Source organism: Mustela putorius, unplaced genomic scaffold (assembly GCF_011764305.1).
Source record: "Mustela putorius furo isolate JIRA1106 unplaced genomic scaffold, ASM1176430v1.1 tig00000508_pilon_pilon_pilon, whole genome shotgun sequence".
Lineage (NCBI taxonomy): Eukaryota > Metazoa > Chordata > Mammalia > Carnivora > Mustelidae > Mustela > Mustela putorius.
The window spans coordinates 8712876-8784964 of NW_025421402.1; positions in this window are offsets into that span (position 1 = coordinate 8712876).

The following is a 72089-nucleotide window of genomic DNA, read 5'->3' on the forward strand; positions in this document are numbered from 1 at the left end:
ATAATTTTTCTAGAAATGGAAGCACTATTGGAGTCCATGACTTATAGAAGTAGAACATTTCTGATTACTACACAAGACTTCCACTTATGCTGGAATTCAAGGTCAATGAGATGTAGATCAGCTCTCCAAAAGTGTTATATCCAGTTTCAAGTAAGCTTAATTTTATACTAGATTAAAGTAATATGGAGCTAATTGAATAGCCTATGAAAAACAAAAGCAAAACTATGAAGGATCCAATATGTTACACTATTTTTAGAACTTTTCTTTCACAGTGTTCAGAATTCAGCTTCTAAAAATCGCTTAATAAAGAGACAAGAATGAATATGATGATCATGATGATAATAATAATAATAAAAATTAAGACAAAATAAATTTCCATTTCCTGAGGAAAGTCACAGTTTGGAGTTTTGAGACAAAGATTTTACAACATGTGAAATTAGTATTTTCAAGGAAATGGAGATACACAGGAAATTTTCATAAGGGAACTGAATTCTAGAAAATTGTTATTAAAAAAATTAAGAGAATTAAAGCCATGCTATATGTGAAATTGTGAAGTAATGAGCTAGATTGAAACCAGATAAGACATCACAAGACAGGATTAAAAACCTGAAGAACAAGACAAATGAAAATATCCAGAGGAAAGAACACAGAAAGAAAGGGATACTATGAATAGGACTAACATGTGTAATTGGAGTCCCATTAGAAGTAAAACAGGATGAAGCAGAAAAATTATTTGAAACCTAAAGGTTGAGGATTTCCAAAATGATTCAATGACATCAAGTCAAAGATTTAAGGAGCTTTTCCAACTTCAATAAAATACATATACAGAAAATGACACATACTATAGTCAAACATCTGAAATGTCAAAAGGAAAAAGAGGCTATTAAAACCATCCAGATATCTTTAAAAAATAATAATAGGACTGGGGTGCCAAGGTCACACATTCTTTAAGTGTCTGTCTTTGGCTCAGGTCATGATTCCAGAATCCTGGGACTGAGCCCCACATCTGGCTCCTTGCTCAGTTGGAAGCCTGTTTTTCCCTCTCCCACTCACCCTGCTTATGCTCCCTCTCTCACTGTGTCAATTCTATGTCAAATAAATAAATAAAATCTTGAAAAAAAAAAGTGGTAGGATTAATAGTGACTTGATGACATAAATGAGCAGAAAAGACCACAAAATGATTTATTTTCAAGTACTGAGGGAGAAACAAAAACACACCAACAAAGAATTCTATATCCAGTAGGAATAACCTACAAAACTTAAGGCAAAAATGGAGAAAAAATTTTAGGGAAACAAAAATTAAGAATATCACCAGCAGTTTTTAATTAAAGGTATTTTTAAGCAAAAGCATAACAATACAACTGATAAACCAGCCTTAATTAAAATGAAAATTTTTCACCACTCTGCAAAAGATGACACCAAGAGAATTAGAAGACAAGCCACAAACTGGGAGAAAATATTTACAAAAAAACACATCTGATAAAGGATGATTACACAAAATAGGCAAAGAACACTTCAAACTCAGTAATAAGAAAACAAACAACCCAATTCAAAAAATGAGCCAAAGATCTAACAGATATCTTGCTAAAGAAGATATACAGATGGCAAATAGGCACAAGAAAAGATGCTCCACATCATACCACCAGGGAAATGTGAATTCAACCAACAATGAATAATAATACACATCTATTAAAACAGGCAAAATCCAGAGCATTGACAACACTAATGCTGGTGGAGTATGGAGCAATAGGAACTCTCATGTGTAGGAATGCAAAATAGTGCAGCCACTTTAGAAGACAGTTTAGCAGTTTCTTACAAAACTAAGCATACCCTTACTGTATGATCCAGCAATCATATCCTTTGGTACTATACTATTCTTTGTTAGCAATTATACATCAGTAGAGTTGATAAAAAATAATTAATAAGCAAGGAAAAAAACCCCAACTTTCTCCAGAAAATCTTCTTTTGCCCTATGTCAGTGTTCTCCAAAGAAACTGTACCAGTAAAATGTGTGTGTGTGTGTGTGTGTGTGTGTGTGTGTATTGAAAAAGAGAGAATGAGAGAAATAAATTTAGAGATATAAGAATAATTGTGCAGGTACAAGTTGAAAATTTACAGGGTAGTCCAGCAGTCTACATACTCAGAGAGGAAACACAGTTCACGTCCACAGAGAGCCTGATTGTAGAATTTTCTCTGCTTTGGGGAAGTCTGCCTTTGTTGTAAGCTTTCAACTGATTATGTGAGGCTCACTTGTATTATCAAGAGCAACATGCTTTATTCAATGTCTACTTATTTACACACTAATCCCATACCAAAAAAGAAAAAAAGGCCTTCACAGAAACATCTAGATTAGTAGTTGGCCTAATATCTGACTATTATGATCCAGCCAACTTGATACAAAATTAACCATCATAACCAATTCCCCAGAATATAATAATTTACCTGTTTGCTGTCCCTTATCATCTTGTACTTTTTCTATTATGGTATTTCCCATATATAAATGACTATCTTCACTGTTAGAATATAAACAACATAAGAGAATCTGATCTACCTCACCATTGCTGCCTCAATGATCAGGAAGCCCACAGCACTTGGTAGACATTTACTATTTATATCCAAAGTGAAAGAAAGGGAAGAGTGTATATAAGAGATACTATGAAGGAAGACTTGATAAGGTGTGTCTACTGAGGCATGTGACATATAAAGATTAATTCCGATTATCAAGTCATGTGACTCTGGGTACTAATAACTGTAGTATAAAAAGCTAATTAAAGGGTGGACATGTTGAAATTGAAGTTTTAGTGGGATACTGGAAGGGAAAATTCCAGGAGTTTTAAAATATCAAAGATGAGAGGAGATAGGACAAAATATGTAAGAATAATAGTAACAGTTAGAACAGAGGATGAGGTTTCCAAGGAAGCTCCATAAAGAAAAATAAAAGGCTACCCAGTAAAACACTCAATCATAGAGGGTGTATATTGTGCTTACTTTGATTTTCATCATTTTTATTAATGGTGCATTGGATATACTTTAAGTCAGACTCATAAAAACTGAGATGTAGCAGAAAGTGTGAGAAGAACTGAAATTCCTGAGAGTGCAAGTAATTTATTCATGTTCACACAGCTAATAAGTGGCAGGGTCCGTATAGCCAGGTAGTTCGGCATTAGTGTCTGTCCTCTTGGTGAGCTGTCTCTTTTGACCCACTGGAAACTGATAAGATGGAAGATGAATAGAACTTGGGCAAATGTTCACAGTTATGGGACGAATTCAAAGAAAAATTCCTTAAGGAGACTGAAAAAGTATAACCTAGGTAGGCAGGCTAGGAGAGCACAGTGTTACAGAAAACATACACTATTCAAGGGGAGAGTGTTAGCAAGAAAGTCGAGGGAAGAGAAGCACCGGACAAGAAGATGGGGCATTCCCTCTGCTCTTAATTTTTACCATCTGCAGTTTCATAAAAAGCTGACATTAAGTATCTTAAATTTAGAAAAAGTATCTGCTAAGATATTAATTATCCTCCTTCTCTGCTCTGTGAACTAAGATAATTAATATTCACTAGCCTTTTTGCTGTCTGAAATTTTGACTTTTAGACCTCCAGGGCATCATCATCCTGTTCTTTCAAATAGCTATTATAGTGATAACTGTCAACTATTTAGAATTATTTTAATGGCATAACACCCTCTTTCCTGCCAATCAATTGTAGTAAACAAGAAATGAGATATCATTTTTTTTCTAAGCTATCAGAATAAATTTATTCAAAAATTTGGCATTCGTATTACCCAGAAAATAAAATAAATGAAAAATGCCCACATCATGCTGAGATCTTTTCTAACTTTCGTAAGTGCAGTTTAATGTATCCATAAGACATTAAAAAAAAAAAAAAAGTTATATTTTGTGTTTATCTCAGGATCTCAGAGACAGTCTGCAATATCAGACAGCCTATGTCAAACTTTTATTTTTGGAAAAATATTCCACTTATATTGATAATTTAAAGGCTCAAGAGTTTACAGTCTTAAGACGTATGTGAGAAAAGGGCTGATAATGAAAGGAAATGTAGCTGGATTGGTCTCCATCCATTCGTTCCCAGTTAAGAAATAGTTGGGCTGAAGGTCAGTTGGAAATGTGAAGAGGAGCTATGGAATAAAATGCTCCATAGATCAGAGGGCAGCATTTTTCACTGTCTGAATGACTGGCCTCCTCTGCTAATAGGTAGCCCATAACCCTAGTAGGTGGTGGAGACATAAGGATGTATTGAATTAAAGGGGTAATGTGAAGATCTCTTCTATTATCCAAATTAACTCTCCCAGAGGAGAACAGAAAATCTTATAAAATACTCAAGTTGGAATTAGTCTAATTTCAAAGCATTTTTGCCTTTATTTAGATTCATACTTGAATGCCTATCTACACATTATCCAGGCAGTATTTTCTCCAAGTTTTTCAGGCTCTACCTTTATTTCCAATTCCTCTGGCATGCTCTCAGTCCTCGGCTTGTTAATCCCTCGGAAGCTCTGAACTCTGACTGCACCCTGCACATATATTTTGTTTTCAGGCACATTGTTCTTCTTGAAATCTGTTTCTTATTTGTCTTGCATAATAACATACTCGTCCTATATTTGCGGTCATTCTTTGTCAGCACACTTCACAGACTCCTCTTACTCCTCAGGTTAAGAAAAAAAAAAAAAAAAGGAAGAAGAAGAAGAAGAAGAAGAGGAAGAAGAAAATAAAAGAAGAAAAAGGCAATTGTCTAGGTATTATCTTCAGCCCTCTTTTCTTGCTTCCCACAGTCACTTTTGACTATTTAAATCATAGGATAGTTTCCAAGACCAACTCTCTGACATGACTCTTAAATCTTCAACCTATAACCCATAAACCACTCACACTAAATCTTTCTCCACTACTCCTTTCAGAGGAACTCGTGGTTCTCTTTCTAGATTTTTCACTCTAATAGTGGCTCCATTTACCATATTGAATTCCTAGTCTGTCAAACACAACACAAAATTCACCTACTCTATTTAGGTTTCTGCTACTTTCATATGAAAACAGTATTCTGTTTGTCTCTTCATAGTGTCTGTCACTCTACCTAGCATCAGCCGCCCTCTATTGTAATTTTTTTCTTTAATTTTTCTACCACATTACACTGTGAACTCCCTGAGACAGAAGAGCCCAAGTCTTATTCATTTTTATCTCTTCCATATGATTTAGCACTGTGCTCTTTGAACACAGAGAGCCCTTAATAACTGCTAGTTGTTTTTCTTTGACAATAAGATCTTAAGTCTCCCTAAAACATTATGAGAAGCTATAAATAAACTGTTGTGATGTAGTGTCTCTAAACAGGGAAGTGTAAGAATAAATTAGTTTTATTTTTCTTTATAAGGAAGTATATCTATTTTTAGGTTTTCATTGTGATATCTTTATTCTGTGTTTTCCTTGGAATTATTTTATTACCGATGCTCTTCCTGTTACAAAATAGATTTATTTTAAACAATGTAAGTAAAAAAGTGAATTTCATTCTGGGTTTTTTTTTTATTTTGCAGATTAAATATAGTTTTAAATATTCTAGAATAATGTATAATTTAGGCTTAAATTTAATATATATGTCTAATTTTAATATCCTAAAATACATGCTTTGTATATTGAATCTTTTGTTTTTTTAGTCTCTTAATCATACACAAAGTCCTCTTCATAATACATTATATACACATCTTCCTTCAGAACCACTCCAGAACCTCTCCTCATCTTTTCCAGAAAGTAAACTCTTCCCATTTTTGTTTCCACATCTTCTCTTTCTTAACTGTTAGTTCTTTTTTCCAACTTTGGGAAGACAGAGCTACATTGGCAATTAGATGGAAAGCGGTCTATAAAACATTTTTGATTGCTGATGGGAATCCCAGTGATCTGGTCCACTTTTCACATAATAAAGTAATTTAAATATGTGTGCTTTCTCAATAGTGTCATTTACTGACATTAAAAATAAATCAATTTAATACTTTGATTAAAAAAGAATCACAGTTACAGGTCCATAAAGTTTATTCCATGTTGGTATTTTTACAAAATAAAAAACAACAAAAAGAACAATTTAATACTGCATGGAGCTGCATTTATTTAATTTATAGGATTTCTCTGTACTGGCATATATATCCCAGGGTCTAAAAATACTCCTGGCATTTAATAAGTCCCCAGGAAACATTTGTGAAATGAATGAATGAATGATGATATATTTTTCTCTTGTAGTTAAAATTTTCTTTAAAAAAAAAAAATTCATATTAGTTGGCATCTGTTTCACTTTGTCTTAGTTGATAAATGCTGTTAACATCATATCAATCCACCAAAGACTAATTTATTGGTCCCTAAATTCTAAAAGTCAAGAAATCATTAACTTGGAAGACCATTTTCTGAGTGTGATCCCATTAATTAAAAAAATTTTTAAATTCCACTCAGACTTTATCCAACCTTTACCATCTACCTTCAGAGAGAACTATCTACATAGCTGAATGCTGGATTCAGGTTGATCTAGAAAGTTTTCACCTGGGCATGGGCATAGGAGAATGAGGATGGGGAGGATCAGTCAAGTCAAAATCATTTTGAAAATTAAAGTTAAAAAAAAAGTTTAAGAAAACAAATAAATAAACATTATGTGAATCCAGAAGTTCAGATGAACTCAAATTGAGGTCAGAGAGAGATGGAGTCAATGTTAAAGTAATGAAGATCGAAAATGAACCAGATGATCAATTGGAAGATGAGGAAGGAGGGCCCAGATTATTATATATGCTTCTGAGCATACATCTACAAATTCAGGTTCCAACAGCCCTTTACAATTCAAGATGCTGATCATAGTTTTGGTTGTTACCTGAACTCTTGACCAACTGGGTATGCATTAGAAGTTCCCACAACCCCTACATGGGTTTGATTAATTTGCTAAAGCTGATCACAGAACTCAGAAATCCCATTTATTTAGTAGTTTACCCATTCACAACAAAGAATATTAAATGATATAAATCAATAGCCAGATGAATGTTTACATATGGTGAGGTTTTAAACAAAGGAGCTTCTGTCCTCATAGAATTTGGTATCCAGTATGGTGGCATGCAAAAGCATTCTGGCTTTCCAAATTGGAAGTTCTCTGAACCACCTGCTGTTTTTTTTTTTTTTTTTTTTTTTTTTTGTTAAGGGAAGCTTAATTAATAGTAATGATTGATTAACATATTGATCATTGGTGATTGATTCAACATCTAGGACTTCTTCCCTCCCCAGAAAGAAGAATGGGCCTGAAAGCTACAACCTTGGAATCACATGGTTGGCTCTCCTATCAAGCAGCTCCAGTCATTATGTGTTTTTCAAAAGTTATCTCATTAAAATAACAAAAGACTTTTATCACTCTTATCACTTAGAAGATTCTAAGGGTTTTAGGAGCTCTATGTCAGTAATGGGGTTGAAGACCAACTACATACATTTCTTATTATAATTCACAATATCATACCATCCATACTATTTTCTGCTTTAATTAAAAAATAAGAAAATGCACAAAACAAAAACAAAAACATAACAGTGTCCTGGATGGTTTTTCAAGAATGTTAGGTAAATAATTAGTTGTGTTGATCAGGGCACCCTTTAAAAGGGCATATAGATATATTCTATAAGAAAAATACATTCCCTCAGTCTTTAGAATGTAAATCTCCAAAACTACACTTAGGAAATAATATAATTAAGGATATCTACACCCTCACTCAGGAAATATGAACATCATCAAAGAGATAATACAGAGTGATATGGAAAATAATGCCTAGTTTGTGTTTCATGGTGTTTAAAAAGAATGCCTCCTGATAAATATTTTTGAAAGATGTACTGGGGATACCACAAGTTCTGTGGATATATTGGAGAGGTTTGTTTGTTTTATAACATGGGATTTGAACTCACAATCTTGAGATCAAGACCTGAACTGAGAAAAAGAGTCAGATGCTTAACCGAGCCACCCAAGCACCCCTATATTGGAGGGTCTTAAACATTTCTTAGAAAACCCCAACATAGACAAGTATATTTATAAATGTTTCCAATGTGCTATATTCATATATAATTATTCTGCAAAGGCCCATAATGGAGAGTGTATTGACACAAAGTATAATTGGTCACCCTGGTAACCAATTTTTATGTTTTGGCAGCTTCGCCATTATTGTGTATATGTATATTAGCTAATCATTTTTAGTACTGCATACCAGAAAAATGAATAAAATATATATGTATCATTTGGTGCTCAGATATGTAATTTTTTATTACTTTCTAAATGTTTCTTTTCCTTCCATTGAATATGAAGTTCTGTGAGAAAAATAAAATTATCTTTCACTGCCTTGCAAATCAATAATATGTTATATCATTGTCTGATTCTTTTCTTCAAAGCCAGGTGAGATCCAGATAATTGGACAAGACTCTAGATGAATTATCTTTGATCTTTTTCACACATCTTATATTCAGTCCATCACAAAATAATTTTGGCTTTGCTTTCACAATGCATCTAGAATCTGACTACTTTTTTCCCATCTCCACAGCTATAGTTCTGATCTCACCATTATCTCACCATCATTTTAATCCTAGAAGACTGGAGGAACATGCAAAAAGCCTCTCTGCTTCTGCTTATTCTCATAATTTACAGCCAGAATAATTCCTTTAAAGCCTAAGAGAGCAAGGTCAGATCTAAGCTCAGTACCATGCAATAGCTCCCCACCTCACATAACGTTCTATAAGTCCTAGAACCATCTTCATAGTTGCTTACAAAGCTCTACATTCCATGCAACACCCCACCTCCTTTCCAGTCTACTTTATCTCCTACAACCATTCCCTCCCTCACGCCTCTTCATCCTCATTGCCCCCTTGATAATGCTAAAACATGTGAACATACCAGACTTTTCGCTCCACCTTGTATCTCTGCTACACCACACAGATATTCACTTGCACTTCCAATCTACATTTCGCACTATTTTTTTCATGGACTTTATAAGCTTCTATAATAATACATGATTAACTTATTTATTATATTTTTCACTGGCATTTCCCATTAAAACATCTAGATAGATGTGTACATCATTTAATATTTAATTTATAAGTTATACTTATATATTAATATTCCACAAAAATAAAAATAAATATATTTATATTTGTCAGTTTTATAGTCTTATAGAAATATATAGTTATGTCACAGTGACTAGACTAGCATTAAACACATATTGTGTTCTCTAAGTCACATTAGTATGAATGAATGAGTGATTGAATGGATGAATTAGTGAATGATTCTGAAAAGCAATGTCCCAGAGTTGTATTTAAACTTATGTAGATATTCAAATATTCAACCAGAAATCACAATCCTTAAAATATGAGAATATCTTTCATTCCTACATATGTACTGAATTTATAAACTAGTTTATTACAGTAGTAACTTTTCAACTAAGAAATGACATATAGTTCATGATTTGTCTTGAGAATTGCAAAGTTTTTTCTTGCAATATATAAAAATGGAAAAGAGCCAGGATAGAGTATTATGTACAGACTAATCTGGGAAGAAATCTATTCAGAGATCTAGAAAGATAGCAGGTATTTTTTTTCATACTGGGCTTGGTTTTAAGAACAGACTTTGAAATCTTGGGAAAAAAGACATGGGTGGGGATAAGCAAAAAAATATTCCATGTAGGAAATAGGGTGCAACTACTAATAATACAATTTATAAATTATTAAAATCTACTTCATTGCAGTCATCCAACACCAGTACATTGGAGAGTTAGATAAATGGGAGCTTAGAAATAAGAGTAAAAGCAAAAAGACCATTATACTAAATGGGAAGAATAGACTAAGGACTTCAATCCCATTATCCCATTATAAGCCCATGAGCATGGCACAACGTGAACATATCACAGTAGAGGCAAACTATGGCTAACACTTAGTCTGGACTCCTTCATTCCAACAGCAACCATTCCAATACAGTGTCTATTTTGAAACACGTAGTTTTCTTAGTCTATATCCTAACGCTAATTTACTGGTACAAAATAATTAAAGGTATTTTATGATTTTACTAAGATCCATTTCATTAAAAAAGACATTATTTTTGAATGTTTAATGTCTTCACAAGCACACTCATTACTGCTGGTCAACATATCACATGAAAACCTATAGAAAGAGTCAGTAATTATGTCTACTTATATTCAGAGCAATGAAAATGTCAGCATGTTAAACATCCTCATAAGATTGCAACCTTCCCTTTACTCCAGAACATGTACAGCAGTTAATTTAATACCTGGCATAATGGAAAACTTCAGCAAATCTAACAACTCCCTAATGGCTTCTTGCCACAGCTGCTTGATGGAGGAAGAAAGTGTATCAAATTTTTATTCCTATTTAAGCTCTAGAGAAACACACTTGTTTATTTATAGGAAAACAATGCTTTAACAGTAGCATTTAAAATATATTGCCTGCCATTTTTAATATTTATTATTTCATAGTGACTGATAAAAACAGAAAGAAATAAAAATTTTAAAGACAGAAAGATACAGCTTTGTCAAATTCTTTCTGAGATTCAGGTTAAGAAAGCTATCAGTGACAGCTCCTTTGGAAGAAGAAACATGATTTAGTCAAATTTCAGATAATGAAAATAATACAACAGGTAAAAGGAAGCTACTATTTATTTGTTTTCACATTATAAATTGAAACTGTTGTGTAGATTACATAATCACTTCTTTCTATATAACATATGTGAGAAGATTGATTGAATGCTAAGTAATCAAAAAGATGCAAAGATCTAATTCCTTGCAATAGAACATACAAAAATGTCAAGGTGTAATTCTGGGGAAAGAGATTTTAAGAGCAAAAGGATGCATTGATATCCTCCCTTTTTCCTCAAAGGATATCATCAGATATGAATACAATCCTTTCTTGCCATTACTTTCTCTTATATTTCTTTTTCTTTTTCTTTTTTTTTTTTAATTTTTCTTATATTTGTGAGCTGGTTTCTCCCTTGAAATCATTTCCACTACATTTCTTCAGTAGAAAATAGTACCTCAACACAAAAAGTAATCTGACCTAACAAAAGCCCTAAGTATTTATATTTTGAATTCTTTTTTAAATTTATTTATTTATTTGAGAGTGTATGACCATGAGAGCACATGCAGGTATAATAGTGGGAGCAAAGAGCCCCATGAGGGGGCTCTGATATCAGAACCCTGAAATCATGACCTGAGCTAAATGCAGCACCCCTATTTTGAACCCCTTTTTAGACTACATTTGGAAATAAGAAAAATAATTACTGGTTAGAGAATGTACTTTGGTATTACTGTTTATTAAAAATTCTGTGGAATTAAAAAAAAATCTTAAGTGAAAAGGTCAAAGAACACTGGTTTTAAAAGCTAGATGAATAAGAGAGAATAGAGACTAAGATATCAGCCAACAAAATTTCCCTATGAATCATTTCATAAATGACTAAGTAAGAACACATCAAATTTTTTAAAAAGATTTTATTTATTTATTTGTCAGAGAGACAGAGTACAGGCAGGCAGAGTGGCAGGCAGAGACAGAGACAGAGGGAGAAGCAGGCTCCCCGCAGAGCAGGGAGCCCAATGTGGGAGGCAATCTCAGGATGCTGGGATCATGACCTGAGCCGAAGGCAGCCGCCTAACCAACTGAGCCACCTAGGCATCCCCAAATATTTTGTTTTTCATTCTCAAGGATTATGTAAACAAAGAAAATTTTTACAAGTCTTTTGAAAATCATAATCTTATCTAGAACCCTACGTGATTTTAAGAAATGTGGGGCTGTTTCAGAAAAATGTGGAAGGTTCAGACACATGCTCATTAAATCATTTTTCAAAAGATAACACTCATTTCCCTTATCAAGACACGAGAGGCTCTGTAACCTGCTCCCATCCAACTATCTCTTTGTTCTCACTTACATATTTTAGTGTAAGTGATATAGAACAAGTTAGAATTTCCTGTGTCAATACTGTCCTTCACAGGACTTTAAACTACTGCCCCGAAAAATAAGAATTTTTCCCACCCTATTTTTTAAAAAGATTTATTTATTTATATAGTTCTGAGAGAGAGAGGGAGAGAATGAGCACAGGGAGGGGCAGGGGGTGAGGCAGACTCCTTGCTGAGCAGGGAAGCTGACATGGGACTCGATCCCAGGACCCTGAGATTACCACATGAGGGGAAGATGAACACCTAACCAATTTAGCCACCCAAACAACCCCCCACCCTATTTCTTTAACAAACAAGAAAACAAAATTTTATTCACTTTTAAAGAATCAAATAAAATATCTCCTCTGAAATTCTTTTCCTGGCCCTCTGAGATGGGTTGATTTTCCCTCATGTACCATGCAACTTAAATATAACATTATAATATCACCACTTAGCATAGTATGTAGAAATTATCTGTTTTCTGTGGTTTGCTTCTTCTACTAGGCTATAAATTTCTTAATTAGAAAAACCTGGCTTTATTTATCTCTGTCTTTCCAGTGCCTAGCATAATGACTGGCACTCAAGGGGCACTAAAATGTCTATCATAAAATAATGAGATCATCCTCAGAACTTGGTAATTAGTGATAGTTCAAACCTCTTTAGCATCTGTGGAATTAGCATATACCATGTTCATGTAACTTCTATCATAAATTGCTATAGTTTTTCTATTTTATTATTCATTATTGTTGTTAAACTTTTACTAATTTATAAACTAAGCTTTGTCATAGATATATTTGTATAGGAAAAAAACGTAGAATATACATGATTTTATACTATTCATGATTTCAGGCATCCACTGTAGGTTTTGGAACATATTCCCAGTGGATATGGGGGGGGGGTTGGAGGCTACTATTCTCTATATTTTAGTGTTAATGGTCTGAACAGCAGTTAGTTTTCCTTAAGACACAAAAGCCAATAAATTATGTTACTGGCTAACAGCTTGTCCCAAAGTCTAAGTTATAGCTATTTAATGAATGGGAAAACTGTAAAACAAGCACATAGAGACTTTAAATGTCGATAAAAATATTTAAATATAAACATTTTAAGCACAGTCATATGCAAATATCAGTCTTAATCATTAACACTGAATAGAAAATATGAAGATATAAATTATAGTTTTATGATACTCAGATACCATCAGCCTTAATCATAACACTGGTAAATAACTATCTGCTGTAGCATTTTATTTTTCCTGATTTCCTAGCACAACTAACAGAATATGTATTCATACAATCAGAAATTCATGGAATATTAATACTTTTGACATCTGAAGAATTCTTTTAATTAGACTTCACTGTCTAAAATGTATACATGTGTATTTGATGTCAAATTCCTAGTTAAAATAATAACATTAAACCATATTTTCTTTAGCTCTGGAATTCTAAATAAAATACTTAAAACAACTCATTAAAGCTTGCTTGGTTCTTTAGAAAAAATGTTCCATAGTGTTGAATATATAAGCAGGTTTATCAATCAGTAACTTTAAGTCAATACTTTGAATCTTTCCTTTCTTTCTTTTTTTCTTTCTTTTTTTTTTAAGAGGGAGATAAAGAGAGACAGAGAATAGGAGTGAGTGGGGAAAGAGTAGAGAGAGGAGAGAGAGAATCCCAGGCAAGCTCTGCGCTCAGCGCTCAGCGTGGAGCCTGACATAGGGCTCATTCAAACAACCCTGAGATCATGACCTGAACTAAAGCATCAAGATGTTTAACTGAACCGAAGCATCACGATGTTTAACTGACTGAGCCACCAGATGCCCCTGGTGATGTGAATCACTTTAAGGGGTATTATTTCATCTCTTGATCAACAAAAAGCTAGGTGTTCCACTGAATTTATATTAAACAATAATAATAATAGAACAATAAAAGTCATTAGCATCCAGATGCCATTCTGTTGCAGTAAACTGGTTAAACATAAATTGTATGAGAAAACATTTGACGGGCACCTGGGTGGCTCAGTTGGTTGAGCGTCTGCCTGCAGCTCAGGTCATGATCTCAGGGTCCTGGGATCCAGAGCCTGTTTCAGGCTTCCTTCTTAATAGAAAGTCTGCTTCTCCTTCTACCCCTGCTCCTTCCCCCAACTCATGTTCTTTCTCTCACTCTGACTTTCAAATAAATAAATAAAAATCTTAAGAAAATAGAAAAGAAAACGTTTGAAGGCCTATTAAGAAGGTGAAAATATATGTGAATACAGTTTTTGAGATATTCTGGTAATGACTAGACAGAGGATTTTTCCATTTTGTAAATAGTTATTATTAATACTTATTTGCCTTTCTATACATGAATAATCTTTGGTACCAGACAATTTTAGGGAATAGTAAGAAATAGTAAAATTTATCTATATAATGATACTATGACCACAAGAAGTTTCAAAGAAGACAGATGACCAGATATTGCTGAGGGAAAAAAAAGAAATTATTTCTAAAATTCTTCCAATTTTTGATTCCCATTCTCTCTAGTACTTCAGCCACTGATAAAAGTGTAGAAGACAAAAAGACTAGCCATAACTAAAGGGCCATACTAAAAATTAGTGGTGAAAACCTTACTGGACATCAGGTCACCTGAAGATGATTTACCGCACATTCCTCCCAGATGAGTTTCTAATCTGAACACTTGGTTTAGGGATAAAGAACCTGGATTTCCAACTAGTTACTGTATGCTGAGAGGATAGCAACATATACTTGAGGGTCAACCCTATATGCACATTATGGGCATGGGGGGAATATTTATAATATCCTCATGCTCAGGCTTGCCACCTGAGTTTCTCAAAGGACTGATTGTTGGAGTCAAGACAATGCTATGCACTTTTGAGGCTCTTCAGATGTTTCCAATGAGTCTAGAGGAAAAATGTAGTCTTCAGGAATGATGTGAAACAGTTGGGCGCTGACATATAAATTGAGTACCCAAAGCTTTAAAAACTGGATGGTAACAGTAATTATATTTAAATAGAATTTTCCACCTTGTGATGTGCTCACCTATGCTTTATCTTGTTTATTTTAATCTTTATAATAATTCAATACATAAAAAATAATTTCCATTTTTCAGAAAAATAATCTAAAGCTCAGGATCCTTTCTGAAAAAGTGCCACAGGTCACAACACTCATATGCAGGGAGCACAACTGAAAACCAAGCATTTGGGCTGTAAGTTCAGTTATTATTGTTGTACACCATATGATTATTAGATCTACAAGACACTGAAGAGGCCAAAATAGGCAAAGCAGACACTCTATTAGGTAGTAGTGAAAAATTACCCAAGCTATTTGGAGGAAAATATATATAACTAGGGTAGCCAAGATTATAAAATAATCTTGAAAAAAATAAAGAATCTGAAATGTAGGGTAATCAATGAAAACAAGAGGAGACACCATCATAGAAATACATGCAAATCATATACATATTATGTGCTAACATCTTACTATCTGGAATCTGTGTGTAAAAACTTACAAACGAATTCATTGTAAAGCTGTTAAAAAAAAAAAAAGACAATTCATCATTTTGTCTAATTGTAACCATCAACCTTATTATAAACCCAAACCCCAGAGTAAGAGGCTGTTGGGTTAGATCAGTAAAAGAGGAGAGAAAACTAATTCAATGCCTTCCTGCTCCTGAGAGTAATGGCTTCCACCATGTGGTCATTTTGTCTACCTCTAGTTGTGCAGTTTTGCTCTTTCAGTCCTCAGATTGATTTCAATAATTTTTTGATAAATATCAAAAATTATTTGATATTTATCTAGCTATGTTCAAGGGACAAGACAAGCTTAGTGTACCCCTACTCCTCTGCCATCTTAATTAAGTTCAATGCAAATTTTAATTCCAAGACTATTCATCTTCTGCTCACCATTTCCCTACTTGGTCTTTAGGAAAGAGTATGGTTCTCTTGGCCATGGGAAGGAATATGCCCTGGTCCCATACTAGGTGCTATCTCCACTGGGCTGCACCTGACCTGACCCAGTTGTGGGCACTAAGAGCTATTGTGGAAGGCCACTGGGCTAGCCCTCTTCTATCAAGGGCATCTTTATAGAATTCTCTGCTGCATGTCCTGGTCAGTGTATCTCTTGGGCTCTTCTCCTTACATAAATAGTGTTCTTAGGTTTCTGGCAATGCCCTCTTGCTGACCAATCCCTTGGCTCATCTCCCATAGGCATCATGGACCCTAATAATGACTTTCTGACATCCTAGACTGCATAAGCTGCCCTGTAGCCTTCAATAAAATAAAATGTTACTTCATGGTGGAAACACCTTCTGACAAGCTATAGGCCAGGTTTAGGGATGTAGAGAAACACCCCAGAAATTACCAGATACCTGTGCTGTCCAAGTGTTAAGTGATAGTGGAGTGGGATCTAATAGGTGCATCCCTGAATGTTGCACATGTTAATGAACAGGAGTCAAGTCAATGGATAGAATCTGAATGGTGAGAAGTAGGATTGAAATAAGCAGCCCAAATGGTGCCATAATTTTTCCTTTTACTCCAATAAAATGGGAGACTGAGAGAATAGCTTTGGCCACTAATAGGAAGGGGAATGTCAAAAGACAGAGATGCATTTGTTTGATGTATTTGGGTATTGTGGTTGAGTCATTAAAAGACCAGTTTCCTCTATGGAGACTGATCTCCCTCTACTGGAAAAACTGAGAAGTTGAGAGGTTGCCTAAGAACACATTAGCCTTATATTACCTCTACTGCAGGACTGTGGAACCCCATATTCTAATTTACCAGAAGAAAAGTGAATTAAGGGTAGATCCAGAGTCCCTTCTTTTGGATAAAAGTGCTCAAGTGGCACTCTTATCGGGTTCTCTTGAGTAGGGACACTTAATACACATTCAATTTGCCAGATTCAGAAAAGGAGTTAAATGAATCATCACATTTACTGTGCAGCCACAGGGCACTTGAAATCTCTTGTTATTTTACCAGCAATGAATAGGCCACGACATGGACTTTCAGGGGTAACTTGATATGCTGAGAGCCTAAAACCAAGTACCATGACTTTAAAGTAGAGACTGACTCACAATGAGAGCCCAGAGATGACATTAATTCTGGGTCCTTGGCAATCATATCTTTCTCAGGCCAGGTTGCTAGACATGCTCATTCAGTTATAAAGGGGCAAGGAAAAGCACCCAAACAAGATAATTTAATGCTACACATATTATTTCAAGCTTCATGTAAAACAAAACAAAACAAAACAGCCCAGCCCTACCTTATCCTGATGATCAGAGTCAATTACCTTGTCAAGATCTTGAGTACTCTTCTTGTCTTCTGGTACCTGGATACAAGGAGTTAAAATTTCCCTGGTGACCTCCATAGTTTGCTTTCATGGGACCTTTTCTGTGACTCCTGGCAAGAGTATGACACAGGGCCTCCATCCCTGCAGAACATCAAAGAATGAGGACAAGAAAGACAAAATTTTGCAGTGTGTCATTGGGAGTTTTAGAAGTGCTTCTGCTTCCACTCTTTGATTTCCAGAGTGAGGTCTTCTTTCTGTTAGGGATAGAACATTATATGGGGGTGAGGAATATTTTTGACTTAATGGATATGACAAGGATGGTAGTCTTTGAGTGTTGTCTCTGAGTTCGTGCTTCAGTTTTCCTTTAAGAAGGATATACCAGTGCCCTATGAAATGCTAACTACTTCTAAACTGTATGATTTATGATATAACCAATGGATCACACAATCATGGGCCAATTCCCAGACTTCTGCAACATGAAATGGTTCCCTGGTTATACACTATTTTGTGTAGGATTCCAGTCTATGGAGGAGGTATTCCATAAACCACTAGTCTTGCCTACTAGAGTTCTATAAGAAGAATGGCCAAATCCATTTAAAGAATAGATATTTATTCCTGTGAGGAAAAATTGCTTTATTTCATGTCTAAGACAGAAAATTCCCAATATAGCTGACTTGCTGCCAAGTGGCCATTTGGTCTCCTTGAAATATACTGCCATATAAGCATGGCTGCATCAGTCTCTGTTGTTGACTGATTAATCTTCAGAAAGTGCAAAAGCTAATTAGATTTTATAAGTGGTAATTAATGTTGATGGGCTTATATACAGTCTCCATCACTGCAACCATAACCAATTTATTCATGTACCATTTTGCCAGTTCCACTGTGGACACAACAAAGCTGGCTAATACCAAGTAACCAAAACATTTTAAATTTAGTTGTTCAATGTCTTTTCCATCGTGAATGCTTTTTCGTATGAGTTAAAATATGATATGATACTTGACATTTTGTATCCATTCCCATGTTTGTTCACAGGCTATTGTTTCTGATAATCTCATGTGTGATGCTTTAATTGACCATACCATTAACTTATAGTATATATTCTTATCCCAGACCACTTCTCTTTCCATACAAAGCAGATGATTATTTACACTGGTCATCAACCCATCCTGGGGAATTTTCCTTTGTTTCTGCCTTTTAAAGTCACTTCTGACTGTGGCTATTGTGCAATAATAGTTCATTTTCAGCAAGTTCCCATAAACAGAGCCAAATCATCTATGATCCAAGCTTAGACATTTTATTCCTCTTTTATCTGGTACTAAGATACCACCCACATGGTCATAGATACAAGCCAGGGGAGACATATTGGAGCAACTGTGGCGGGATCTTGGCTACCCTGTGATTCTATGACTTATGCCTCTAGTCCTTATTAAGTTTGATGTTGTACTGTTTAATGATAAACCTTAGATAGGCCTGTCTAGTTTCATGAATTTGATGTGCCTTACAAACCCTGAGTCACGAGTGGGCAGGTTATTTGGTACTTATGATCAAGTATTCTGTCTCTTCCAGGAACTAATAATATACCTAGAGCCAGTTGTCAAAAGGAGTATAAGTCTCAGCCTTGCTCCAGAATCTCAGAAGCCTACATTATAATTCTCCCTCTGAAATGCATTGTGAGCTCCACATTGCATTGTTTCCTACAACTAGAATTTCTGATCATTTGTTTGTATGGCCATGTGATAGCATTGTTTTCCATCACAATGTAGATCTCCTGCAGAGACTTTTTTTTTTTTTTAAGATTTTATCTATTTATTTGAGAAGGAGTAAGAGACGGAGATAATGACAGAGAGCATATGCAGGGAAGAAACAGAGAAGCAGGCTCTCCACTGAGCAGGGTACCCGAGGTAGGGTTTGATCCCAGGACTTTAGGATCATGACCTGAGCTGAAGGCAGGTGCTTAACAGACTGAGCCACCCAGGCGCCCCTCCTACACAGATCTTTTACTTAGTCTTTTACTCTGGAGGAGAGAGATGAGAGAGACCCTTCTGGTTATTCAAATCTGACCCTTGTGAAGAAGAGGAAGAAGGAAGGATGACTGTGTGGAAGACTGTTACATCGCAATGCAGGTCTGAGAATTTGAGGCTATGCCAAAGGGGTGTCCTTATACCAAAGCTGACTGCTGGATGTGTCTGATACCTCACACGAATGGGCCTGCATTAGTACTCCTTTCCATGCTTAGCCATTGTTTGGGAGCAGTCTATGAATGTGTGGTCTAGATTAAAATGTCAAGGTGGATACAGAGGGTCAGCAGCTGGTATATCGTTCAATTATGCTCTCAAAAGTCAGAAGTAGGAGAAGCCCATTTTCCTGGCCTCCACAGACAAAAACAAGCTTCTGATTCTGATTTTTGCCTAATGGAATACGGAGAAAAGGATCACTGAATCAGAATTATGCATCTAGATGCCACAGTCCATGGCTACTACAATGACTATGCTATCAGCTTCCATCCTAGAATAAAGACACAGTGTAGAATAGGCTCTTCCCAAGGTTCCATACAGAAAGGAGGCTTAAATCCTCTGTTTCAAGCTTTCTCTTCAGCCTTTGAACCCACCTCCATCTTCCAGGAGGTCAGCACACATATATTCCACTGGCTTGACTTTTCTCTGTTTCCATAATCTTCTGGAGTTAGAAGCTATTAGGCTTTTATTCTCTCCTCTTATAATCAGGACTTTTAATATTTCATATCCTGAGTTTCTACTACCACTACTACTACTATCCTGAGTTTACTAAATTTCTGACCTAATCAACAAGGAAGATTCTTTATATGTCAGAGAAAGAACGGAGAAAATCTGAAAAAAAAAAAAAAAAGCTTGATTTTCAAGACTTGAAATATTACTTTAAATATCAAAAGGTGAATATATTTGTTTCACCATCCTTTTTGTATTCCTGCCATAAATCCTATCTATTTATTTCCAAAGCAAGTGGATACTTCTGGCAGACTAAAAAATAATTCTGAATAAGGGAACTTGAAAGAAAAAATAATTTTTTAATGGATCATCATCTTTATGAGTTATGACAAATAACGGACAAAACAAAGGGTTATAAGGGTCGAATGAGAAAGTGACTTAGCTGAGGAAAGCAATCAGAGAAACAGCCCTACCCATCTGTAGTAGTTAACTGTTATTAAAGCCTGCATTTTTAGCCCTCCTGTTGCTATTGCTGAAGGAGTCCCACTAGGCTGCTGATGACAGGGTGTGTATCAAGGCAGGTGATAAGCAGAGCCTAGCTAGCACAGCCCTTTGCCTGAATTTTGAGAAGTGATCTTCTTGCTCAGGTATTTTCATATGGAAGCTTTGTGTCCTGTGCAGTGAGGCCTTTCCAAGGACTTCTCTATTGCCTTATTATTCAAAGTCTAGCAATCCAGAACACAAGCTTAGGAAGTACTCCTCACCAGACTTTCTTCCCATTTTTGTCTGTCGAAAACATGGTTGAGCCCATATAGTGTATAAAACATTTTTCAAGTTTCCAAGAAGGATGCAAGAAAAACTTTTGGAAGTTAAAACTAAAGAACTTCTTCTGTGCAACATAAACATGTAGAGTACCCCATCCCCATTCAACATTTTTGCCAAAAGAAATAAAAAAGAGATAAGGGAACATATCTTAAATTTACTCTAACATGTATCAAAACTGTCCTTGAAGATATTTTGATTTGAGAAGTCACGATGTCTATGAAAACTAAATAATACTGCTGGGCAATTATACAGGACATCCCAGCAATGGTAATTAGATGACACTTAAGGAAAAGAACTCTATTATCAGAATAAACAGTGACGGCTTGCCTTATGGTTAAATAAAAGTACCTAGATGGCTCTTCTCAAACACACTGAAAAAACCCCCTTCTCTCAAGATATATAGGTCCTTACAACAAGTGATATTCTTCCTTTTCCCTAGAGTAAATACAGTGCTCAAAAGCACGGGCTACAAAGCTAAATTTCGTGTGTTTTTATTCTGGTTCTGCCACTTAAGGGATGACTATGGAAAAATAATTCTACCTACTGTAACTCAGTTTCCTCTTCTATCATGTATCAAAATAAGTATTCATTCAAAGAGTTACTCCCCCCCCACACCAAAAAATAAAGTTATATAAAAACATATGTAGTCAGGTCAGTGTCTGGCAAATATTAAGTACTTAATAACTGTTAGCTATTATTATCATAAATCCTTCCATATCACTCTTAAAGAAATACTCATTTAAAGCTAAATCATACCATGAGGCTATGATCACAGATTAATTATTGAATTGCTTTCCTATCTGTAAGGGAGATGTTGAGATGGACAGTCTGAGGAGGGAAAAAGAGTGAGAGAGATTGCTAGAATAAGGGAGGAAGACTAATATTTATTCAAATTTGCCAGACTTTTTTCATGCACTGATTTCTCCTTCAAACCCTACCCCTAACTTGCTCAGGTTTGCACAACTAATAGTGACAGAACAGGAACTAGAACATGTTCTCCTCTTACCAGTACGTATAATACTCTCTAAAAAAGAGCAAGGCCAAGAAGGGACATGCAAATACATATATTTTAACCAGGAGCTTACACAGTAAAACCAATAAACTAATTCATTATATAATTGCTTCAAGTCTCACTTTACTCACATAGGTTATATTCACCTCCTCTATTTCTCCTGTCAATAATAAACACATATAGAAAAGAGCTTCTTATGCATGAATATTATTCATTGTATAAATATTTTATATGTTTACAAATTCTTTGGTTATTTTCTGCTGCTAATAGTTCTTAAATCACTATAATTATAGAGTGTGATGTGTAAATATGAAATATTAAATATATGTTTAATAAAGTTGCCTTTGGAAAATAGAGTAAGGTTTCATTAAGCTGTCTTTTCAGCTTTGTTAAATATACCAGCACATAACTTGAAATGTTAATGAAAATGTGCCCTTTAATTTTAGGTAGTGACCTTTATTAAAATTAATTTATCTCTACAGTGTATTTTTAAAAGTTAAGGGAAATAGATTCAAAATTCTGTTCTAATTCTGAAAGACTTATAATAAACCTCAAATAAATATCTTTGAATATGGAACATAGTTCTTACTTTACCATCTCCTCACATGTAATGTACCTGGAAAGTATGCTATTGATTTATTATTGTGTTTCTTGATAAGAAGCTTATAAAACATCTGTTTACCTATTTATCCTCAAATTAGCACGATAATATGAACATGTAGGAAGCCATGGGCAAGGGCTAAAAGAAAGCCACTTAAAAATTAGAGAATGTGTATAATTGTATTTTTATTACCATCTTCCTGATTCTAAAGTGAAGTTAGTTTAGATTTGCTGTTACAGTGATAGGATTCAAAAAACTGTCCCTTGCTTATCTCTCCAATTTCATTTGCTCCTATTCTTTTATAAAGACATTCTTATAATGCATCTTGTTGGATGTCTTATGGTTTTCTTTTCTTTTTGGTTTTTCTTATATTTTTTTGCTTAGTATATATTTTCTTCCTCCCTTACCAGGTGATAAATTCCTACTTATTATTTATGATCACCTATTCTTTTTTTTTCTTTAAAAATTATTCATTGAACACTATGTGATAATATTGTTGGTGATATGGCAGCAAATAAGAGATACAAATATTCTTGTTATTGTGGAGCTTATATTTCAGTGTGAGAAACAGATAACACATAAGTGCTCAAAGCATCAGAAGATGGTTAAGTATCATGAGAAAAATAAAGCAACAAAAAAAGACAAAAACCATGATGGGTTTTAGGTAAGAGGGAACCAACAATTTATAATAAAGTGGGTTGGAAACATCTTTGTGAGGAAGCGATAAATGAATCAGGATCTAAAAAGCTGATGCAGCAGAGGGAGCCAAGCCAGGTAGCTATATGGAACAACAGCATCCAGGCAGTGAGCATGACACATTAAATGTCTTGGCAAGGATGTGTGTTCATGTTCAGGTATAGTAAAGGAGACCGGGTTGACTTCAGCTGGGTGAATAAAAAGAGGGATTAGGAAATGAGATCAAACCATGAAGGAAAAAGGTGCAAGACACATGCTCTGCAATGGAGTAGACCAATTTGCTGGTTTGGTGAAGGGAAATTGCCACAAAATGATTAATGCTTTCATAAGCTTATTCTGGCTGCTGAATGTAAAATAGTCTCTACAGGATAAGAGTTAAAATGGTGGTATCAGTAATCTAGGGGGAAAACAATGGTGACTTTGAACAAGATGTTAGTAGAAAATGGTAAGAAGAGGTCAGAATTTGAAGGTCGAACTAACAGGACTTACTAACAAATTGGAAGTGGACTATGACAAAAATAGAAAAATTAATGATGACTCCAAGGATTTGGAAGAGAATCAGAGTATGGTATTCAGTTTTCTCTTACTGTGATTTCCAGAAAGTCACCCTTCCCTGTATAAGCTAGAGCTCTTGCACTCATCTTTAATATTAACCATAAGTGGGAACTTTCTCTTAATATGTTCTGTACTCAGGTTTTATTTACATGGTCCCATTTGAAGGAAATACACTATTATTACCCCCATTTTATACATGAGGAGTTTATACTCAACATACTGTAGGGCCATAAATTACCCATCCCTTCACCATTCCCAAAAGACCATTTTTAAGGACAAGAACAACAATGTATCAATTTCTGTATGCCAAACACCTGGAAAAATTCCTTCCTTAAAATTGCTACCCATTTCTATTTTGAATGAATGGATGAAATGAATTATTGATGAAGTTTTAAAGTGTAGTGTTTTGAATTACAGCATAATTCCTTATTATGTCATCAAATATGTGTCCTTATGTAACCTACAAATCTATTTGAAATTCTTCCCAAATGTATTACTTTGGCATGTTAAGAGTATAATGTATATATATTCTCTTAACATGCCAAACTTATACATTTTTTTTCCTTTTGTAAACCTGTCCTTGAAGACTATGAATAATTTAAAAATTTGCTAACTGTTCTCTTATTACAAGTGTATGTAAATGCAGGTTATTCCAAATGTAACCAAGTGAATAATAATCCCATTTGAGTAGTTTTTCATTATGTTATAGATTTCCTTTTACCTTTTAAAATTATTAGTTTAAATTAATAAAGGATGGCCATATAGTGGAATGAAATAACTAATAGTATGTGTAGTCCTCTTTAATTATAAGTTGTTTCTAGTCGGGGTGCCTGGGTGGCTCATTGGGTTAAGCCTCTGCCCTTGGTTCAGGTCATGATCTCAGGGTCCTGGGATAGAGCCCCGCATTGGGCTCTCTGCTTAGCGGGGAGCCTGCTTCCCCCTCTCTCTCTGCCTGTCTTTCTGCCTACTTGTGATCTCTCTCTCTCTGTCAAATAAATAAGTAAAAATTTTTTAAAACGTTGTTTCTAGGGGCACCTGGGTGGCTCAGTGGGTTAAAGCCTCTGCCTTCGGCTCAGGTCATGATCCCAGGGTCCTGGGATCGAGCCCCGCATCGGGCTCTCTGCTCAGTGGGGAGCCTGCTTCCTCCTCTCTCTCTCTGCCTGCCTCTCTGCCTTCTGCCTACTTGTGATCTCTGCCTGTCAAATAAATAAATAAAATCTTTAAAAAAAAAAAAAGTTGTTTCTAGTCAATGTTTGCGCCAAAGCTTATAAAAACAAGGGAGAAAAAGATCTAACTGAGTCAATGGAATACGAAAACAAAACTGTTACTATTTTTTACGTTAATAAAGTTATTACTGATTTCTTGTACATTGTACTATATTGAAAATTAATATATCATTAGAATTGGTTCAGTGCCTAAGATTCTTTGAAAACTGCATTAGTACTGTAAGAATAATTATCATGGCCACCAAAGCCTCTGTTTAACCAATGCCATTTTTAAATACATTTTAACTAAACCTCATATAAAGTATTATCTAGAGCTTTTTACTTTATATTTGGTTAAGTCTTGTGACACAACTGACAATCATGTTATTCGATACTACTCAAGAATTATTTGGCTTCACTTGTTCCAACCAATTTAGTCTTAAGTTAGAAAGATACTTTCTTTTTTCTATAAAATTGAAATGGTGAGACTAAGAGGTAATGAACTTAGCTGGGGTTTATTGTCCTTTTAAATATCTCAGCTCAGTATAACTTTACTAGCTACATCAGCTCTGTCAGGAGCTCTGGGCAGACCACAGGCAATCAAAGTACCAAGCTTTCTCACACAGCAGAGGTGGTGCAACTGCAGAGAAAAGCAAGCCCACCCTGATGGAGGACATTCTGACATACACACTACCCTACTTCACAAAACTAACAGGTGTCTCATTATAATGTAAGAACAGAAATCACTGTAACTGAGGACTTTATGTTACTTTGGCCTTTAAGTTACTTGGCTTAATCCCCACATCTAACAGCACGATATGTATTATTTTACGAATAAGGAAAATGAAGCCATAAAGAGTTTAATAGAAGTACTCAAGGTAACTGTACAATTGAATAAAGCCCAGGTCCATTTGAGTCTTCATGTCACCTTCTTCGCACTCCACTATGGCCAAACCCTATCTGGAAATTTGAACTTGAGGTTGTCTCCAAAATTTTATTATTATCATCTGAGTTATCCAAGTTTTATCAGGGGTTTGCTTGATTAAATTCACATTTCAAAAATATCACACTGTCTCTAGTACATTGAAAAGATCAGAAGGGTCTCAAGGATGTGTAGAGAAATACTTAAAATATTGTGAGGGAATTCCAGCCCTGATAGGATGCACACTTAAGAGAGTGGGGATAGGCTTGAGGACTATTTGAGCAAGTAATTAGAAAATGTTTGGCAACTGAAAGAAATAGAGTTGAACTCAGTAGATGTTAGCCCAAAGCTTTGGCCAATGCTTAGAGCCATTCGGGGAAAAGCACTTGGGGGCAACCTTAAGTTTCCCCATTGTGAAGATGACCCACAGTTCTCAAATCACATACTGATTTACCAGATACGTCTGTAAAGACAGTTTACCTTTCTAAAATGATTGTGTGAACTTAGCTGCCATTTTTATATGCTTTTGACCAAGATACAGTCCAACAATATTTGCAAAGTCTACCTATTTCCTTCAGCTAAAAAGCGGAAATGAGAAAAATTAACATGAACAGCAATGAACAAACATGAAACCTCTCCATCAAATAAGGCAGATTACACTATTAGCATAAGCAAGTAAAACAGTTTTCATAGTAAATCATATATAATGTGATCTTAGATAATGACAACTGTGCTAAATCCTAATAAAGTCAATTAAGTGGTAAGAAAATTTTGCCTGACTATTCTATGGAGGATTTCAGGGCGTGCTTCTCTGAGGAGGTGACCTTTGAGCAGAGACCCAAATAAAACAAGATTAATCACATGAATATGAGGGAAAAACATTCTGCATAGTCACAGCAAGGGTAATACCATGATTTTGATACATCTGAGGAAAAAAGAAAGTTCCCTCTAATTTGTAAGATTCTAACAATTTCAATCTGTTGGTAAGAAAAGAAAGTTTCCCATTAAATCACTTTAGTTTTCATCAATATCCCTACTTCCGTTTCCTCTTCCACTCCGTACCATGGCATCCACTACTGTCCAGCTGAGATTGCACAGGCTGGTAATATTTCCACCTTAAATATTCAGCAAATGTATCACTGAAACCACCTGTTTGGGAAGACCATGTTTATGGAAGCTTTTAGTTTACAGATTCAATTTCTTGAATAGATATGCAGATGTTTAGATTATTCCTTCTTAAGTGAGTTTTAGCAGTTTATGTCCTTAAAGAATTGGTTCATTTCATCTAAGTTGTTGGATTTATGGGCATTTTGTTCTTAGTATTTCCTTATTATTCTGTTAATCTCTATAGAGATAGTAGTAATGTTTTCTCTTTAATTACTAATATTTATAATTGATGTTTTCTCTCTTTGTCAATGCAGTTTGGAGGTTTAGCAATTTATCGATTTTCTTAAAGAAGCAGCTTTTATTTCCATTGATTTTATATAATGTTTTGTGCTTTCAGTTTCATTTATTTCTCCTATTATTAATTTTATTCCTTTCTTTTCCTTGATTTAGTTGTAAATGACTTCTCTTTCTCTACTTTCTTAAGACAAAGCTCAATTACTAACATTAGACCTCTCTCTTTTTAGTATTAGTATTCAATGTTATGCTATAAATTACTCTCTAAACACTGTTTTATGTTTATCACATGTATTTTTATATGTTGGATTTGATTTACATATCCAGAAGTGGGATTACTGGATCATATGGTAGATCTAGTTTTAACTTTTTGAGGAAACTCCATAATGCTTTCCACAGTAATTGGTCCACTTCACATTCCCAAAGACAGTATAGAAGGGTTCCAATTCCTCTATATCCTCACCAGCATTTGCCATTTTTTATTATAGGGATCATAATAGGTTTGAGGAAACAACCCATAGCAGTTTTGATTTTCATTTCTTTGATAATTAATGAATTTGAACACCTTTTCATATATGTGTTAACAATTTATATTCTTCTTTGGAGAAATAATCTCTAACTCCTTTGTCCATTTTTTAATCAGGTTGTTTGTGGTTTGCTTGTGGGGTTTTTTTTTTGTTTACTTTTTTACCATTTGAGTAGTAAGGGATTCTTACATATTTTGGATATTAACTCCTTGTCAGATAGATGGTTTGCAAATATTTTCTACCATTCCACAAGTTCCCTTTTCAATCTGTTGATTGCTGTACAGAAGCTTTTAGTTTTATATAGTCCACTTGTCTATATTTGGTTCTTGTCTGTGCTTTTGTGTATTAAATGCAAGAAATCATTGCCATGACCAACATTGAGAGGTTTTTCCTTTATGTTTTCTTCAAGGATTTTTAAAGTTTTAGGTCTTATTTTTAAGTCTTTAATCCATTTTCAGTTGATTTTTGTGTGTGGTGTAAGAAACTCTTTTACCATTTTTTTAAAAGACTATTTATTTATTTGAGAGAGATAGAAAATGAATAAGAGAAAGAGCACAAGCTGGGTAAGGGGCAGAGGGAGAAGCAGGCTCTCCGTGGAGCATGATGCTGGACATGGGGCTCTGTCCTGGGACTTTGGGATCATGACCTGAGCTGAAGACAGATGCTTCACCAACTGAGCCACCCAGGTGCTCCCTTTTCCCATTTTAAAATAAACTTTAAGACATTTTGGATTCTCAATATTTTATTGACTCACTATTTTCAACAACTGAATTGTTCTTTTTGTAGCTATTCAAGATCATATTCTAAAAATGACTGATTTAATATTTATGGAGGTCTTTAAAATTATTGATTACTTCAAAATTTCTATCTGGTAAAAAGCTAAAAACTGTCTGGAGTTCATATGTAATACTACTGTGAACTCCTCTGGGCCCTGACACCCCTGACAGAAATAGGAACTCCTTCCTCTCTTCCATCAGATGATCCAATGCCTGATCGTCTCATTGTCTTTATAGCATTGCACTGTTACTGACTGCATGCTTCATTTTTCCATGTATGGAAGAGTTTTGAGCTCTTTGTATCCCAGCAGTGACATAGTTTTTGGTGCAATATATATACTTAATCAGTGTTTGTTGAATGCATGCCCCCCAAAATACTATGCAAATAATTTAAGTGCTCAAGTTCATGGTTGACAGTGTTAAATGATACAATTCTATCCAAATCACTGAATTTCTGCTTGTTTTGCTTATTTTGTTTCAATTTTCTCTTCCACCGCAATTCAGCAAATATGTACTAAGTACCTCTTTTTTTTTTTCTTTTTTGGTAAATACAAGGATGAAAAGATTATCTTAAATAGTTACAATCTAAGATCAGAGGTAAGCACAATAGCATCGAAATGTAGGCGGAGTGTGGAAAGTATAATAAAATATTCAGTGCGAAAATAATGTGTTAACACAAAAGACAGGGAATATTCCTTCTCTAAGTCTTCCTGAAGGAATTTGAATGGGTGAGAGTCATACACTTTATGTCAGAGGAAAAGGGATATTTCAAGAATATAAAGTAATGAGATAAGATGATCAAAAATTGTCACAGAAGTCTAATTCAGATGAAATATAGATATCGTAGAGTCTTTAATCAGAGAAGGAAAGAAAACGTATGTGTGCATATGTGTGCACACACGTGATCAACCTCATTAAAAACAGTGAAAATCCAGCGAGAGTAGTGGCAGTGGAGACAAACCTTAACATAAATGTGAGAAATGTCATGGAAATGAACCTCAAAGGCAGCCTGTCTGCATAGAGCCTGATGCTGTGAGAACACACAGAGGAATCAAGAAAGAATAGAAAGAAGTAATGAGAGCTCAGAGGATGGAAATCTGTGTGAAATCTATATTTGGGAGACAGAATAGTATTTAAATTCATAAACTGATTTTGATAACAATTGGTATAAACTTTTACACTATACATTTTAATGTGTAGTAATATTTTGAGTCAAATAGTGTTTGGGTTTTTTTTTTCCTAATCTCATCTTTATTGCGTGTTTTGTCCTAATGGAATTTGGAGTACTAAAGTTTTTAAGGGTCTGTGGTTGTTAATTATGATACTCACTTTCTTTGGATTTTATATAAACTACTCTTGCACCTGACAATAAGGAGATTATAATTGAGTCATCCTACCTTTGCTTATTTCATAGTAAATGCAAAAATCTCCAGGTATTAATCAACTTTTTAAGTCATAGAATCCATGACTCTCCTGAAAGCCATGGGAAATATATAATCCTGTACTTTGTGAGCACACTATACCTCGCATCAGGACACTCATAAAAGTGCATAATCTTCCATTACTTTATTGCCACTTCGTGTTCTAGCCGTTTAAAAACCAACTTTAAATGTTTCCTGAGAGTTAAGGTATGATGCTATGCTTTAGATTCTTTTTTATAACTTTTTAGTAATGTGTCCCGAAAGTTTCCTTGCTATGGCTTCATAACAACATTTAGGAGGGTTTGTGCCGGTACCTTTGCATATTAAAATAGCAGTTTACACATAAAATAAGTGCTTAACTCTCTGATTTGTAAGGAGAAAATTGAGCAAGTTAATCCAACAGTACCCTAAATTTCTTTATATGCAGATCAATCACTAAAGTAAAAGGGAATAGGCAGATAATTCCGTTTCTTTGCCTATAAGTAAATTTCTACCTAAACTAACATATATGTTAAAGAGCCAAGGGCCTACAGGTTATTTAGTTCCCCGATAACAGATTTTCAAGTCCTTCACTATACTTAACCTTCTTCCAGCAATTCCAATGACTTTCAGTTACTCATAAATTAAAAATATGATCATTGCATTCTCCCCACCCTCTACATTGAAACCCTCATATACCTGATGAGCAGTAGTAAGAATTCATCAGGTATCTCTTCTCTTACCTAAATTAAATATATTATATAATTATATATAATACATATATAAAACATATATAAAATAAATATCACATATTTAATTTTTCTCTTATTGCATACTTTTTTTTCCTATTTTAAGGTTTTATTTATTTGACAGAGAAAAACACAGAGAAAGAAGGAACACAAGCAGGGGAGCAGCAGAGGGAGAGGGAGAAGCAGGCTTCCTGTTGAGCAGGGAGCCCTATGTGGGGCTTAATCCCAGGATCCTGGGATCATGACCTGAGCGAAGGCAGATGCCCAAAGACTGAGCCATCCAGGTGCCCCTACATACTTCCAAATTGTATGTTTTTCAAGGTATCTAAGAAAAACAGTTTCATGGGAATGTGTCAGTTAGACTAAAAATAATGACATTTATGAGATACTTCTCAATATCTTTGACCATATCAAGTAGACAGTATGAAATAGCTTGTCCATACAATAAGTAGACAATTCTCACTTTAAAGTATAATGATGTACCTTTAAATGTGCATATTCTTGGGACGCCTGGGTGGCTCAGTTGGTTAAGCAGCTGCCTTCGGCTCAGGTCATGATCCCAGCGTCCCACATCGGGCTCCTTGCTTGGCGGGGAGCCTGCTTCTCCCTCTGCCTCTGCCTGCCATTCTGCCTGCCTGTGCTCGCTCTCTCCCCCCCCCCTCTGATAAATAAATAAAATCTTTTAAAAAAATGTGCATATTCTTTTTGCTTTTTGTTATAAAACAAAAAATTTCTTCTAGTTTGTGATTAATACCTTCCTGTCCTGTGAGTACTTATTGTAATTTTTAAATATTAGTAGGGATAGAACCAAGATGCCCTTCAACAGATGAATGGATAAGGAAGATGTGGTCCATATACACTATGGAGTATTAAGCCTCCATCAGAAAGGATGAATACCCAACTTTTGTAGCAACATGGACGGGACTGGAAGAGATTATGCTGAGTGAAATAAGCCAAGCAGAGAGAGTCAATTATCGTATGGCTTCACTTATTTGTGGAGCATAACAAATAGCATGGAGGACATGGGGAGTTAGAGAGGAGAAGGGAGTTGAGGTAAATTGGAAGGGGAGGTGAACCATGAGAGACTATGGACTCTGAAAAACAGTCTGAGGGGTTTGACGTGTTGGGGGTTGGGAGGTTGGGGGAACCAGGTGGTGGGAATTAGAGAGGGCACGGATTGTATGGAGCACTGGGTGTGGTGCAAAAATAATGAATACTGTTATGCTGAAAATAAATAAATTTTAAAAATCTAAAAAAAAATATTAGTAGGGATTTTTAATCACTAATAGACCACAACTGAATACATCGCATTGCTTCCTTAACTCAGTTTTTCTCATGAGTATTTATTAGTAAATATTCTTTTTTGACTCTTTCATCGTAATTTCCCTTGTACCCAAGTATATCCTTGTACATTTTCCCCAAATTTGCAGAGTTCTAACTACTACAATTTTGTTTCCTAACTCAGGTTTGAGCTGTGTACTTAGAATTCCAAACACAATTGGGCATGAGCCTTTACATGTTTTAATATTTGCTATTATTTCAATCAGAAAAGTATATGATAGACTATATAATGAAAATATGTGATTTTTTCAGTTTTTCAATAATGGCTAAATTTTGAGGATGCATATAATTAAAAGCTCCTATACATTTAGAGTCTCTGTCTTTATTCTCATTTGTAGCATGATTTAAAAAACTTTTTAGGAAAGCCAAAATAAAAAAAAAAAATTACTTCTAAATGCAATTCTTTGATGGGTCATTCCATTTTCTGACTGTCTCGACTCCTCCCCTGTCTGACAGCTACCAAGGAAAGAAGATGTGAAACTTGTCATTTTTCCTTCATCCACTGTGATAAACACATGTTTTATTCATTTGTACCTCAATTCTTCTGTGAAACTGCTCAGGAAAGTACAATAAGAAAAACAGAATATAATGTTTTGTTGATAAAGACCACTATTCTTTCAGGAATAGAATACCACTTTCCAAAAATCAATTGATTCAACTATTTAGTTTAATTAAAAATAATGTGTCATTTTGTGATAGTTATAAAATTATCTTTTTTGAACATCAGGCATAAAATAAGCTAGAAAAATAACATTATTCAAACTACCAAAAAGTCATTATAATTTTGTACAGTTTTCATGCAATCATTAGATCAAAAGTTCAGAGAATATAAAAAGGATCACATTTAATATGTTTAAGCAGAGGATTTTTAAAAGAAAAAAAATGAATATTATGAAACTTTAATTTTAATAAAAGAGATAAATTTATAAACAGAACTTACATAAGGACAAACTTGATGTAAAAACAGACTCTTGGATTTATTGATTATTGTTGTTGAATAGCAGTGAAAATATTGTTAAATGTACTGAAGAATGGATTAAAAAAGTTTAGTAACTAAAGGTAGTGAACATTAGACCATATGATTTATGCAACTTATTTAGTATTCACAAAATATTATCAAATTGATTTATAATTCTCATTTTATGCATAAAAAAAGGGAGAAGTTTAAATATGTTTCTCAAAGGCACATATCTAATAAGCAGATACTCTTATATTTAAAACTGTGCATATCTCACTAGGGAATACATCTAATGTCCACTACATGACTAATGTATAATGAAGAGAAAACACAGAAGTCAATGACTTACATTACATCAAATACACATAAGTGCTTAGTATATATTTAGTGACTCAATGAATTCTTATCTTTTTATACAACAGAAATCACTGAACACACATGACAAATTTTAAAAGCAAGGACTATCCTTGATGACAAAAATCCCACAAATGGGGATGTAGAGGATGACAAAGGCCATAAACAGTACCATGCTAGAGACACAGGCCACAAAAAAGTTCAGGATCCTACTTTGCTTCATTTGTTTGTTTATTATTTTTATTTATTTTATTTTTTAAAGATTTTTATTTGTTTTGGTTTTTTTGGTTTTGTTTTTTGTTTTTTTGTTTTTTTGTTTTTTTTTTTTTTTTTTATTAAAGAGCACAAACAGGGAGCAGCAGAGGGAAAGAGGAAACCAGCTCCCTGATGAGCAGGGAGCCCAACCCTTTGGGGCTCTGTCCCAGGACTCTGGAATCATGACTTAAGCCAAAGGCAGATGCTTAACTAACTGAGCCACCCAGGCACCCCTCCTACTGAGTTTAGATTAAAATACACCTATTTCCTGACTTGTTGTCTTGAATTAAACAAACAACTTTTATTTATGCCACATGTGTTCTTAGATACTGCATTATTTATTAGAAAAAGGGCAGTCTGATCCATTTTGGTGATCATAATGAAAGAGAATGTTGATAATTTCTGGATGAACACAAGGAAAGTACCTAAGGAACAAGCTGAGGAGATGTGGGCAAGAGATCCTGCGTTGTAGTTGAATCAATTATTGGTCCAGATATCTTACTCTCCAAGGTAGTATGATACATTTGTTGTTGTTGTTGTTGTTGTTGTTTTTCCAGTGTTCCAAGAATCATTGTTTATGCACCACACCCAGTACTCCATGCAGTATGTGCCCTTCTTAATACCCACCACCAGGCTCACCAATTCCCTCAACCCCCTCCCCTCCAAAACCCTCATGTGTTTCTCAGAGTCCACAGTCTCTCATGTTTCATCTCCCCCTCCAAGTTACCCTAATTCACTTTTCCTTTCCTTCTACTTATGTCCTCCATGTTATTCCTTATGCTCCACAAGTAAGTGAAACCATATGATAATTGACTATCTCTGCTTGACTCATGTCACTCAGCATAATCTCCTCCAGTCCCAACCATGTTGATAAAAAAGTTGAGTATTCATCCTTTCTGATGGAGGCATAATATTCCATTGTATATATGGACCATATCTTTTTTATCCATTTGTCTGCTGAAGGGCAGCTTGGTTCTTTTCATAGTTTGGCAATTGTGGCCATTGCTGCTATGAATGTTGTGGTACAGATAGCCCTTCTTTTCACTATATTTGTATCTTTAGGGTAAATATCCAGTAGTGCAATTGCTGGGTCATAGGGTAGCTCTATTTTTAATTTTTGAGGAATCTCCACACTGTTTTCCAAGTGGTTGCACCAACTTGCATTCCCATCAACAGTGTAAGAGGGTTCCCCTTTCTCCACACCCTCTCCAACACTTGTTATTTCCTGTCCTGTTAATTTTGGCCATGCTAACTGGTGTAAGGTGGTATCTTGATGTGGTTTTGATTTGAATTTCCCTGATGGCTAATGATGATGAACATTTTTTTCGTGTGTCTGTTCTAGATATAAGTTTCAAGGTAATCCTATTTCCCTATTCAATTCTACCCCTATATATACATGAGTTTTAATTTCCCTGTATCTCTGTAAAGTTGAGTCCTTTAACGAAGATAACAGGATACACCCAGGAAAAACTGAAGTAACCTTCCTCACCCACATTGAGGGTTTATAACCACCTTCCCATTTTATTCTTCTGTAAGTGTTTCTGTGTATTTGTTTTTGTACTCTGTAATTCTTATTCTTGGGGTTCATTTTGGCTGCTTTTTGTTTTTTCTTTTACTTTTGTCTTTTTGTTTGTTAATTTTTGTTTATGTACCTTATAAATCATACTTTTGGGACTCATTTTGGCTGGGTTTTTCTTTCTCTTTTCTCTTTTCTTTTTTCTTTCTTTTTGATGGTCACTTCCAATTGCTCTGAAACTTTCCAAGGTGCATCTTGACTAGATCGTGGTTGATACATTCAGCTGTACATCCCCTCAACTACCTCTCACCAAAATGATTAGGAGGAGGAACACCCAACAAAGGAAAAATTCAGAGACTGTGACTTCTGCCGCAGAATTATTGGATATGAACATAAACAATATGCTAGAAATGGAATTCAGGGTACCAATTATCCAGGCAATGGCTAGGTTGGAGAAGACCATTAGCAACAACAAAGAATCTATATGTGTGGAAGTGAAAGCTGATCTGGCAGAATTTATAAATGCTATTAATGAGATCCAATCTAATCTAAATAATAGCTAGAGTAAATGAGGCAGAAGATCGAATTAGTGATCTAGGAGACAAATTGATAGAAAAGACGGATCAGGAGGAGGCCTGGAACAAACAGCTTAGAAGCCATGAAAACAGAATTAGGGAAATTAAGATGCCATGAAATGTTCCAATGTCAGAATTTATTGAGTTCCCTGAGCGGGTGGAGAGAGAGAGAGAAGACTTGAAGATATAGTTGAACAAATACTGGATGAAAATTTCCCTAATCTGGGGAATGGAACAAGTATTCCTGTCCTAGAGGCATAGAGGATACCTCCCAAGATCAATGAGTCTAGAAAGGCCTCCAGACACTTAATTGTGAAATTCATGAATCATAAATTCAGAGATGATGTCTTAAGGGCAGCTAGGAGGAAGAGATTCCTTATATACAGAGAAGGACCATCAGAATAACTTCAGAGCTGTCCACAGAAACCTGGCAATCCAGAAAGGGTTGGCAAGACATATTCTGGGCACTAAACGAGAAGAACACGCATCCAAGAATAATACTTTATCCAGCAAGGCTGACACTCAGAATGGATGGAGAGACAAAGAGCTTCCAAGACCCATGAGATTTAAAAGATTATGTGAAGATCAAGCTGGCATTACAAGATATATATTTGTAGTTTTGACACATATTTCTTTGGTCAGAATTTCTATCCCTATCATTGGATTTTGAGTTTCTAAATATAACTTGCTTTGGCCAATGACATATTAATACTGGAAGCTTGAAAAGGATGAGTTTGGAGTTTTTCTCTTGTGCACTAATGATTTGCAATAAATACAGTAACCAAATAATCATTATCACAGTATGGGTTACATGAGGCATTCCATATGCTCTGGGAAAATTCTGTTTCCAAAATGTTGTTCCAGAAATTCCAGAATAAGAGACATAAAGAACAGATTCAAATCCAATATGAAGTTTGAAGCCTGAAATCTAGACTATTCCAGTCAAGTTGTAACTGTTCCACAGAACACTAAACATTAAATTATTGTTTGAAATCATTAAGTTTGCAGCTATGGTAGAAGATAATCAATACAATTGTTAGTTATGCCTGTGATTGTTATGATTTAACATATATTTTAGGAACCCATACATTTGAAGTTTAGGTAAAATAGGGCTTCAGAATGGCTATTTACTTTTTGGTGTACAATGGAATAAGATATTATTAAATATACCAAAAAGAATAATGCCAAAAGAATAATATCTTTGAGGATTGAGATATGATTATCAGTTGATTTTGAATGCATGTTGGATCAATGCTTGACAAATGCCAGGGACTATGCTAGTGCTAGTCAACAAGGTATAAGACTTACCCCATCATACTTAGAATTTAAATTTCAATATCATGAAGAGCATCACCTTCCAGAGAATTTTTTTTCTGAACTAATTTATTAGTGTTTATTATTATCTAATATCTAAATATCTAAATATCTAATATCTAAATATCTTCTACATTTATTATAATAGTTAAGGTTATAAATCAACAATACAACCACAACCCTGAATTCAGGGATAGAGAATTTGGTAAAGTAGCTAATTTTTGACAAAATTGTGTCATTTTTCTTCCTCAAATTTTTTTAATTGGACACTGCCAGTTCTCAAGCTGACTTTTCAATCCTCTCTTTTTCTGTAAGACAAGACTTCCTCAAAAGTGTTGGGGACTCCATAGGTCACCTGGGTGGCTCAGAGGGTTAAAGCCTCTGCCTTCCGCTCAGGTCAAGATCCCAGGGTCCTGAGGCTCTCTGCTCAGCAGGGAGCCTGCTTCCCCCCACGCCCCTGCCTGCCTCTCTGTCTTATTGTGATCTCTCTCTGTCAAATAAATAAATAAAATCTTTTAAAAAAAGAATAAGTAATATTCTCTTAAAAAAGGAAAGAAAGAAAGAAAGAAAGAAAGTAAGTAAGTGTTGGGATCCTGCTGATTCTTTTTCTAAGTCTCTGCCTTTGAGTTCTTATCTAGATCCATAGATTCAATTATGCCTCTATCAAACTAATTCCCATGTCTCTACTTTTCTTCTCTGTCCAGTGATTTTTTTTACCCACGCTTCCATTATTTCCTCCATTCCTAGAACTTTCCCTTTCAAGTTTTCTATCTCTGCTAATGGTACACGGTTCTTCCTATCACAAAGGTTTTAAACCAAGCATTAATCTTTGATGATATATGGTTGAAACAAAGAAACAAAAATGTGTAATCCTTTAGAATTTATCAGTAAAAATTGTACTCTTTCTAGTCAATAGTATTCATGATATCCAGTTAGATATTATAATTACTCTGATAATTATTTCATATATTTACAAGGACAGGGATGTTGTCTTATTAATTAAAAAAAAAATACACTAAATCCCCTACATTTGTTAGTATGCCACTCATATCACTATAGTTCAGTGCATTATTATTGAGTTGAAATTGAAAAAAATCTAGCAGCTATAATTCTACATGCTAGGTTCTAACTAAAAAAAAAGTAATAATTAAAAAAGTAATAATAACTTGCATTTATTGAGAGCTCACTATGTGCTTGACACTTTTATAAATTCGAACAATACTGCAAGTTTGGTTGTACAACTTAATCACCTTTTACAGATGAGGAATCCAAGATAAATATAGTAAACTAAATTTACTTGTCCAAGATAGTACTACTAATAAGTGGCCAAGATCAGACAGAAATGGAAGCTACAAGGACTGTAGCCCATGTTCTTTATGTTCCTCAAAATATAACTGATGTGAAGTAATCCAAAAAATATATGAATTAATAGGGATAAGGGCTCTGTGGTCCAGTGGCTCATCACACATTTAAAGTGACTAGCCATTGTAAATACATCTGATGAACCTAGGTAAATATGCATATATGTGGGAAAATTTATCACCTTGTCCAGGAATAGATATTTTACAAAAGTAACAGTCTAGTAAAAGTGTTATTTATTTGTATTCTATACAATCATTAAGCATTTATTTTACTATGCATAGCAAAGTAAAATTACCTCATGCAAGGATCAGCAAACAGCAGTGCGTAGGCAGAAAATATGTATCAGAGACCATATGTGGTCTAAAAAACCTGAAACATTTACTATTTGGCCTTCTACAGAAAATATTTCCTAATCCCTGCTGTAGAGTTGGTTCTAGGTGAAAATCAACATCTGTGATGAACATAGATGTAAAAATTCTCATCAAAATATTAACAAACCAAGTTCAATGATATATTAATCACACAGCATGGTCATATACCATGATCCTCTGAATTTATTCCAGGGATGCAAAAATGATTCAATGCTCACAAATAAATCAACATGATACACCACATTAACAAAATAAAAAATCATACGATCATCTCAATAAATACAGTCAAAGCATTTGACAAAATTCAACATCTATTTATGATAAAAACTCTCAACAAAGTGGGTATAGAGGGAATGCACCTCAATATTATATAAGCCATCTATAGAAAACTCACAGATGATACACTCAACAGTGAAAAGCTGTAAGCTTTTCCTCTAAGATCAAGAACAAGAAAAAGATGCCCACTCCTGCCATTTTAAATCAACACATTATTGGAATTTAGGCAAGACAAAGAAATATAAAACATGCAAATTGGAAAGGAAGTAAAACTTTCACTATTTGAAGATGACGTGATACTATATATGGACTGCCCTGACGAATGCACCCAGGGAAAAAAAGAAAGAACTAATAAATAAATTCTGTCAAGTTGCCAGATACAAAATTAATATACAAAAATCTGTTGTGTTTCTATACACTAATAATGAGCTACCAGGAAGAAAAATCAAGAGGTAATACCATTTGTAATTATATAAAAAATACCTAGGAATAAATTTAAGCAAGGAGGTGAAAGACGTGTACACTGAAAACTATAAGACACTGATGAAAGAAACTGAAAACAAACACACAAAAACAACACAGAAATAACTGGAAATGTCTTCTGTTCTCATGGAATAGAAGAATTAATACTGCTAAAATATTCTTACTGGGGCATCTGGGTGGCTCAGTTGGTTAAGTGACTGCCCTCTGCTCAGGTCATGATCCCAGGGTCTTGGGATCCAGGCCCGCAATAGGCTCCTCACTCTGCAGGGAGCCTGCTTCTCCCTCTCCTGCTACCTGCTACTCCACCTGCTGGTGCTTCTCTCTCTGTGTCCAAAAAAAAAAAAAAAAAATTATATATATATATATATATATATATATATATATCTTTTAAAAAAAATGTTCCTACTACTCAAAGCCATCTACAGATTCAATGAAACCTCTAACAAAATTCCAATGGCATTCTCACAAAATTGGAACAAACAATTCTAAAGTTTGTATAGAATCACAAAAATATTGTAATGACTAGAGCAATCTTAAGAAAGAACAAAGCTAGAGCCATCACGTTCTCTGATTTCAAACTGTACTACAAAGTTACAGAAATCAAAATAGTATGATACTGGCATACAAACAGACACATAGATCAATTGAACAGAATAGAGAGCCCAGAAATAGGCCCATGCATATATGGTCAATTAATTTGCAATAATGGAGACTAGAATATACATTAGAGGAAGGATATACATCAGTAAACAGTGTTAAAAAACAGGATGGCCACATGTAAAGAATGCAACTGGACCACTACCTTACCCATAAACAAAAACTGACTCAAAATGGATGAAAGGCTTGAATGTAAGACTTACACCCATAAAATACCTAAAAGAAATCATAGGCTGTAAATTCCCTAACATCTGTCTTAACAATTTTTTTTATTTGACTCCAAAGGAAGAGGCAAAGCACCAAAAATTAATAAATGGGACTATATCAAACTCAAAAGCTTCTTCACAGCAAAGAAAACCACCAAAAACTATATGAAACCATCAATAAAATTAAGAGGTAACCTACTGAATGGGAGAGGATATTTATAAATCTTATATCTGATAAGGTACTGCTACCCAAAATATACAGAGAAGTCAGAGAACTTAATAATAACAACAAAAACAATCTAATTTTTAAAAAGTTTCTGAAAAGACATACAGTGACCAACACATACAGTGACCGACAAATACATGAAAAGATGTTCAACATCACTAATCATCAGGGAAATGTAAGTCAAAACTACAATTAAAGTATTACCTCACATTTGTTAGAATGGCTAGTATCAAAAAGACTAGAAATAACACATGTTGGCAAGGATGTAAAGAAAAGGGAACATTCCTGGAGGAAATACAAATTGGTACAGCCACCAGGGAAAACAGTGTGGAGTTTCCTCAGACAATTAAAAAACAAATAGTACTATTTTATATGATCCAGCAATTCCATTTCTGGGTCTTTATGTAAAGGAAAAAAAGCTTCTAATTCGAAAAAGATAGATCCACCCCTATGTTCACTGCAGCATTATTTATAATTGCCAATATATGCAAACAATCTAAGTGGCTATTGATATATGAATGGATAAATAAGATTTAAAACACACACACACACACACACACACTCACAAGAATACTGCTCAGTATACAATCTTGCCATTTGTGATGACATGGATGGATCTGGAGAGTGCTATACTAAGTGAAATAAGACAGAACAAGACAAATACTGCATGATTTCACTTTAAATACAATCTAAAAGACAACACACAACAAAAACCAGACTCACAGGTACTCATACTAGACTGCTGGTTGCTGAGGAGAGGGGCAAAAGTGTTGAGAAGATCAAGAAGTACAAACTTCCAGGGGCACCTGGGTGGCTCAGTGGGTTAAGCCTCTGCCTTCAGCTCAGGTCATGATCTCAGGGTTCTGCGATCGAGCCCCACATCGCTCTCTGCTCAGAAGGAGCCTGCTTCCCCCTCTCTCTCTGCCTGCCTCTTTGCCTACTTGTGACTACTCTGTCAAATAAATAAATAAAATCTTAAAAAAAAAAAGAAGTACAAACTTAAAGTTATAAAATAAATAAGTCATGAGTATGTAATGCACAGCATGGAAAATGTAATCAATAATATTATATTAACTTTGTGTGGTGACAGGTGGTAACTAGACTTATTGTGATGATTAGTTCACAATGCATACAAATGTTGAGTTACTATGTTGTATAAATGAAACTAATACAATATTGTATGTCAATTATACCTCAATAAAAAAGTAACTTTATGTGCTTATGAAGAACCAGTAAAAATGTTATAATACATTGTAAGCCATTGGGTCTGGGACTCTAATCTTATTATACTGTCTATGGATCTTTAAAAGTTAGTATGAATGACAACTAAATCTAATAAAATCTAATCTGAGCAAGGAATTATTGAGTTTTCCAAATCCATTAAGAAACCTAACAGCCATGTGTTGTGAACTAAGGCAAATTAAGTAATCTAATTTTGCTTTTTAAATGAGTCAGGTCAGTGTTATCTTCAAAAACTTCTCTTTCAATATTAACTTTAAAAAGCCATAAGCATCATTACATTACAAAAGTACTGCATCAGGATTACTAAATCTCTGATCTTTAGTTTGAAAAGGGATCACTGTACACTAGCAGAAGTCAAAACTAAGAGCACAGTGCTAAGGGTGAACTTAGCAGGGGGATAGCCTATGCATTTGGCAAAAGCCCACAAAGAAGTACTAGAGAAGATAAAAATAATGTAAAATTTCCATACATATTCATAAAGTATATTAAGTTAGCTTTCCTTGGAAAGTTTACTTTTCTTTTATTTTCAGCTTTTTTATTGTGTTTTTCTATTTTTCTGTGATCTCTAATAACAACCTAAATTTGCCACTTCAATAAAGAAAACATATCTGCCTTTGGGAGGCTTTCCTAGATAATAATATACAGTGAGAATTCTCCCAATGCAACTTTATTTTCATTTGAATCTCAATGCAACAAAAGGTATTTTTGAAAACATAAAATGATCTTAAACAAACAACAAAAAAACCCCACATGATCTCACACCATGCCTGATATATACTTATTATTAGCAGGACAACACCCAAAGTGCCTATGTGCTTATGTTCCCATGCAGATTTTTCTATCTCCCATTCAGTTAATCATTCAGAAACATGTTAAACATCATTTTTAATTGTACTGTGATGGGCACTAAAGGAAAACATGATTCCTTGTCACCAGTAGTTTGTAGTTTACTGGATGATACTAAATACTAACATAACAAAAAAGAATAATATTATAGAAGCCATAGTAGTGAACGTATCTATTTTAAAGCGTATTTCATAAACATCTAATCCATTATTATTTTTTTAATATTCTAATCCATTCTTAAGACTTTAGGGAAATGCCCAGAAAAAGTCATTCAAGCTGAGACATGAAGCGTGCGTAAAAATCCATACGATAGATAATTGAGAGGACTAGAAAAAAAAAATTCCACATGGAGAAGAAATTGTACAAAAGACTGGTTATCTCAAAAAGTGAAAAGAGTAGATCTTAACACAAAAAAATAGTAGAGCTCACACAAAAAAATAATTACTACGTGACATGACAGAGGCATGAGCTAACACTATAGTGGTAATCATACTTCAATATATAAATAAATTATCAATCAATACATTGCCTACCTTAAATTCCAATAATGTTATATATGAGTTATAGCCCAAACAACAAAAAGTTGGTTATAGCTGGAGGTTAGATTCAAATTGGGAGATGGTACAGTGAAAAAAGATGAGGCTAGAGAGGGAAGGAGAATCAGGCTGAGAAGCTGATCACATATCTTTCAGCTAAAATAAGGAGTTGAAAAATACTCATAGGACTAAGATAAAACCATATTTATATATGAAAATGCTGACTTGGTCCGCAATGAGATTTTTTTTTTTTTTTTGCCTTAAAGGTAGGAAAATTAGAAGTGAATAGGCTATTAGAACAGACCACCACCATAAAAAAGGATGGTGAAATTTACACAAGCAAATGAGCTAAAATCAATAGATTAGAAGGAGGAAACAACCTCATTTTTTATTACCATATATTCAAGCTTGCTTTTATCATATCTTCTCACCATCCTGAAAAATATCTTGGTTGGATCACCTACCTTCCCAGGCACTTTAAGGTGCTAAACAACAGTATCATTTTCAACATGAAAAAGTTCATTCTAATAACAAAATATCAATCTCATGCAAATAAATCTCTGCTTTCCCAGCTTGTCTTACCCAATAAATTCTCCAATAGTGGGGAGATAAAAGTATCCATACTCTTCTCCCAAATGAAGGAAGGAATGAATGGTAAGGCATTGAAAACAATTCTACTTAACTAGTGCTGCTCTAATCTGGTGTGAGTCCAACCAGAGTCCCCAGGACAAATCCTTGAATGTTGTTCATTTCCCTGAAGGGTTGTTTTGTATATTCAGAGCTATCTCTAGCTGAGTCCTGAAGACCTTCTGCTTGCTGCCCATTTCCTAGCATGTGAATGACAGTTACATAGTTGAAGTTACTCTCTCATCATTCCTCTGTCAGGAAAGAATCTAAAAAATAGACCACACCTTCCAGCTTTGACAGGCAAAGTAGTCCTCTTGAGAAGAGTCTGTTAAAGATTGCTTGAATCTAACCCTCTGGGATTGAGATTAAGGAAGGGGCTTGGAGGGTGCACACTGGTACTCTAAACACGGTTTCTGAAAAATCCTCCTAGTCTCCCCATGAATTATTTCATTTTCTTATCTAGCCTGAAGGATGGTGATAGACTAGGGAGCTCTCATTAGCAAATGCTACCAATGGTGTGTTTACCATCTCTTTTTAGAAAACGAGAGTAATGATTTTACCCATTTTCTTTTTTAAAAATTTTTAAAAATATTTTATTTTATTTATTTGACAGACAGAGATCACAAGTAAGCAGAGCAGCAGGCAGAGATAGAGGGGGAGGCAGGCTCCCTGCCAAGCACAGACCTGATGTGGGACTCAACCTCAGGATCTTGAGATCATGACCTGAGCCAAAGGCAGAGTCTTAACCCACTGAGCCACCTAGGTGCCCCGTATTTTACCCATTTTCAATAGCATCGGGGATCACCAAGTGCGATAAATACTGAAGACTTATTTCACATCTCCTTCATAAGGAAGTGCTGGCAGAGATTTCAGTTATTTTTAGGATATGGAATCAGTAAGATTTAATCAAGAGGTATGGAATAAAAGAAGTCTGGAGTAAGTCTGGAGTAAGAGTTAAGTCTGACGGAATGAAACAGGGAGGACAAAAGGCACAGTATCAAGGAGCTGATGTTTGTTTCTTAACTAATGTTATTGCCATCAGGGAGTGAAGTACATAAAAATAGCTTGAACAGTATGTGCACACTCGTGTATAACATGTGATCACTGCAAAAATAATAAGAACAGATTCCAGAAGTGACAACAATTATTGACAAGAGTGTTCTCTTTTACAGTGATCTGACATTGTAGTGGTGTTTTCAAAACCAATGAAAGCAGTACTGTTTTTCTTTATCGTTTTGTCTTTTTTTGTTTTTAAGCAATATTCTTTCTGAACCTAAACTCGGTGGTAGGATACAAATACAGGTTATAGATATCAGACATGAAATTGACCAGATTGATGGTGGGCACACAATTTTCTCGTGTCTCATGCATATTCTCTACATAAGCAGGATCCCATTCCTAATTTTACAACCATGAAATACACGCATCAGAATTTGCATTTACATTTATCGACAGAATATTCTGCTCAAAGAACCAAACTCCCACACACATTACACCCCCAACACTCCCACACACACAGGACTCAGGGTCCTCTTTCTCTAAGGATAGGTGAACAAACATTTTTGAAGATAGATAAATTAATTTTAAGTAAACTATGAATGACATAAATACTTGAATTTATTTGTAAAATGCTATGTGAAAAACTCTTTAACTTGTTCTTAAAAACTATGTTGCTGCCTTTTTAATATGTTTGCTTACAATATTTCAAGCCACAAAGGAAAAAAAAGTCTGAAGTCCAAAAGGAGTCCTACAGAAGCTCATAGATATGATGATAGTTAAATAACGTAAACTTATTATTCTATATGTAAAATAATTTTATTGCAATTGTAGTTTTCAGAAATAATTTTAGGAGAATAATTGGTATTGAGTTATTTACTTGTTGGTTTCTCATGGAAGATATCAAATTAACAAGAGTTGTTGAAATGGGCAGGCAATGTTTAGAAATATAAGGATAATATTTAAGATCTCTCCTCTGCTATCAACACTGATGAAACCATTATCATATCTGGAAATACATATTAAAGGAGGTGATCATATTAAACATACACTTAATATAAGCATATTAAATATTTTTAGAAAATATTGGATATTATGTAGTATAGTTAGTAAGAGGCATATATAATTCAGAGATACAATTTTTTTATACAGCTGATCCTTCAACAACACAAGTTTGAACTACATGAGTCCACTTATATGTGGATTTTTTTCAATAGAGTACAGTACTGTATATTTGCCTTCTCTTACAATTTTCTTTTTTGTTGTTGTTTTTAAGATTTCATATATTTATTTGAGAGAGAGTGAGAGATAGTATAAGCAGGGGAGCAGCAGAGGGATAGAGAGAAGCAGGCTCTCCACTGAGCAGGGAGCCTGAAGTGGGGTTCAATCCCAAGACCCTGGGATCATGACATGAGCTGAAGGCAGATGCTTAACTGACTAAGCCACCCAGGTGCCCCTCTCTTATGATTTTCTTAATAACGCTTTCTTTTTTCTAGCTTACTGTCTTGTAAGAGTACAATATGTAATACACATAACATTCAAAATATATGTTAGTTAACTGTTATTGGTATGGCTTCCCTAACAGTAGGCTATTAAGTTTTGAGGGAGTCATGGACAGCTAATCCCAATGTTCAAGGGTCAGTTGTATTTATTACCTCTATATTTTCTTATGCATATATCTTTTAAAAATGAATATAATCTATATTCACTTGTAAATCTGGCTTTCTTTCATTATCATTAAATAGTCTTATAAAAATTAAAATAATAGGCAGTTTTCCATGTTACATATGTACCATACTGTTTTAGTAATTCCTTTATTATTTATTATAATTAATAATTTTCCAATATCCATTATTATAATGAATCCTATAATGAGCCATCTTAAATATGAATTTTGTGCCTAGATTTAATATTTTCACAGTATACATACCTAGAAGCACAAAAATTGAAGGTTCTTAAGTGGACTACTGCTGACCAGAAATACATCTTAATTGAAATGTTCACCAAAACTGGATGATTTTCCTTTTCTTTTTAATTTTATGATTGTAAATTTCATAGTAGAATACCTGAATCTATTTTTTAAGGCGGGGGGACAACCCTGCAATAATTTTAGGTTCTGAATATTCCCAGAACAGAGGCAAAGGTAAGGATGTCCCAGTAGGCTGGTTAGAGCTGAGTAGTCACTGTTGACAGCAGCAGAAAGGTTAGGATTTTAGTGGAAAAGTCAGAGCCTATGTACCCTGTACAGGTCAGAGATTAGTGTAAGGCATCCCAATTATGACAACATGGATGGTGAGTTCAAAGATTTATTTTTTCTTTGGTTCTGCTACAGAAAATAAGAATTGAAGTAATGACTGATAATAGCATATAAGAAGGCATTTTTTTTTTAAGATTTTATTTATCCATTTGAAAGAGAGAGAGAGAGAGAACGACAGAGAGCATAAGAGTGGAGAAGGTCAGAGGGAGAAGCAGATTCCCCGTGGAGCTAGGAGCTTGATGCAGGACTCGATTTCGGGACTCTGGGATCTTGATCTGAGCGAAAGGCAGTGGCTTAACCAACTGAGCCACCCAGGTGCCCCTAGAAAGGCATTTTTTACATCTTTAAATATTGAAAGACTATATATTACCCATAAATACAAGCTCAACAGTATTTCTCAACTTCAGTCCCTGAATATTACCAGAGAAGCTTATTAAAACTTCAGATTCTTGATATACAACAATTGGAGATTGAATTATTTGGGGAGGCCACGTGGAGGGGCCCAAGATAATAAAATAAAATCCAAAATTCTGAAACAGGTGGTTAAGAAGTCAAATTTTAATGAAACTGTGACAAAGAAATCAATTAAAGCATACCCTGCTATGACAGGGCACCTGGGTGGCATAGTCAGTTAAGTGTTTGACTCTTGATTTCGGCTCAGGTCATGAATTCAGGGTCATGAGATTGAGCCCTGCATGGGTTCTATGTTCCGTGTGTAGTTAAGACTCTCTCACTCTCTCTCTGCCTAACCCCACCTCTCTCTCCCCCTCTCTCTCAAAAATAAATAAATCTTTAAAAAAATATTCTATTATGTTGATAAATGCATATTATATAAAAAATATAATCGACTGTATTATGCACAAAACTGTCTAAATAGATACTACTCTAATTGAATATTCATGTCTGAAATAGATTCAGTCTCTCTGTATATAACTCTACAAACACAAGTATCAGAAGAGATAATACAAATTATCTAGGCATAGAAAAGTCTTTCACAGTTTCTTTATTATAAACTATCAGGGTTGCGTGCCTATGAAATAGCATTGTTTTAACTTGAGCTATACATTAGAGTAGCTTCTCTCTGTCTCTTTACTTCATTATTTGTTGCTTAAACTTACATCTTTATAATAAACACGTTTTAGAGTAGGTTCCAGGCCCAGGCAGAGCCCAAAAGGGGGCCTGAACACACAACTCTGAGATCACAACCTGAGCTGAGATCCAGAGTCAAACACCCAGCTGTTGGAACCACCCAGTGCTCCTACTGTAACTAATATTTTCAAAAGAATCTACAACTTTATATAAATATTTTAAATGATGCCTTTAGTAAAGTGATTAAAGCTATCTAGCCATATTGATTTCTCATCGTGGCATAAAAATAAGTTCTACAAAAATGATAGTCTCCTCTTCGGTATCAGTTAATGTCATGATAGTCTTCCAGGAATACTTAATTCAGAAACATTCTCATTGTTAACTCTCCCCAAATGAACCTAACTAAAGAAAATTGAGTATCCTTGTAGACAGGGGTCCAGGCAGAGTGTAAATAAACTCCAGCTGAAAGAAGAACCCTCAATATCCCATGTGCGTGTGTCTTTAAGCCCCTGCAAGGAAAGGACTCTGCAAGTGCTGCTTGATTAACGGCTGTTAAATAGTTTATCCTCTTGGCCATTTGTTTAATTTTTTTTAAGCAGAGTGTACCTAAAATACCTATAATACATAAAATACATATAACGATCTACGTTTATTTTTTAATTTATTTAAATCCCAGTTAGTTAACGTACAGTGTAGTATTAGTTTCAGGTGTACAATACAGTGACTCCAAACCTCCATATACCACCTGGTGTTCCTAGGACAAGCGCCCTCCTTAATCCGCTTCTCCTGTCGAACTTACACCCACACCCGCCTCCCTCCTGCTGGCTCTGAGTTTGTTCTCCAGAGGTAAGAGTATGTTTCTTGTTTTGCCTCTTTCTTTCTCCTTTTTGCTCATTTGTTTTGTTTCTTAAATTCCACAGATGAGTGAAACCATATGGTATTTGTCTTTCTCTGACTGGCTTACTTTGCTTAGAATAAATAATGCTCTCTAGCTCCAGGTTAAAATGGACATTCATGTCCAAGAACTTATTGATTTTTACTGCCTTCGTGTAAGGTACAATAATTATATATTTTACACATGGGGAACCTGTGACAAAAGTTGTGGAAAACAGGACTTGATTATTAAACAGCTAGCAAGTGACAGAATTGCTCTTAAGTGCCCCCCTGTTATTAAATGTAGGACACGGCAATGATCAGATTGTGTCTAAGTGAAGAGTAGATATTCCACTTACCACTGTACCATGCTACTAGAAGTATTAGATGGCCTAAATTTAATGTTAGTTAGGAAAGATGGTAAAATATTTTCTCTCAGGATAGGAATAATTCTGACAACTTAACTCTAAGAAACCACCATTCTGCAAATAGTTATGATTTTCAGTATTAAATTGACAAGGGTATGATTTAGGAATATTTGAGCTTGTGTCAATATTCTTTTTTTTTTTTAAGATTTTATTTATTTTATTTGACAGAGAGAGAGAATCACAAGTAGGCAGAGAGTCAATATTCTTACTGGTAAGTTATCACAGGAAATATTTAACTTAAAATAAAAAACAGATTGAAAAATACATAGAAATAATTAGCTACTAAATAGTTTGTAACCAAATTACATTTCCTGTAGAAGAGTTTGAAATTTCAGTCTTAACGGATCATTTCCAATATGGGGTTCTTAATTTTTCAGTTACCTCCAGTTTTCAGTGAAGAATATATAATTCATTCTTATTTAGATCTTTATTTCCTAAATTCTTAGGAAGTTATAAATTACTAGAAATATACCAGTACATATAATTTAAATTTCTGAAAAACATTAGTGCTAGCATTTTTAATATAAAAATACTTAGTTCTACTAAACACTTTAATATCTATTATTTATATTTATCCTTTAATTTTAAGGTGTAGGTTTTTACTAGGTTTGGAATTGAAAATAAGAATTGGGCATATATCAATGTAATAATATAATTTTATGCTAATTTTTATTAATTTCCATTTCCATCTTAAGTGTTCAAACTAGATGCTTCTTGTAGCGCTTCCAATAACTAAAAGTTTAGATATCTAAACAGTTGCTTAAGTACTTAGCAACCTCAATATTTAATAGTTGCTTACTCTGTTTAAATATTTGTTTAAAAATTCCTTTTTTTAAGATTTTTGTTTGCTTTTTAAAGACAGTATGTCACTATATGCTAAACTAGAATTTAAATAAAAACATGAAACATTAAAAAATGGTAGTATGTAAATAAGAAAAAAGATTTTTTTTAAGTTTTAAAGATCTTCTTTCAAGTTCTTTGTTTTGTTTCAAGTTCTTCGTTATTTCAAATTATTTGTTAGCTGTACAGGTTTTGGCAAGTTCAGTCACTCTGTGGTTCAGATTTTTCATCTACACATAAGGATAATAATGGCAAATATAAAAGAGGATTGTTGTGAGAATTCCAGACATGCACAGATCTTGGCAGTGAGTCTCAACCTATGATCCTTGGACATTACGTATTAAAACTGACTAAGGATTATTGTGAAAAATACCAATCCTATCTTAACCTCCTGAAGAGACTCATTTCTCTCTCCCTTTCTCTGTCTCTCTCTTTTTCCATTTTTCTCTCTCCCACTCTGTCCTTATCACCCCACTTCCCCAATCCTTGCAGGTACCTTGATTATAGACTTCTAACCTCCCAAACTTGGAAAGAAATAAACTTCTGTTGTTTAATCCACCCTCTTGGCAAACTATACTCAGCTAACATTAATAAAAATATATTATTAATTTTAGGTAAAGCAGATTTCAGAACAAGAAAATTTATCACTAATACAGAGGGATTTTACATAATGATAAAGGAGACACTTCCTCCAAGAAGACATAACAATCATGATTACGTATGTACCTACCAATAATACATCAGAATATATGAGAATAAAACTGACAGAACTTCAAGGAGAAATAAGTTATTTCTGGGTGATGGGGTTTCCTTAGCTGTATTTTCTAAAGCACACACAAATTCTTTGTTGATAGGGACGAATGATATGAACCATTATACTGGAAATTTTTAAAATCTAAAAATAGTAATTTTTCCTCAAATACAATACTTTTTTATTGCCAAGTTCCTCCATGTAATACAAATTAGGAAGCGAGAACCCAGAAAAATTATAATGCATAAGCTCCATCTCAAATGGCTTATTTTATAACACTGAAAATGTATCAGATCATTTCCCGGATAGAAGGTTATCCTGAAATTAGTTCATGACCTTGCTAGAAAAGAATTATTTGTTAGCTTCAGGGTAGGGGCTTTCAAGACACATGTATATAAAAAAATTATTCAGAAGAGTGACAGCAATGTGTTATTATTTTTAAAAGTATCTAACATTACATCAGGACTCAAATCTGGGAAACATTAATAATAAGAGATGCAGAAATTCTTATTTCAACTTTTATTATTTGTATATCATTTAATAGCAATTTACCTTCATGAAGATTTATGCATTTTTAAAAAGTTCAATTTGGGGAGGAAAAAGAAATTCTCCCCCGCACTTATTTCATTTCCCTCAACCCTACAAAAAAAAATAAAACTTTAAAAAAAAAATTTTAAAAAGCAACAACACTCCTCCCTACTTTTCAGAGTCTACTCTTGTCTTCTACAAATAGATTTTAACCCTTTCCAAATGTAATAAATCCACTTGGTGTCTTCATTCCTGTTTTTTAAGTTTTGCTCATTATCTCCATCATTAAAATAAAAGGCCTTGACCTGCCAGTGGCTCATGAGTAAAGAGTCCTGTTAGAGACGAGGGGGTGTGGTGGGTGGTGAAGAGGAGAGCTCAGCGGGGAAGGCGGATGGCAGATGACAAGAGCAAGCCGTATGCCACCTTTTAATTACTTAAAATCTTAAGCAAGTTTGGACATCGTAAATTGTCCCTTGTTTAGTCTGGGCCATGAATACTTCAACTACTCACATTAGAAAAGGAGAATAGATCTATTGTGTTACTTTTCTCATTTTAAGAAAGAATCATCCCCAAAAAACCACTGCTGGCCAGCATATCCATATGATCTCTTAACACTTGTAAATTATTGTAAACGTTTTTGTGTTCTGATGCAAGAACAAGAAAGAAATCATAGCACATGGAATACTTTTGAAACATTTTATTTTATTTTTATTTTATACCAGGTAAATTAAATCAAACTTTCCCTTCTTTCCTCCTGCCCATATTCCACTCCCCTCTCCACTTTTCCTTTCAGGCAATTGCTTTCAGTATATTTGTGGACTTGTCAAATTCTAATTCCTTGAGCTACTGTTTGCCATGTCATGTTGTGTTCTTATGAAAAGCTCTGAAAACATGTCCCATTTCCAGAATTCTAACATCTGTTATGTCCCCAATGTTCTCAGGTCAAGTATTTCCTTCACATCACTTTCTAATCCTGTAATTCTTTAAATTGAGAAAGCACATGAGACAATGTTCTTCAACTACTGCTTCCCCTAAAGAATTACAATCAGGCAAACAATATTCCCAGGAATGACTTGTGCAGCTCACTTCTTTTCTGGGGGTGGTTAACATGCTTGCTGAAGGCGGGGCCCATTTCCTTTTACTGCCGGTCTAAATCAGACTTACATCTCTGAGTTTAACAATCCCCAAAGTCTGTCTTTTTCTCTTTACTTTTCACGTATCAAGAGATACCTGATGAGGCTTTCTTACATCTCATGTGCAACCCTGAACCAGATCCCATCTTAGCATTGTTCTTGAAAAAAATTAAGTCAATTTAAAAGTATAATTTTACTAATTATTCTCTTCAGAATAAATGTTATGCCTCCATTTTATTTATGTCACTACTCAAATGCTATATGTTCAATTATAGATGAACAAAAGAACAAATGATCTGTTTTCACATTGTCCAATTAGAATTTTATTAATTGTACCTTACTTTCTTTGCTTCTAAAGAAACTACATTTCAGTCACGACCCACTTTTCACTCGATTTTTAATTGACAGTGTTATTTTCTTTCAATTAAATTGCAGCCACAAAGCACCTGAGGTAAAAGCCCAAATAATCCATGGTAACCTGATTATAAATGGTTATAATCATTTGGCAATGTTCATTATTTTTGTTATTTCTGAACATGGGAAAAATGAGCAGAGAACTTAGGTGATACAGTGGAAAGATCAAGATGTGTTTATCTACCTCCTTGCCTTCTCTTTCTTTCTTTGCCTTCTATCAAAAGCGTTAGAACGTGGCTGATATTACAGGTATGTATATCAAGGCAATGGAAGTAAAATCATATTTACTTAAAAGACAAATGCATCAAAAGACAAATGAGCTAAATTTACTGATAAGCAAACCATAAAAATACTAATATTTAGTAAAATGAGAAAACATTCCAACCCTATTACTATTAAAATGTATGTCTTTACAATCAATGAGAATTTTTTTTTAATAAAAATAATGACTAGAGTAAAATGTGGCAAAATCAGTACCTCCATTCATGGCTTGAGGAATGGTTTATAGATATAAGCTCTTCTGGTAACAAGTTTAAAGTATATATCAAAAAGTTTAAAAACAACCATATCCTTTATCTCAGCATTTTATTTTGTAAAAGCTTATCATGAGGGATTAAGTATATGCAAATATTGTTTAATAAGACTTTCATATTGGGTCGCCTGGGTGGCTCAGTGGGTTAAGCCACTGCCTTCGGCTCAGGTCATGATCTCAGGGTCCTGGGATCGAGTCCCGCATCGGGCTCTCTGCTCAGCAGGGAGCCTGCTTCCTTCTCTCTCTCTCTCTCTGCCTGCCTCTCAGTGTACTTGTAATTTCTCTCTGTCAAATAAATAAATAAATCTTTAAAAAAAAAGACTTTCATATTTAAATATGTACATATTTACGTGTAGTTTAGAGGAAAAGCATGATAGCTTACTAGACAAAAGGTAGAATTAATTAAAATGTCTCCATTAGATAGGACAGTATGTGGCTAGTTAAAGTAGGTTTTTAACATTAGTTACAGAAGAAACTATCATGGTTGAATTTAATTACCATCTTTAGTTTATAAATTCAGCATAGGATCTCAACTAAAAAATACATGTATTCACAAACTTAAACAGAGGGAACTTAAACAGAGGGAAGTAAGAAATACATATTCATTGTAACAGTGGCTGTCTAAATAATGAGCTTCTAAATGCTCTAATTTTTTTTTCTTCTTTTTAAATTCACAGATTATAAAGCATTTTAAGAACCTCACATTAAATTTCTTAAAGACTGTCAGTAAAATACCTGTAATAACTTTGTATAGTGACAGATGGTAACTATACTTGCGATGAGCATTTCATAATATATATATATAATTGTCAAATCACTACCTTGTGCATGTGAAACTAATATAATATTGTATGTCAACTATACTTCAATAAAAATTAAAAAGAAATACCGATAATTACATAACAAGTATAGGGCCTTGTTCTCTGCATATCTTGAAATTTTCTATTTAAATTAATGAGAATACTTCACTAAATTTAGACTGGGTTGTCTTTCTAGCTTTTATTTAGGATTATTTCATAAGGTCTTTTATGTGAATGTAAGAATAATATTATTTATTATGAAATAATAAATAATTAAAAGAATAACAGAGAAGCATTATAGTACACTAATAAAATACCTGGTTTGATGATTAAGTAGAGGAGGATTTAAACCCTCCCTACATCCTCCAGTGTTATTCTAAAACTTTCAGAGCCAGGCACTTCCTATTCAAAATAAGACAATAGCACACACTTCATCTCTTACACTACTTATAAGATCTAGAAGAAATATCTGGTAAAAGAAAAAAAAAGTAAATATATATGTGCTAGCTGGCATTTTGTGTCTGTTACAATAATCTGTAGAAAACTTTAGTGTTTATTTTTCAAATCATGGTGCTCTGATTTTATGTATTCGGTACGAAACTATCAAATTAACTTGAAGATAAATACATACGCATGAAATAAATAGAAGTTGCAGTAGTCCCTTTGGTACTCTTGATATCCAGTGCAACGCTAATGTATGTAAACAGGTAGAGGCCTTTTGAAAGTATTTATAAAGTGACAGACCGGGGTTTCAAACACAAAGCCATATTTAAGTTACAAATGGAATGGGATGTTTTATAACTGCATCTCTAGTCTTTGCAAAATGATTATTGATTGAATTTCATACCTGCAAGGATTTTGTATGTGTTTTGATTAACAATGGATTCATGGTGTACACTTATAAATCATCTAAAACTATTCTCACTCTTAAAAAATGAAGTTAAATTGTAATGAATAGTTCACATTAAAGCTTTCTTTAAAATATTACAAATACAACATAATAACAGATTAACAAGACATGGTTTCCTCTCCTTGATCTATATGGAAAAAATTTTATTTATTATTAACTTTTGTTTGTTTATTTTAGAGTGTTATTCTTCAAAAGGCACTTACATCGGATTTACTCTTTAAGAAGAATATTGTTAGAAGATTATTTCTGATGCTGTTTCGACAATCAGTTAATAATAAATGTTAAAAATAAGGATTTTAAAAAAGATGGTACAGCAAAATTTTAATACTTTCCCTCTCTAAAAACAAAACAACAAAAACAAGGGGAAGAGAAAGAAAACAGAGAGAGAAACAACCCTTTGTACCTAAGGATGTCAGGAACCACCGTGGTAAGCCGTGGAAAGACTGACCAAGGCTGGAAGATGGCAAGGAAGGCACCTGCTTCAGCAGATCCTGAGTGAAGTCCGCAGAAGTGAGAACTCTGTAGCCAGCATTACCCAAGCTGTTTGCCATGAATGGCCTCACTCATAAGATGACTAAGAGCAGGGATCCAAGAGTCAGAGAGACTAAATAAATAAATAAATAAATAAAATAAGAGTAAGAAGGCAGATAAAAGGGAATTTTAAGAAAGGAAGGGAGGGAGGGAGGAAGGAAGAGAGGCCAGAGAAATCGACAGCAAACTCAATTTCAGGATCAGAAGGATGAAGTGACCAAAGAATGCAATTTGCACTTCATAAAGTGTATATTCCTTCATAAAGATCTGTGGTGAATATGTCTGGAAGAACAGCTGAATATTGTATCTAAGAAGCAAAATCTGTTAGAAAATGGACATTGTTCTTGTGGAAGGGGCATTCTTTTTTCATTCTGGTGTTTTTTGTTTTCTCTTCTTTTTAGGTTTTTTGGTCCTGCATTACATACATAGATACTTAAAATTAAAGGTTGAATAATGATTTGGTTTGTTTAAGGAACCATGCACTGATGAATTGAAAAGTTCATCTGATTTGGAAATTTTTTTTTTTCCCCTTCTACATGTCTAGAGAGTTTTGTTTCAAGTTTTCTGCCAGGGTCACTATATATTTGTCATTCTAGATGAGACCTGTCACCTCCATTTTTGAAACAATAATCAAGGATAAGTTGAAAATACAGCTGTTTCATATATCCTAAGTATTATCCATGTAACAATTAAGACCTCCTAAAAATTGATAACAGATTAATGACTCATTAGAAAATAAAAGACATAAATGACCTAGCAATACACATTAAAAGTAAAATGACTTTCAGAGAAATGAAAAGTTGATTATAAACTTCCATAATGTTCAGTGTTGAAAGGGTTAGAAAATGAAGAAAAATTCACATACTGTATGTAGGATTATAAATGAGCATGAAGTTCAATCAGCAGAGCATACTTGCAGATTCTTGTTTCTGCATACCTGTGACTCAGAAATCCACTTCAAAAACTTTTTCAGAAATGTATGCGTACAAAGATGGATGATTTATAATGTTTTTGAAGTATGAATTTTACTGACCACAGCAACCTAATGCTAATCAATGTTAATAATGATATAACCATGAAACATGTTTATTACATGACTAAAATAATTACTTAGATCTACATAAACATAAATAAAACAATAGCCAAGCGATGTTAAGAAAACTGTTCATAAAAGCGGGACAGTATTTGCTGCTTTGTATATAAGCACTGAATATTTCTGGAAGTGTGCATATGGAACAAAGATGAGTGGTTATCTCTGTTAGAAGCAACTGTGGGTCTTGAGTGGGAAAGAAAATTACCTTCACCATGTTCATTCTGAATACTATATGTGTGTGTAAATGTACACAAATATGCATACATACTTGGGGACTATATATGTATATATATATTCATACACATATTTACATTTCAATTAATTCTAATGAAGTAAAAATGACAGTAAGTGCTTGGAAAAGAACTATGAAGTATATTCAGTGATTGAATAGTGATACTAATGCTTGAATATAAATTGATAGGTTCATAATAAAATATTGACACATTACTGTAACATTGATAAAGGATATATTTATTTTAAACCCATTACATAAGATTCAGCTTTAGAGTCATCAAATATCCTTTACACTGTAAAATGATTCTAAGTGCATTGATTTGACAAGCTCTGATTATATTCTTTGTTCTAAAGCAAATTATAATCAACTTTCTGAGTCATTTCATACTGATTTGAAATATAAAAAACTACTCACATCCTTTAACTAATTTTTACATCTCTTTCCAAATTGAAGAAACTTGTGTGACATTTATTTTTGTTAACCTTAAAAGACAGAGACCATTACTTATATATCATAATTTGTTTTTTAATATCACCTGATATGATAAAATGTTAACTAAAAATTATAACATATTAAAAATAGGAAGTAGTAACATTTTCTTATTCAGAGAATAGCTTTCTGGCCATCTGATTTTCTTCATTTTTTCGTAAGAAGAACTCTGACCACTCAAACTAATCTCTAATTGACAACAGCTTTTATTTTGTGAGTGAGAGGAAATCTCTATGTATAGACTTAACTCTTAAAAACAAGAAAGATAATGGCAGGAGACATGAGGATGACAGTTTGACAAGGAGATCAGAGATGGAAAATACCGAAAGTAGTCAACAGACCAAGATCACTGCAAACTACAGTGATTAATGTTCAGAATGATGACAAAAGTATTAAACTGTTAATCTTGGATTGATCTCTTTAAGAATAACATTAACTAGTAAAAAATATGTAATATTTTAATAATAATTATTTTTAAAAGATTTTAGTGTTTGCAGAGAAAAATATTACCTTATATTTGTATGGAAATTTTAATTGGCTAATATAAAAAAGGATACTGTTGAAAGGAGATATTGAAACCCAAAGATATAGCTTAATTCCTGATAAATAAAAATTACACAAAGCTTAAAAACTCAGAACAAAAGAAACCAAAAAGCTAAAATTATTATTTTTAATTACTCAGAGGAATATTAAGAGATAAAATTAATGATACGTAAGAATCCCTTAAAAATGGGATTTTGGATCATGTGATATGGCAACTGGAATTATATAGTATCTCAGTATCTCCTTCTCTAAGCAGCTATATCACTCCATATGTTCTATCTATGCACTGAGTTTTTCTGTCTTTTCCTTAATTTTTTTCTACTTCTTCACCTCTCATTTGTCTGTGAATTACTCTTGTGAATTTTCACATACCTTCACTTTTTAGAATTATCTTCTCTCATCTCTTCTCTTGCTAACAGCTGAGGGATCTGTGGTCTCACCTTTAAAACAAGAAATAACTCCTTATGGTAACTATACCCAAGTTTATGTTTTCAACTATTTTCTACCCTTTAATCAGGAGGGATGGCAGTCAAAGCCTTGCTCTTTCTGCAGTTTTCAGCTTATAATCCCAAGGCCATATGGAAAAAAAAATCAACTGTATCTTGAAAAATCAACCTTTGAATTACCTTAATAATTCACTAGACCTTCTTGATCTGGCCATATATTCTCCCCCTGCTTTGCTAAATGGTTCCTGGCTGCTATAATGTCACACTTAATTTCTTTGTTTTCATATAGAAAAGAGAAGACAGTAAGATAATATGACAAGTTAATGGGCAAAACTGGCAAGGATATATATATATATCTTAGATTCCAGAATAAAAATTTTAAAAATAGAGAAAGCTCAAAGTATAATAGGAAAATATAAACTGTCAAATACTACAAGGATGGTGGGGAAAACTTCCATAAATTACTTAGATTAAATGATGATACAGTACATCTAGCCTTCTAAAAAAATAAAAAGAGTTTAAACATTTAAAATATAAACATATAAAACATACAAACATATAAAAATGTGTGTGTCTGTGTATGTTGTAACAAAAACAATTAAAATTATCCACAAAACTGAATGGGTTTCTGGAAGAGGTAGGTAATTCTATCCTATAGAGCTTTTCCAGTTGTGAGATATAATAATATATCAGTATACTACAAAATGCCCATCTATTTGGAGTTAGAAGTTCAGTAAAAACATAAGATCTTGTTCTATTCCTAAAATTATATAGAGGGATTTCAATTAAGAGAATATAACTGTGAAGGAGGCTGAGACTCAGTATAAGTTAAGAGCATACCAGAAATGATTGATGCACAATGTTCTATGAGAGTATGCTTAAAGATAAGCGTTTCAACAGTTAATACCGAACAGTTAATACCAAACTAATACCATACCAACAAGCTAATATAAATTCTATACAAAAATTAACTTAGCATATGTTAGGTATTATTCTAAATATACCAGTTTTATTAAGTCTTTAATCTCTAAAAACAGTTACTCTTTATACAATTCTTTTTTTAGTCAAAGAGAATTAATCACAGAGGGACTAGTATTTGTCACAGCTGGGATTTAGACTCCTGATGTTGAGATCCTAGTCCCCATTCTTACCTAACATACACAACCTCCCCTGCTCCTTTTCTCCATTCTCTTTCACATCCTATAGTGGAATCCCTTTTTACTAGTTGGAATCTCTCCAAAAGCAGAAAGACTTCTAGTTTCCAGGTCCACATATAAGAAGCTTAGAAGTCACCACTCCATTCTAACAACAGGTTAAAAATTGAACAGCACGAAAAATCAATAACTCTTCTTAGATATAAGAGGGGAGGACTCAGGGCAAACCACTGCTCCAAAGATTAGAGAGACAGAACAGGAGACTACAGGGAGTCATGGCTTGCTGGTTCAGATGCAGAAGCAGAAACTGTCCCAGAAAAAGTACTGCAGTAGGAAAAACTGGATTGCATTCAGAGAATTACTACAGACTCAGGATAGATAAGCCAAGCCGGAGACTTAAGAACACCAAGGAAAGCCAGTTATGGGGGATCCTCACAATATTGTGAGATTCACCTCCAGAAGCTCCACCACATTCCTAAAGTCAAGACCAAAGAAAAATCAGTGGAGGCCGTGAAAATTAAGGTCATCCCACCTCTAGTTGAACATTAGCACAAGTACAGCCATCTTAGCTTTGGCAGCCATCTCAGGTCTAAGGGCTGAATGTTCCCCTACTTTACTTTAGTTCCAGGAACCCCCACCCCACTTTAGTTCCAAGAAAGTACCCCACCCTGCAATACCCCGACAACAGCTAATCAGCTTACTGCAGAAAAGTCTGAAACTTCTCCTCCTCCTCCCCACCCAAGCCTCTTATAATGACCCATAAAAACCCCTGTCTTAACTAGCTTCAGCGTCCAAGTCCCTACTCCGCTGTGTCAGGTATACTTGGGCCCAAGCTTAAGCTTGTTAAATAAACCATCATGTGATTGCATCGGTGTTGGCTCCTTGGTGGTCTCTCAGATGCAAAAACTCGGGTACAGCAAAATCCCTGTGGGCTTCCAACAGAGGACAGGGAAAAGGAACCATCTTGATATACATCAGAGCACTCTGTTCTTCTGAACAAGGCCTGCCCTCAGGGGAAACTAGTTAACTAGGGTAATAACCTGGGAGGGATAAATAAGCCTAACTAACCTAGTAAGGGGAAAGGACAAAGTACCCCACACTCTAGTCATCTGTACATACAGGGGTGGGGGTTAGAGATGAGAAACACTTTCAACTCACAGTTGGGAGGCATAGGTTTACTGAAAGACTAAAATTTAATCATAAGACTGTAGAATGCTGCTTCTCCTCTCCAGCTAACCATTGCATTGCTAAAGGCCTATTTACAGCAGCTCTTTTTACCTCATGCATACTGTCCCACTATTAAAAAAAATTACAAATAATATCAAGGCAAAATACCCTCTAGATCCATCATGGCAAGATCTTATCATTTTTTATGGCTGCAAAATATTCCATTAGGTGAGAGAAAGAGAGAGAGTGTGTGTGTGTATGACATCTTTATATATTCATCTATCAATAGACACAATGGGTATTGTTCTTATTCAAATGCTTTTTCTGCATCTATTGAAATGAACATATGATTTTTATCCTTTCTCATATTGATGTAATGTATCATGTTGATTGATTTGGGAATACTGAACAATCCTTGCATCCAGAGAATAATTCCCCTTTGATTGTAGTGAATGATTTTTTGTTTAATGTTTTGTTGGATTTAGTTTGCTAGTATTTTGTTGAGGATTTCTGCATCTATGTTCATCAGAGATATCAGTTCTTTTTGTTGTGTGTGTGTGTGTGTGTTGTCATATTTGGGTTTTGGTATCAGGGTAACACTAGCGTCATGGAATTAATTTGGAAGTTTTCCTTCCTCTTTCTTATTTTATTTTGAGGGGGGAGGGGGTTGGTGCATAGCTTGAGAAGAATAGGTATTCACTAGCCATTTAATGTTTGACAGAATTATCCTGTGAAACCATCCAGTTCTGGACTTTTATAGAAAAGATGCATAACATAATTTCAGTCTTTTTGAATGTGCTGATCCTTGCTTTGTGGCCCATTATGTGATCCATTCTGGAGAATGTTCTGTATGCAGTTGAAAAGAATGTGTATTCTGCTGTTTTAGGATGGAATGTTCTGAATCTAACCGTTAAGCCCATCAGTTTCAGTATATTATTCAAAGCCACTGTTTTCTTGTTGATTTTCTGTTTGGATGATGTGGCCATCAGTGGAACAGGGCTGTTAAAGTGCCCTATTATTATTGCATTATTATCAATTATTTCTCTTATGTTTGTTATTAACCATTATATACATTTATGTGCTCCCCTATTGTGGGTGTAAGTATTTACAATTATAATTGTCCACTTTATTAATATATAGCGTCCTTCTTTGTTTCTTGTTACAGCCTTTGCTTAAAGTCTACTTTGTCCAATGTAAGTACTGCTATTCTGGATTTCTTTTCACATGCATTTGCATGACAAATGTTTCTCTATCCCCTCACTTTCAATCTGCAGGTATCTTTAGGTCTGGTATGAGTCTCTTTTAGGTAGCATATACATGGACCTTGTTTTTTATCCTTGTTTTGTCACCTGAAATTTTTCACTTTAAAGATTTATATTTATGGGCGCCTGGGTGGCTCAGTGGGTTAAGCCGCTGCCTTCGGCTCAGGTCATGATCTCAGGGTCCTGGGATCGAGTCCCGCATTGGGCTCTCTGCTCAGCAGGGAGCCTGCTTCCTCCTCTCTCTCTGCCTGCCTCTCTGCCTACTTGTGTTCTGTCAAATAAATAAAAAATTAAAAAAATCTTTAAAAAAGAAAAAAAGATTTATATTTATTTTAAAGATTTTATTTATTTATTTGACACAAAGAGAGAGAGAGATCACAAGCAGGCAGAGAGACAGGCAGAGAAAGACAGTGGGATATCTATTTATTTTAGAGAGAGAGAGAGCATGAGAAGGGGGCAGGGCAGAGGGAGAGGGAAAGAGGCTCCCCACTGAGTGAGGAGCCCAACATGGGACTTGATCCCAGGATCCTGTTTCCTTCTCTAGATACAGGAAGTTTTCAGCTCTTGTATCTTCAAATACATTTTCAGCCCTCTTTTCTCTTTCTTCTCCTTTAGGTGTCCCTGTAATGCCAATGATGTTATACTTGATGGTGTCACTGAGTTCTGTGTGTCTGGTCTCATAATGCAGTCTTTGTTCATCTCACCTTCTCAGCTATTGAACTTGATTGCTTTCCATTACTCTATTTTCCAGGTCACTGATACATTCCTCTGCTTCCTTTAGCCTACTATTTATTACATCTATTGTATTTTAAATTTAATTTATTAAGTTCTTCATCTCAATATGCTACTTTTTATCTATTTGTCAAGGGGCTCATTAATGTCCTCCACCTTCCCTTAGTCCAGTGAGTATCTTTATGATCACTGCTTTATATTCTTTATCAGGCATATATTACTTATTTCTGTCTCATTTAGAAGTCCTTCTGTGATTTTTGTCCTGTTCTTTCACTTGAGATATATTCTTCTGTCTCCTCACTTTGTCCATCTCTCTCTTTCTCCATGGTAGGAAGGTCAGCTATATATCCTGCTCTTGAAAGTATGAAGAGGTGGACTTTTGGTGCCCTGCATGGCAGTATCCTCTGTCCAGGCAGTGTCCTCTTGTCCTAGCTTGTCAGGGGAGTCCCGCTATCATCTGAGTTACTTTTTCTCTTGGTCCAGGTATCTGCACTGACTCTGCCTGTTGTGGGCTCTACTTGCTCACTCTGGTGTTAGTGAGACCCAGGCAGGCTGGCTCTGAAGGGCTGTGACCACGGGGTGGCTCAGGATGCAATGGCAGCACTTTAGCAAAATTTGCACTGAGGCACTAGTCCTAGCCAGATCCCCAAAGTTCAGTGGCCACAGCCTGTAGAGGCAGTGGCTGAGGTTGCCCAGCGTCTGTGTGTGTGCTCACTGAGTAGGGCACACATGGTATTAGCAGAAGTTGCACTGAGCCCAGGTCTGAAGCCAACAGGCTTGGAGTGGGCAAGGCCTCAGGAGACCTCATGGGTGGGGCACACTGCTAACAGGTTGGGTAGCAAGTGTCTGTGCCTTGTCACAGAGGCTCCTGCAGGTGGTCCTGTATTTATGCTAGGGGGCAGGGGAGGAGTAGGTGTCCTTTGTTCCTGGTAAAGTCCTTCAACATGCTCTGAAATCAGTATAAACAGATCTTCCTCTCCTTTTCCCCAGGTGTTACACAAATTGTTGCTTCTATGTTGTCTCTCCATGGGCAGTTGTCTCTTTAAGAGAGGGAAGCCAGTTATCCCTCACCCTCAAGGCTTGCCAGTGCAGAGTCAGCTGACTTTTAAAGCTCCAGGCTCCAATTCCTGCTGGTTATACAAACTCAGAGAATCCAATCTCTCTGGTTTTCAAAGCCAGACTTCATGGGGATTCATGCTCCCCCCAGGAGGGCTCCCTGGTAGGAGGCGCTGTTTCTTTCCCTTCTCTGGGCCCACAGTCCCTTATTCCTGCAGGCAGCTCCTGACCACCACTGTTTACATCCTTCTTAGCCTCTCAGAGGCAGCTTCTTACCTACATTTTGTTGTGGAGTTTGTTCTGTCAGTCTTTAGATCACTTTCTGGTTTATTTACATGGATCTGGGTGATAGCAATTGTAAATGTGGGACAGGGTGATCTTGGGGTCCTCCTACTCCAACATCTTCCCAAGCTCCTCCCCAAAGTGGCCCAAAACCTTTAATAGATGCCTCACCAAAAAAGATATATGCATGCAAATAAGAATATGAAAGGTGTTCCTCACCATTTTCATTAGGAAAATACATATTAAAACAGGAGCTACCAGTACACACTTATTATGATAGCCAAAATCTGCAACACTGGGAACATCAAGTTCCAGGGAGGGTGTGGAACAACAGAAACTCTCCAGCTTTGCTGGTGCAAATGCAAAATGGTATAGCCACTGGGGAAGATGGTTTGGCGGTTGTTTACACAACAAAACATAATCTTGCCATATGATCCAGCAATCACACACTTTGGTATTTACCCAAGGGAACTGAAAAGTTGTGCCCACACAAAAACCTGCACATGGATGTTTTTAGCAGCTTTAGTCAAAATTGTCAAAACTCAGAAACAACTAAGATGTCTTCCAGTAGGTGAATTGATAAATAAACTGTCATACATTCAGACACTGCTTATTGTACTCAACTATAAGAAAGGAGCTATCATGCCATGAAAAGACATGGAGGAATTTTAAATGCATCTTACTAAGGAACATTAACCAATCTGAAAAGGCTACATATTGCAGGATTACAACTACATTCAGGAAAAGGCAAAACTATGGAGACAATTAAAAAGTTAGTGGATTGCCAGGGTTGGAAAAGGAGAGAGATTTAAAAGGCAAAGCACAGAGACTTTTTAGGACAGTGAAACACTGTATGACAAGGATGAGTATATGTCATTAAACATTTGTTCAAACTCATGAATGTATAACCTCAACAGTAAACTCTATGGTTAACTGTGGGCTTCAGCTGATTATAATGTGCTCATGTGGGTTCATTCTTGGTATAAAATTTACCATTCTGGTGAATAATACTGATATTAGAGGAGGAAGCTATACACATATGGAGATAGATGGTGCATGGGAAATCTCCAAACCACCTTTTCAATTTTGTTGTAAACATGAAATTACTTTAAGAAACAAAGCCTTAAAATTCCCCCTCCACATCCAAAATAGTTCATTTTATAATTTGGAACTACTTTATTGTATACTTTTCCAGATATTTCCAATGTTAGTGAATACATGCTTTTATTTCTGTGTTTAAACATCTATAATTAAGGGCTCCTGGGTGGCTCAGTTGCTAAGCCTCTGCTTTTGGCTCAAGTCATGATCCCATAGTCCTGGGTTCAAGCTCCGCATCAGGCTTCCTTCTTGGCGGGAAGCCTGTTTTCCTTCTCCCATTCCCTCTGCTTGTGTTCCTGCTCTCACTATCTCTCCCTCTCTGTCAAATAAATAAATAAAATATTTTTAAAAATTAAAAAGTAGGTATCGAGGAGTCAAGATGGCGGAGAAGTAGCAGGCTGAGACTGCTTCAGCTAGCCGGAGATCAGCTAGATAGCTTATCTAAAGATTGCAAACACCTGAAAATCCATCGGCAGATCGAAGAGAAGAAGAACAGCAATTCTGGAAACAGAAAAACAACCACTTTCTGAAAGGTAGGACCGGCGGAGAAGTGAATCCAAAGCAACGGGAAGATAGACCCCGGGGGGAGGGGCCGGCTCCCGGCAAGCGGCAGAGCAACCGCGCACAAAATCAGGACTTTTAAAAGTCTGTTCCGCTGAGGGACATCGCTCCAGAGGCTAAACCGGGGCGAAGCCCACGCGGGGTCAGCGTGGCCTCGGGTCACGCAGGGTCACAGAAGGATCGGGGGTGTCTGAGTGTCGCAGAGCTTGCGGGTATTGGACCAGGAAAGCTGGCTACAGAGCTCGCAGCTCGGTGTTACCTTGAACCTGTCGCAGGCTCGGTGAGCTCGGAGCGCGGCCGGAGGTCAGGCAGACGGGAGTGACTGGGCGCTGTTCTCTGAGCGCGCACTGAGGAGTGGGGCCCTGGGCTCTCGGCTCCTCCGGGCCGGAGACCAGGAGGCCGCCATTTGTATTCCCGTCCTCCGGAACTCTACGGAAAGCTCTAAGGGAACAAAAGCTCCTGAAAGCAAACCCGAGCGGATTACTCACCCAGGCCCCAGGTAAGGGCGGTGTAATTCCGCCTGGGGCAAAGACACATGAGAATCACTACAACAGGCCCCTCCCTCAGAAGATCAACAAGAAATCCAGCGGAGACCAAGTTCACCTACCAAGGAGTACAGTTTCAATACCAAGGAGAGCAGCAGAATTCCAGAGGAGGAGAAAGCCAAGCATGGAACTCATGGCTTTTTCCCTGTGATTTTTTTTAGTCTTGCAGTTAATTTAATTTTTTTCTTTTTCATTTTTTGTTTTTTTTTTTTTTCTCGCCTTCTGGTAAATTTTTTTTTTCTTTTTAAATGTTACCTTTTTCTTTTTTAACAATTTTTTACTAGTTTATCTAATATATATATTTTTTCTTTTTTACATTTTTCTTAGGTGTTTTCTTTTTTTATTCTTTTTTCTTTCTTCCGTTAAGAACTTCTTTTTATCCCCTTTCTCCCCCCTCACGATTTTGGATCTCTTCTAATTTGGTTAAAGCATATTTTCCTGGGGTTGTTGCCACCATTTTAGTATTTTACTTGCCCTTTCATATACTCTTATCTGGACAAAATGACAAGACGGAAAAATTCAACACAAAAAAAAGAACAAGAGGCAGTACCGAAGGCTAGGGACCTAATCAATAGAGACATTGGTAATATGTCAGATCTAGAGTTCAGAATGACAATTCTCAAGGTTCTATCCGGGCTTGAAAAAGGCATGGAAGATATTAGAGAAACCCTCTCGAGAGATATAAAAGCCCTTTCTGGAGAAATAAAAGAACTAAAATCTAACCAAGTTGAAATCAAAAAAGCTATTAATGAGGTGCAATAAAAAATGGAGGCTCTCACTGCTAGGATAAATGAGGCCGAAGAAAGAATTAGTGATATAGAAGACCAAATGACAGAGAATAAAGAAGCTGAGCAAAAGAGGGACAAACAGATACTGGACCACGAGGGGAGAATTAGAGAGATAAGTGATACCATAAGACAAAACAACATTAGAATAATTGGAATTCCAGAAGAAGAAGAAAGAGAGAGGGGAGCAGAAGGTATACTGGAGAGAATTATTGGGGAGAATTTCCCCAATATGGCAAAGGGAACGAGCATCAAAATTCAGGAGGTTCAGAGAATGCCCCTCAAAATCAATTAAGAATAGGCCCACACCCTGTCACCTAATAGTAAAATTTACAAGTCTCAGTGACAAAGAGAAAATCCTGAAAGCAGCCCGGGAAAAGAAGTCTGTAACATACAATGGTAAAAATATTAGATTGGCAGCTGACTTATCCACAGGGACCTGGCAGGCCAGAAAGAGCTGGCATGATATTTTCAGAGCACTAAACGAGAAAAACATGCAGCCAAGAATACTATATCCAGCTAGGCTATCATTGAAAATAGAAGGAGAGATTAAAAGCTTCCAGGACAAACAACAACTGAAAGAATTTGCAAACACCAAACCAGCTCTACAGGAAATATTGAAAGGGGTCCTCTAAGCAAAGAGAGAGCCTACAAGTGGTAGATCAGAAAGGAACAGAGACCATATACAGTAACAGTCACCTTACAGGCAATACAATGGCACTAAATTCATATCTCTCAATAGTTACCCTGAATTTTAATGGGCTAAATGTCCCTGTCAAAAGACACAGGGTATAAGAATAGATAAAAAAACAAAACCCATCTATATGTTGCCTCCAAGAAACTCATTTTAAGCCCGAAGACACCTCCAGATTTAAAGTGAGGGGGTGGAAAAGAATTTACCATGCTAATGGACATCAGAAGAAAGCAGGAGTGGCAATCCTTATATCAGATCAATTAGATTTTAAACCAAAGACTATAATAAGAGATGAGGAAGGACACTATATCATACTCAAAGGGTCTGTCCAACAAGAAGATTTAACAATTTTAAATATCTATGCCCCCAACGTGGGAGCAGCCAACTATATAAACCAATTAATAACAAAATCAAAGAAACACATCAACAATAATACAATAATAGTAGGGGACCTTAACACTCCCCTCACTGAAATGGACAGATCATCCAAGCAAAAGATCAGCAAGGAAATAAAGGCCTTAAACGACACACTGGACCAGATGGACATCACAGATATATTCAGAACATTTCATCCCAAAGCAACAGAATACACATTCTTCTCTAGTGCACATGGAACATTCTCCAGTATAGATCACATCCTCAGTCCTAAATCAGGACTCAATCGGTATCAAAAGATTGGGATCATTCCCTGCATATTTTCAGACCACAATGCTCTAAAACTAGAATTCAACCACAAAAGGAAGTTTGAAAAGAACCAAAATACATGGAGACTAAACAGCATCCTTCTAAAGAATGAATGGGTCGACCGGGAAATTAAAGAAGAATTGAAAAAAATCATGGAAACAAATGATAATGAAAATACAATGGTTCAAAATCTGTGGGACAAAACAAAGGCAGTCCTGAGAGGAAAATATATAGTGGTACAAGCCTTTCTCAAGAAACAAGAAAGGTCTCAGGTACACAACCTAACCCTACACCTAAAGGAGCTGGAGAAAGAACAAGAAAGAAACCCTAAGCCCAGCAGGAGAAGAGAAATCATAAAGATCAGAGCAGAAATCAATGAAATAGAAACCAAAAAAACAATAGAACAAATCAACGAAACTAGGAGCTGGTTCTTTGAAAGAATTAATAAAATTGATAAACTCCTGGCCCGACTTATCAAAAAGAAAAGAGAAAGGACCCAAATAAATAAAATCATGAATGAAAGAGGAGAGATCACAACTAACACCAAAGAAATACAAACTATTATAAGAACATACTATGAGCAACTCTATGCCAATAAATTTGACAATCTGGAAGAAATGGATGCATTCCTAGAAACATATAAACTACCACAACTGAACCAGGAAGAAATAGAAAGCCTGAACAGACCCATAACCAGTAAGGAGATTGACACAGTCATTAAAAATCTCCAAACAAACAAAAGCCCAGGGCCAGACGGCTTCCCGGGGGAATTCTACCAAACATTTAAAGAAGAACTAATTCCTATTCTCCTGAAACTGTTCCAAAAAATAGAAATGGAAGGAAAACTTCCAAACTCATTTTATGAGGCCAGCATCACCTTGATCCCAAAACCAGACAAGGATCCCACCAAAAAAAAGAGCTATAGACCAATATCCTTGATGAACACAGATGCGAAAATACTCAACAAAATACTAGCCAATAGGATTCAACAGTACATTAAAAGGATTATTCACCACGACCAAGTGGGATTTATTCCAGGGCTACAAGGTTGGTTCAACAACCGCAAATCAGTCAATGTGATACAACACATCAATCAAAGAAAGAACAAGAACCATATGATACTCTCAATAGATGCTGAAAAAGCATTTGACAAAGTACAGCATCCCTTCCTGATCAAAACTCTTCAAAGTGTAGGGATAGAGGGCACGTACCTCAATATCATCAAAGCCATCTATGAAAAACCCACCACAAATATCATTCTCAATGGAGAAAAACGGAAAGCTTTTCCGCTAAGGTCAGGAACACGGCAGGGATGTCCATTATCACCACTGCTATTCAACATAGTACTATAGGTCCTAGCCTCAGCAATCAGACAACAAAAGGAAATTAAAGGCATCCAAATCGGCAAAGAAGAAGTCAAATTATCACTCTTCGCAGATGATATGATACTATATGTGGAAAACCCAAAAGACTCCACTCCAAAACTGCTAGAACTTATACAGGAATTCAGTAAAGTGTCAGGATATAAAATCAATGCACAGAAATCAGTTGCATTTCTCTACACCAACAGCAAGACAGAAGAAAGAGAAATTAAGGAGTCAATCCCATTTACAATTGCACCCAAAACCATAAGATACCTAGGAATAAACCTAACCAAAGAGGCACAGAATCTATACTCGGTAAACTATAAAGTACTCATGAAAGAAATTGAGGAAGACACAAAGAAATGGAAAAATGTTCCCTGCTCCTGGATTGGAAGAATAAATATTGTGAAAATGTCTATGCTACCTAAAGCAATCTACACATTTAATGCAATTCCTATCAAAGTACCATCCATCTTTTTCAAAGAAATGGAACAAATAATTCTAAAATTTATATGGAACCAGAAAAGACCTCGAATAGCCAAAGGGATATTGAAAAAGAAAGCCAACGTTGGTGGCATCACAATTCCGGACTTCAAGCTCTATTACAAAGCTGTCATCATCAAGACAGCTTGGTACTGGCACAAAAACAGACACATAGATCAATGGAACAGAATAGAGAGCCCAGAAATAGACCCTCAACTCTACGGTCAACTAATCTTCGACAAAGCAGGAAAGAATGTCCAATGGAAAAAAGACAGCCTCTTCAATAAAGGGTGCTGGGAAAATTGGACAGCCACATGCAGAAAAATGAAATTGGACCATTTCCTTACCCCACACACAAAAATAGACTCAAAATGGATGAAGGACCTCAATGTGAGAAAGGAATCCATCAAAATCCTTGAGGAGAACACAGGCAGCAACCTCTTTGACCTCTGCCGCAGCAACATCTTCCTAGGAACAACGCCAAAGGCAAGGGAAGCAAGGGCAAAAATGAACTATTGGGATTTCATCAAGATCAAAAGCTTTTGCACAGCAAAGGAAACAGTTAACAAAATCAAAAGACAACTGACAGAATGGGAGAAGATATTTGCAAACAACATATCAGATAAAGGACTAGTGTCCAGAATCTATAAAGAACTTAGCAAACTCAACACCCAAAGAACAAATAATCCAATCAAGAAATGGGCAGAGGACATGAACAGACATTTCTGCAAAGAAGACATTCAGATGGCCAACAGACACATGAAAAAGTGCTCCATATCACTCGGCATCAGGGAAATACAAATCAAAACCACAATGAGATATCACCTCACACCAGTCAGAATGGCTAAAATCAACAAGTCAGGAAATGACAGATGCTGGCGAGGATGTAGAGAAAGGGGAACCCTCCTACACTGTTGGTGGGAATGCAAGCTGGTGCAGCCACTCTGGAAAACAGCATGGAGGTTCCTCAAAATGTTGAAAATAGAACTGCCCTATGACCCAGCAATTGCACTATTGGGTATTTACCCTAAAGATACAAACGTAGTGATCCAAAGGGGCACGTGCACCCGAATGTTTATAGCAGCAATGTCCACAATAGCCAAACTATGGAAAGAACCTAGATGTCCATCAACAGATGAATGGATCAAGAAGAGGTGGTATATATACACAATGGAATACTATGCAGCCATCAAAAGAAATGAAATCTTGCCATTTGCGACAACATGGATGGAACTAGAGCATATCATGCTTAGCGAAATAAGACAAGCAGAGAAAGACAACTATCATATGATCTCCCTGATATGAGGAAGTGGTGATGCAACATGGGGGCTTAAGTGGGTAGGAGAAGAATCAATGAAACAAGATGGGAATGGGAGGGAGACAAACCATAAATGACTCTTAATCTCACAAAACAAACAGGGTTGCTGGGGGGAGGGGGTTTGGGAGAAGGGGGTGGGATTATGGACATTGGGGAGGGTGTGTGCTTTGGTGAGTGCTGTGAAGTGTGTGGACCTGGTGATTCACAGACCTGTACCCCTGGGGATAAAAATATATGTTTATAAAAAATAAAAAATTAATAAAAAAATTAAAAAGTAAACATCTATAATTAGTCTACTATGAAATGAAAACAA